Consider the following 72,089-nt stretch of genomic DNA (forward strand, 5'->3'; position numbering starts at 1 on the left):
TGTTTTTTTCTTCTATTTGTTTTTTTTTCAATATCCCTTTTATGACGCACGCACTCACACATATATATATATATATATATCAATGATAATGATAAGGAACCACGGATTTTAATTATCTCAAATTTCATCTTGAATTAACTGAAATATTTATTTCTAATGTATATTTGAAGGAATATTCCTGATAAAGTAAGATTTTACGTGATTGAAATTTTTATTGTTACATTGCACAATTTGACCGACTATAGCGGATCCATCATTTTGAATTTTCAAAATCTGACCTCATGTTCGTGATCAGCGACTCAAAAAACCCCTAGATACGTATTTTCAGAGGCCTTGGTTCAATACTGGAGCTCTGAGGTGATTTTTCAAAAGTTGGGACCGTAGTAGTCCCACTATGACTGAAAGGTTTAAAACCTTGCGAAAACCATATTACAAAAAGGTAACTACCATATTGCCACCAAGATCTGCTGTTGCGCTACCAAAAAGACATAAATAAAATAAAAATATGGAAGTAAGATGAGAGGTAACCTGCTCATATAGGCTTGTGTACACTACTGTATTAAAATAATTGTAATTACGATGTTATACGCTTAGTTTAGCCTAAAATATACCTACACTTATTAACGATATCGTTGTATGAATAAGTCAAACTCTGTATCTCCAAATAGCGCTACTTGCGACCTAGCAAATGAAAGAAAACATTTTAGATTAATATTAATTGTAGGAGTAGAAATGCTACTCTGATGAAAACCGTCCATCGCAGAGGGATTTAGTATTTCCTACAATGACGTTCAAAGACATCGTACTGCTCTAGTGGCATTCACCGTAGAATAATTTCAAGATGGTAATATCCCTCTTCCTGCTTATCACGATACCTCGAAGTTTACTACCGCTGTATTTGATAACTTTGACCATGAGGAAGTTACAAATTCTGAAATGAATGGAATGCACGTATCTACAACGTAAACCAAAAGTTGCCGAAAAACAGATAAACCGAGTTAATCGGATAGTTGATGTAGAATTGGCATGTCAAGAACTTGGAGAATTTTACAAGTGCACAGCACCAATTACTATCGCATCAGAATTTCGAATAAACGAAAAGCAAGTCTTACCCCATCAGATCAGAGGATCTAATTTCGTCTTTATCTCGACTCTATTGGGCTCAGGAATCGTTCCCACTATATCAGAGAGAAAATCAACCCATCCCTGGACAATCTAGTTAGAATACCTTGCTCCTCAATGATTCACGTCCAAAAACAGTTGTTGGATTTCTACCTATTCTTTTGTATCCTGTGACAGAGTATTCAACCGTCTATACAGCTCTCTGCAATTTTAAGAACGTACTGTGCTAATTTGACCAAGAATCACTTGCAGTTTTCTGTAATGAAGGCGTATATCGTATTTCGAAATACACACTGTTAGTAATGTGATGATAAATGTAACATCGAAAATATTCTATAGAAGGCCACAGCATTTTGGTGTTGATATTAAAACCACTTGGTGTCAAGAATCGAACGAATTACACCGATAATGTTTAATTTTACACTAATCGGTGTAGACTTTCACTATCATCGTGAATTTTCTGACAGTCCATACAAAGCTTACGTTGAATCGAATTCGGAGATACTGTGGTAATGCTGAATAATTTTCATTCAACAGGTGCTGCAATAAGTTATGTTCGTGAATACCTACATGGAAGCGGCGTTAAAAGTATTATTAAGAAACAAATATTTATCAAACGAATACAGTTGAACAAGTACTCAATACAACTAATTATGCACATGCAGTCAAAGGTTATTCTCTGCCGGAAGAAGCCCTAAGACGACTCAAACTACAAGCATTGTTCGAGGAACATGGCACTGAATTACATGAAAAAATTCTTCTAGATATCGATGCACTCAAGGTGGCAATAGAAGAAGATAATTCATCAGAAGCACGAGGAATTTTCAATGACATGAAGAGTGAAATTGCATTTTTCAGTAATAGTTTTCTGGGCTTATTAGAGGCAAGAATGAGGAATTCCAGTGATTCAAATACTGGATTCAAATAATACAGATCATTCAATTAGTACAAAATCTCATTCGTAATAATCGCAATGGAGATTGGGAACTACTTGTGAAACCGATTAAACTCACGTTACCTTTGTGTCTCATATTCGAGGCTGATGGCACTATCACGACGAAAAAAACTAAAAGTACACTAACCACTGGATTATTCAAAAATCTGAAGGATAAAGATGGTGTTTACTGTGGAGTAAGCCAGGTCAATTTCGTTCTAAGTCCGCAATATTGATACCCCGGCACGTGCAATTCAACCGGGAGATGATTGATGATGTCATTTAGCAAACCTCCACCGCGTCTCTTCCGTGTGCACGTCTTCATGGTCGAGTAACAACTAACAAAAGTTCTATAAAAGGATGAATTTATATGCTGTCAACTTAGTTCTCGTTGTCATGTTAACCAAGCATTATGACATTTGAAGATCAGCCTGATAAACTGCCTGTCGCAAATTTTGACAAAATGGTTCGGCGTGGAAAGAGGCAGATAGAAAAACGAGATGGAAAATTGCTGCCAAATACCGTGGGACCAATTTTTTGCGGGGCATCTATTGCAGTAAAACTAACGCTTTTCTCTTACTCATCACCCACGGCATTGGATTGCGATTAGAAAATGTCTACGTGTATTCGAAATCTCTCAATCAGCCAAAGTATTAATTTTTGCAAAAGTGACTTGAAGCCGTACAGGGCGTGGGTTATTTTCCGTTTGGCGAGAACGAGAAGGTCGTAAAACCGGAAGATGCGCGCCCCAACTCTGTTATGATTTTCGACGATGTGTCGTGTGAAAATCAAAGAATATCAGAGCATACTTCAGCATGGGCAGGCATCGCGATGTCGATAGCTTTTATCTAAGTCAAACGTATGCACGCATTCCAAAACACCCGGCGCGTGATGATGCAAACTTATTAGTGCTATTCCGGCAGGATGAAATGAATCTGAAACATATCTACAACGATCATGTTAACACAGACATGACGTATCAGCAATTTAAAGATTTGTGCTCGGCATGTTGAAATGACTGTAATTATAGTTTTACCGTAATTGACAAGGATAGCGAAATCAATGGGGGGAGATATAGGAAGGGGTTTGACTGCTTTATAAGCATAAACTAATATAAAATTGCACAGTTTCATTGCAACAATCGAGCCGGTAACATGGAGAGTACCAAGATTCGTAAACATAGCGATACATTGAGTGAAATATCGAACGCATCCGATGTCATAGGTCGGCAGTACAAGATGCTCAAGTTGGACAAGGACACGACCAAACAGGTTATGGGAGAGGTATTCAAGCCTTTAGTAACACCGTTGCAAGAATTGGTGGATACCTCAAAGCTGCAGCAGCAGCAGCATATTAAAAGAGAAATTAAAACGGAACTATCGGATGTGACAATGAAAAAAGATGAAGAAAAAGATGACGAGAGTACCGGGTATGATGATGATGAGGAGGTTGAGGATATGGACGAGGAGAATTCCATGGATGCAAATGATAAAACGCTGAAGTTTGGTGAAATTTATGCTACAAGTACGCCGGTGAAGAAAACAACGGATTCCAGGGTGCGATATTTGAAATTGTTCAGCTCAAACGATAAGAGGGATTTGGATACCACATACGGCGTTCGAAAGTTGACAAACGGTATGATGATTGGTAATACGCCGATCAATTTCACTGGTAATCTGATCAACGTGCAAGATAAAAGTTACGAGAGAACACCTGGATTACTTGAATTATTGTTCGAAAAATTACCCGATGCATCGATTGTAAATGACATTACATAAAAATTGTAACGATGGAACTCTTCGAGCCGATTCAAAAAGCGCAAAGTATAGAAATTACATTGCACAACACGTCAGTTCGCCGAAAAAATCAGGTAAAGGCTTACCCGAATATAATATTGCGTGAAAGAAGGGGAAAGAAGAAAGAAGAAGAATTACATCTACTGGGATGATCCAAATGAAATTCCCGATCGTCTCCCACTACTTATGGCGTCGCAGGTTGCAGGCAATACCAGTCATTCCAACGAAATAGTTACCATCGTTGAAGAGTTGCGGGATGCTGGAATCGTTTATTAGCGGCAGATCAATATAGAAGCATCATTTCTCCAGTGACCGTCCAGTGATGAGCATAGACATATTTGGGCGACATTCGGAGCGTGGAGGAAGTGAAAAATTTATTCGTGGACCTCCGGGCGTTTGATTTGAAATCATCCCCGACAATCATTATGATCTGGACAGTAAACGATTGTGTAACATAGCCGACCCATAACAGCCCAACGATGCTGTTTTTCTCAAAGTTCTCAATAGTTCAGACGAAAAATATCGCGAGAGAGTAACGCTCATCAGTGAGACCCTCAAACGGATGCGCGTGTGAAACAAGAAGCTTCATGCTAGAGTGATAGTACTGAAACAAACCAGCAAAGAACCAGTTCTGTTTGAAGAGCAAAAGCGACTGGAAGACAGTTTGAAAAATTTGGCAGCACAGAGCGAGAAAAACAACCAAGACGACAATAGCGAAAGAACTTCACAGACCCGCTCGATGCAATTATTCGCGTCGGTTCATAGATGTACGTGGACTTGATGAGGCTGGGCAAGCTGATCTCGTTGACATAACGGCGTACAGTTCGTACAACAAGGGATACAAATACTTACTCACAATCATCGACATATTTTCCAAATACGCGTAAGCGGTGCCGATAAAGTCCAAGAATGGGAAAGATGTGTCTGCTGCCATGAAATCTGTACTGTCCCAGAACCATATACCCATACATGTACACGTTGATGAAGGCAAAGAATGTTACAGCAGTGAATTCAAAGCTCTCGTGGAGCAGCAGAATATCAACATATATTCAACATTCAGAAAGTTAAAGGCATCCATACACGAACCTTTTAATCGAACATTGAAAAAAAAACGTGGAAGCGGCTTCCTCTCCAAGGATCTCTTAAGTGCATTAATATATTGGGCGATTTAATAAAGTCCTGCAACAACACCAAGCATCGCGCGATTCAGATGAAACGGGTGGATGTCAGCATGGAGAATGAAAAACAACTGTATCGTAGCGTATACAAGCCTCGGCAAATAAAACGAAGTGATCGGACGCGAAAATTCAATGTAAGCGATCGAGTTCGAATCAGCAAGTACAAGAATGTATTCGAAAAAGGCTATACACCCAATCGGACGACGGAAATATTCACCGTGAGTGAGGTGAAAAATACCAATCCACCCACCTACAAGCTTACCGATTATCAAGATCATCACATCGAGAAAGGCTTCTACGAGGAGGAGCTCAGTAAAGAAAAATACCCCGACGGCTACCTTGTGGAGAAAGTATTACGCAAACGAGGAAATCTGTTCTACGTGAAGTGGTTGGGTTTTGATAGTTCGCACAATAATTGGATAAATAAAACAGACATGTAATATACCATGTATGTATTTTCAGATTGACAATAAAAGATTTGATCATAGAAATATTTCCACATTTATTCCTCTTTATACACACATGTGTCATACCCATTACTATGAAAATGATAATAATAATAATAATTTTTGGAATATTGCTGTGCTTCAAAGGAAAACAACTCCCAGTTTGATTTTATAAGATATTTATTGTTTTGTAATGGTACTCGTTGTACTGTGCTTATTTTGATGTGAAGTATCTCTCGGTTCACTCGTCGTCCGTGTTCTCTGCTTTCCGACTAAGTAGTGAGTTTTCGTCGCAGCCGGTGTCATGTGCGCGCGAAGAAGGGGGGGGGGGGGGGGGGGGAGCGGGGGAAACAAACAGGACCGTGCACCAAGGGCGCCTTCATTCTAACACTCCCTCCCGCACTTGCGTCGGCTCTCGTTATTTCTTACCGCCTGTAACCAATATGGAAAACACAATTAAAATTTATTACTGGTTAACAATTATTCCCAATCCTTTCCGTTCGTTCGCGATTTCTCTCTTTTATTCATAATACTGCTAGCTAGTCGGTGATGCAGTTCAAATGAAAGTCGTTTTGTCATGATATCTGCTAGCTGTCCCTTTGAAGATATCCACTTGATTTCTACTAATTCGCGTTGAAGACATTCTCGGATGTAGGGTTCCTTGATCTCAGTCATATGCCTCAATTTTCCACTCCCATTCATCTTTGCGCTAGCTTCAGCTGCTTTATTGTCACACCAAAGTGTGATCGGGCAGGAGGAGTCACTGAGGATCAGCTTCAAGGAATTGTCCAATGCAATCAGTTCTTGGCATGCTTCGCTCATGGTGACATACTCCGCTTGACATGTCGACAAAGCGACATACGATTTCTTGTGCGTCTTCCAACCTACTGCGTCCCCGTACAACCTTACGACATAGCCACTGGTCGTAAGAGAGCCCTTGCAGTCAGCAAAGCTCGCGTCTGAGTAAGCTTCCATATCGATCCGATTTCCAACGAAAGTTAATCCCAGACTCTTTGTTCCTTTGAGGTATCTGAATACCCGTTTGACCATTTGCCATTCATTGTCTGTTGGATTTATCTGGTGTCCACTTGACACATTTACCGAGTGCATTATGTCTGGTCTCGTAACATTAGCCAGGTACAGAAGACTCCGTATCGCTTCGCGGTATAGGCTGTTTTCTACTAGCTTGCTCTCGTTAATTTCTTCTCGTGATTTCCATTCCTTGTTTGCCACCTGCGTGGTAACCATCGGAGTACGTTGCGTATGCATGTCTTCGAATTTAAATCTCTTCAGGATCTTTGTAATATACATCTCCTGCTTGAGGAGAATCTCTTGTTTTTCTCTCGTTCTTTCGACCTCGATTCCCAAGAACGTTTTCGGAGTACCGAATTCTGTGATTTTAAATTCTTTTTCAAGTACTGTCTTGACCTTGAGCATCCTTTTCTCGTCGTTACTTGCCACTAGCATGTCGTCAACGTACAGTAGCAGAACCAGGAATTTGCTTCCTTCTCGCCGCGTGAAAAGGCAAGGCTCTGTATCATGCGACATCAATCCAGCTCGTTTTGCTACTTCGGTGAATCGAATACTCCACCGTTTGGGACTGATGCGTAATCCATACAATGCTTTTTGCAATTTGCATACTTTTGTACGCCGTGTTATCTCGTCATGTTCTGTGCCCTCCGGGATCTCCATGTAGATATCCTTATCTATTGTTCCATATAAAAATACAGTTTTTACATCAAGTTGAACGACATCTAGATCGTATTTGTTGATGATGGCAAATACAGATCTCACCAGAGCTAAACGAGAGACTGGTGCATACGTTTCTGTGAGATCATACGTTTTGAGATCCTTAAAGCCTCTCATGACGAGACTAGCTTTATATTTTATATGGCCGCCTGTTTCGGTTTTTCTTTTAAAAACTCATTTTGAGTCTATCACGTTGGGTTTTTTATATTGTAACGTTCTTTGACGTTACGGAAATAAATATGGATCCGCGAGTTTAATTATCAAGTCAAAAATCAAGAGCGTGAATAAAATGTTGTGAAAATGCTTTAATTGCGTAATATGTGTTTCTCTTTTCGAGTCTGAAACAAGACAGTTTTTACAATAATGTTGGTTGACGCAGCAACCTTATTCTTTTGAAAGACATAAGAGGTTTATAAACGTCTTTTATCTATGATGACTACTAGATCATTAAAGAGGGGGCAAAACGGGTGATTTCACCCTTTGTAACAATATTTTGACTCGATATCCGCATTGTCAACCAGTGTCCAGACTTTATTCTCTTTCATAGACGCCAATTCCTCATTGATCGCCTTTTGCCATTCAGCCTTTTTCCTCGTTTACATAGCTTCTTGATACGAGGATGGATCTTGGTTGATTTCGGCCAACAAAGCGTGATAGCTCGGGTCGTCTATTTCGCTCCTCACATCAGATATCTGTACTTTTCCCGTTTCATTCAACTCTTCGTTCGCAACCGCATCGTCGTCTCCTTTCGTTTTCTTAGACATCGCGTTTTCAGGATTAATCGGATTTTTCCTTGGTCTACCTCGCTTTCTTTTGACCTCTCCCTCCGGTTTTGAAAATTCTGATTAATTTTCTCTTGTTTCTTGATCGAATTCAATAAACCAATTCTCTCTGTTGACTCCAACAGATTCGAACTCCCAGTCCTTAATGATTTGTTTCCGGTATTTATCCCCATAAACAAGTTTCTCGTTGAAGCGTACGTCTCTACTCTCGTAAAATTTTCCTTCTGCAGGTCTGAGCAAAATGAATCCAGAAAGAGTGTACGCTACAAGAATCGCTCGTTTCCCGATGCTCCTGAATTTCGGTCCCGTGTTTCTTTGGACTTTCATGTAAGCCAGACATCCTAACCGTTTCAACTGAAAGATATCGAAACTCTCCTCGGGTGCAAATTTCTGGATAGGTATCTTCATATTGATAGACTTATGCAGGGTCCTGTTGTATGTATATGTGGCTGCTCCGAGCGCCAGATCCTACATATTTTCAGGAAGTTTCGAATCATTAATAAACGAACGCACCTTTTTCTGGATCTTCTGATTGAATCGTTCTGCCGTTCCATTGTGCTCGGGCGTGTACGGAGTAGATAGTCGGGATTCGGCTCCGATTTTATTGAGGATTTCGATTGTGTCCTCCGGTAAATTCGGTCCCTTGGTCAGATTGCAAGTAGCAAACCTTCGCATCGTAACCCAAAAGATTTCTTGCACTCTTGATGAACACCTCTAGGCATTCCCCGGTTTCACTTTTCGTTTTCAGAGGATAGGCCATCGCTAGTCTCGAGTGGTCGTCTATAAATACCGAAATCAATCGATAACCCTTCGGATGAGTCTTAGGACTTATAGGTCCCATCGTATCAGAATGTATTCTCTCCAATGGTTTTACCGCTCGTTCTCTCGTTTTGTTGAAGGGTAGTTTATTGAATTTCGCTATCATGCAAATTTCACATGCCTTGATCGATTCATCGAATTTTGCGCTATACAAACTTTTATTTTCCGGAAATCTCCTTTGTAAAGACTTCAGGTAATCCATTGATGCGTTTCTCAGTCTTACGTGCCACAATAAAGCCTTATTCTTGTCCAAGAATTTCTCATACCTGTCGTTGAACGGTGTTTCATCGCTCCTAAATTCTTCAGACTGAATATCCTCAACATTGCCGAGTTTTCGATCCCACATCGATAGATCGAAGTTGAAATTCTGATTACTCGGGGCAACTATTTCGCATATAATTTCCTGACTGTCGAGATTTGTCTTTTCGTTTTCCGGTCGCTCGTCTCCGGTACTTCAATCAAAGAAATCTTTTCTGTTTCAGTAGCCTTCTTCTGAGCCTCAAACTTGATCGATTTTGGATTTTCGTCTATTTGTATATTATCCTTTGCTGTCGCCATGCTCCGAGTCATATATCTAGGTTCGTTTTATGAGCTTTCTGTTATTAAATATGCTACTGCTCTCTTCGTTTTACTCTCGTTCGAACATGGGAATTTACCTCTCGTTTTGTCTACTTCTAGCTCAATTTTCCAGAAGGGTTTCTGATAGATTTCCTTGATAAGCGACTCGTGTGACGTAGGATCAAACATATCCATTTGTCGGTTATCCAAGTAAATGCTTAGTCTAATATCCGCGAATTTTCGTAGAGATAAGAGATTCTCAGATAAGGCTTTGGCACATATAACATTTTCTAAGCTCATGGACTCGGCATTATTTAACTCGACTTCTACCGTTCCAACTCCCTCTATACTACTGTCATGTATTTTATTCTTTTGTCATGTTCATGGAATTGTCAAATACCTACCTATACCCTCCATTAACAAGCTTTCTATCCTTATCGATTACTACAAACCCATATTCGTCTCCGTTCCAGTATGTCATACAAAAGTCTTTTATTGGTGTTCACATGAATTTGTACACATGTCTCAGGTTCATCTGGTCCTGCTTGAATAAGACCAGCAAGTTGGTGTTGTCGCGCACAAGATGCTTTGGGATTCGAGCGTACGTCTGACAAAGATAGAAGCACTCGACGTCATGGTGTGTACCTATACAGAAGTATGCGCGTATGATGTCCTGCTTCTCACACGCTACATCATCGAATATGATAATTGAGTGAGGTTGCATCGCGTTCGGTGCAACAACGTGCTGATGCTCGTTAGAGAGAACGTACTCGACACCGTCGACACTTTCTAGCACTTAACTCAGAAACTTATATTTCTGTTGATTGCAACGATTGAGGTATTTCAAGTAAACGTACAGGTTTTGAAACCTTGTTTGGATGCGTTATGAGCGCAAATAATGCGTTGGTTTTACCACGTTTAGATGGTCCGCAGAATACCGCACGTACACTACTCAGTAACACTTTACTATAGCGTTTTATCCGTTTTGCACTCTGTTGCGTAAATTTGTCAGAGTTCACCACCGGCAGCTTGGTTGATTGTGTTTCAAACCTCATCTCGGACGTGATTGGCTGCATTTTTTACAGATCGATTGTTAATAAGAACTTTTCCTCAGTCGCAGAGTGGACATGATTGTGCCCACATACGATGGTAAGCGATCCTCGGAAAAGCTATCAAGTGGGATAGGTTTAGTAACTAGCATCATCAACAAACTCCCGATCGAGTTGCATGTTCCCGGTTACTAATACAGAGGCAATTCCGGTATCAATCCTCTCGACGCAGCGTGTACGAAACACAATATAGCGTATTCGAAAAATTGCGAGAACGTCAAAGCTAGAAGCGCTGCAAATAAAATATTGGCGGAGAAAGCCTGGAAACAGATTTTCGCAAGGGACACAAATTTGGGTGAAAAAGCAACCACTTGGGCTGTAGCTAACACGATGCAAGTAAAAAAAACAAAGTTAGGCAGGGGGCGTCAAGTCAAAAACCTCAGAACGTTTTCTTGAACAAAATCTTGCGCGCGGCAAAACAGTCTGAGATTCAGAGCCATTACAAGAAGACAAGCAATAAGTCTGCACTCAAAGGTGCTCGAGAAGCTGTGAAAAAAGAAGGCGGTGAACATAACGTCTGATCACCACGCGTCCTACAGGTTCCCTTAAAAGTTGACGGATTTCTACCTTTTCTTATACCTACTTTTGCCAGTATCAGTGCTACGAGTGCATTAGCATGGGGTGCTGCGGGTATTCGCTGGGTGCGAAGTAGGTGGTGGGAGAACTGGAATCGATCGCAGCGCGCGCCGTGACCAAAAAAGACACTTCAAGCGGACAAACTCACACTATTTACCTGTGAAATTGGCGTATTCTTGCATTATTAAGCAAAAATAAATATGCTTCACGAAACCTGCTGCATAGTGAATAATGCAAGAATAATGGCAGAAATAGTAATCACAAATTCTATAAATTTCTACAAGCAAGTTGGAAACGAAAACAATGAATGAAATGGATAAAAGCTGTCAAGAGAAAAAAGTAAGTAAGCTAACCTATAAAGCACAATGTTGAAGTTTGCATCGTTGGAATGTAACGAAATTTGACCAAAAACAAAAAACGTAAATCAACTAAAAATTATCCCGCTCGGCACAAAAAGTGATCACAACGCAAAAAAATACATACTGGCCCTGTATGATGGTAAAGGATGAACTTGATATTAATTTAGATGTGCATTTTTTTCGACAAATTTCATTGCATTCCAACAATGTCAACTTCAACGTTATTATAAGGCAACATTTTTAATATTATATTTTGTACGTTGTAGCAAGTAGCATGTGAAAATGGTTCAGTTACTATAATTTATTTGTTGTTCTACTTCAGTGCCGATGGATCGCCATGGTACCTAAAGCCACATTTGGATTTGCAGTGCACACTTCATTGGAGGCAAAAAACCTGATGAACAGGACAGTCCTAGTTGCACACCAAAAATATTTCCTGATATATACACCTCTGCAAGGGTTGATGAAAATTTAGCCACGTCAAGGTACAAACGATTCATGGAACACAGAAACAAGAAAGAAAAAAATGCGGCAATTGTACTTAATATTGATGACAAATCAAGTGAATTTGAAATAATGGAAAATACTCAAAGTTCAAAAATTGGTAAAGAATGCCAAATTGAAATATTTTTGAATGTCGAAAATAAAGGAAAAACACTCATTTGTACTAGATCTATATTTTGCGGCAAAGAAACATGTGACGCTGAAGTTCAAACTGAAATATCAAGCAATTCGAAAATTATCAAGTGCTACAAGAAGACGAAACACCAAGGATGTAATACTGTTTAAAAGATTCACGCTGACCAAGCAACCGCAACAGAAAATAAATATTTTATTGGGTTCCGATCACTTAGGGAAGATGAGGAACTCATTAATCTTGCTGGTGTTATCCTTGACAACTTTCGTTTTTTATTAAAATTAACTTCGGAAAATCACAAGTATATGGTTGCCAAAGAAGACAGACTTCTTATTTTTCTGATGCAAATGAAATTTGGTGTGACATTTTCAGCGCTGAGTGTTTTGTTTGGTGTACACAGAACAACAATATCAAGAATATTCTATTCGTGTCTTGGAGAGTTAGCGACTGCAACATCTAATTTAGTTTTTTGGCCCAGTAAAAGTGTTGTGCAAAGAACAATGCCGGACTGCTTTCGTCTAAATTACACCAACACTCGAGTAATTATTGATTGTACGGACTTTCAAATAGAAGTGCCATCTACCGTTTATAATCGTGTGTGGCGCTATTCACACTACAAAAAGGGTTTTACCGCAAAGGACCTCATAGGTATTACACCAGGAGGCTTTATTTCATTTAAATCTAAAGTAGCCGGTGGAAGGAAAAGCGATTCGCAAATAACAGTTGAATCAGGATTGGTTGATTATTTGGAAAATGGCGTCATTGTTTTGGCTGACAAAGGATTTCCACAAATAAAAAAAAATTTTAGATGAAAGTGGGAAAGAAATAGCAATAATTATGCCACCTTTTCTAAGGGATAATACAGAATTTTTAAGAGATGAGACAGATGCTACTTACAATATAGCTAGGGTCAGGATTCATATTGAAAGGATCATGCAACGGCTGAGACTCTATCACCCAATAAACACACACCAGTATAAATTTCGTATATGAAACGTCGAAGTCGTTTAATAATGGTATAAGTATAAAATTCAACCGTATCACATATACTGTAATATTTCGGATGGATATTATTCGTATGATTACTCTGTTTATTATGCGTATTTCATTATACAGAAGTTTAAAATACGTATTATTATAGCAAAAGCAACGTATAGTATATTTGTTCATTATTCGTACGAAAATCGTTTAAAACTTATATGTTTAACGATGTTGGTACTCCATCTTTCAACGTTTTATCAGAATCGTTTCATTTGAATTTACAAATTACGAGCTATTAACGTTCACGAAATTCGTTTATGATTTTGGTAATCACAACATATAATATTCATTCATGACACAACTGCCAGCAACTTTAATTAGACGTTTATCATACTTCCTATTCACCATTGCACAGCAGTATATTGATTGTTTTATGAACGTATATCTTCGACTATTATAATGTACGTTTTATTGGTATTTCTGATCTACGCGTGATAGACGTTTATGAAATTCATTTTCAATCTTGGTGTCTACAACATCTATATATATATATATTAGGGTGTGTCGAAAATGAACTTTTTTTTTTTCTTCGCTCCTACCACTCAAAACTTTAGGTTTTGACATTAAAGAGGTCCTCGTTCAAGGAGGGCGCTGTAGCTTGAAGTTTAGAAGTCGCTCAACGAGGATTTAGGTTTCCCATCTAATTAACACGTAAAAAATATTGTTTTTCGTTCAAAATGATGTCAGGCAACCATAAAATTGGCGATGTCTGTATTTCTTGGCTTATTTGAAAGCATGACTCATCCCCTAAACGATGATAGGTCGTTTTTCGACTTACCTTGTTCCAATTTTTTTTTACGCCACTTTTCGACCACAATAGTCACTTTTTCAAGTTTACAAAGTCTCCAAGGTATCAATGAGTCCAAAATGAATTGCTACAAGTATTGATTCTTGATTCGAATATAAATAACCAATTCTAAAAATTGGTAAATTCCGTATCTTCAATTTTATTCAAAAAACCATGTTTATTTTGAGAAATTTTGTATGTTTCACTAATTTTTGGAATTGGTTATTTATATTCGAATCAAGAATCAATACTTGTAGCAATTCATTTTGAACTCATTGATACATTGGAGACTTTGTAAACTTGAAAAAGTGACTATTGTGGTCGAAAAGTGGCGTAAAAAAAATTGGTACAAGGTAAGTCGAAAAACGACCTATCATCGTTTAGGGGATGAGTCATGCTTTCAAATAAGCCAAGAAGCACAGAAATCGCCAATTTTTTGGATGCCTGACATCATTTTGAACGAAAAACAATATTTTTTACGTGTTAATTAGATGGGAAACCTAAATCCTCGTTGAGCGACTTCTAAACTTCAAGCTACAGCGCCCTCCTTGAACGAGGACCTCTTTAATGTCAAAACCTAAAGTTTTGAGTGGTAGGAGCGAAGAAAAAAAAAAGTTCATTTTCGACACACCCTAATATATATATATATATATATATATATATATATATATATATTGTACATTCATCATACAACTACCAGCAACCCCAATTAAGCGCTTAATTATTGCGGTTTTCCACTATTGCACAGAAATATATTCATCGTTTGATGAACGTATTTTTTCAACGATTATTGTTCACGTTTTACTGCTACTTGTGATCTACGTTCAATAACCGTTTATGAAATTTATTCAATATCGGACTATTTTCAAGATACATTGAATTGTATAATATGTATATTTGATCAAATGGGTTCATACTTGTTTTACTTCAACACGATTGAGGAAAATTCAACGTTGAGTACAATATTCAGATTATGAACGCACTTTTAGTATTCATGTATGCGGAACCGCCTGATGCCAAGCGGTGGCCAAATCAGTTGATTATCTTATAATTAGTTTCCGAAAAATGGACTTTAATTACCCGTTATTTTGATGCCAATATTATGTGGTAACTAAAGCTGAACACTGATCTTGTATTCATTTACCGGTGCATGGAACATAGATATAACCAATAAAAGGAAGAGAATAAAGAAGTGTCCGAAACGTGAATAATTTCGTACCAAGAATAATAATTTATTGTACATTTTTATAATTATTTCACAATATTGGTTATCATATTATAATATATTAAATCTCATTATTTGGCACGAATTACGTCAAGACTTCAATATCTTGTATGAGTACTTGCTAAAACAAGCGTTCATCATATCCTGTCGCATTTTTAACGTCGTTTGTACGTTTATTTTTCGCGCTATTTTATCGGAGTTCTGTGCGTTATACATTGTGTCACTACTGATATATTATTCTCCTGCTCTGGTGCGTCAGCGTCGGTAACGCTGCAAGCTAGAGTAAGAGCGCAATAATTATATGTAGAGACAGAACTTATCCCATGGACCGCGCATTCATACAGTAAGTGTAAGTATAGCGAGTGGTAAGACAAGGACAGCTCGGAATAACACGGGCATATATGGCAAAGTTGATTCCCTTTTGGGCACGATCTCTCTGTCGCTCTTGCGTCTCCTCTATCTTTGTCTTTGTCTGGGAGCCTATATTCATCCCCACCCTTGCAACTGGCCTCAGGCGCTGGTTATGGCGTTATTCGTCAACCGAATGCGGAGGTGCTCGGATCGATCGGTGATCGTGTAGCAAAAAAGGTGAGAAGCTATTGTTAATCTGCGGCCTAGACGGAAGAAGCAAATTCGTCATTAAATAACGCTGGTAAGTACAACTACATATTTTTCCAAATATGGTGGTATTTTGTCTTAATACATCGAGCATTCTTGGTTGAAAAAATAATGTGTTTTGCAACTCAAATTCTGTCTCTTCTGTATTTTTTTCTTTCCTTTCTTTTCTTTCTTCAAAAGAAACTATGTGTAATGTTCTGCGTCTTTTTCTCTAAACCAAACGATGTACCATAAAAATATGGAATAGTTTATTGTTTATTATATAACGTTCATGAATATTTTTGAACTGTTTTTAAACGTTATTTATATGTGTTAAGTTTACTATGATACGTATATTATAGGTTAATTATATTAGTTCTTGTCGAATTTGAGGAAAACTTCATGTTAATAATCATCCCATGTGATCATGCGGTTATTAGTAACTTTTGCTCTGTATTGTTTGAAATCGGTTTCGTGTTTATTATTTTTTTAGATACCGTTTCAACATATCTATAACATACATATGAACTCGTAGCATCTTCCAAAGTAACAAAGTATAGTAATACAGCCACGTAAATATTTCTGTGCCATCGAAATCACAGAAATATTATTTTGACAATATTTTTTATTTTCTTTTCCCTTCAATTGAAAATAACAATTATTATCCATCAGAAGAAGACGGTCATGTTAGACAATAGAGACAATAGAGAAGATCCGTAGCAATAAAGCTTTTTCACCAGTTAGTGCAACAACTTATATAGAGGTTTATTAAAAATTATGTATTTTGATCCAAAATTCTGTTTTGTGTATATTTTCTTGGATTTGGGCTGAATAAATATTAAAAAGGGATTTGCACCTGAATAATTTTGTAAACACTGGTAAAAATAGTGGTCATCTACCCATCAAACGTATATAATACGCAGGAAATTCGTAACAAGTAATTTTATTCCATTGGATTTGACTTTGATCTTTACCGATAAACGTATAGTATACTCATGATTTACGTTCAGTAGTAGGCGTCATGATATACTATTCGAAAAGTATTAGAATATAAGCAGGACATCGGCCCAGAATTGGTTCAACGTTAAACTACGATCTTGTTTAATTTGTAGTAACAATAAATAGCGATACATAGAACTATAAGTACTATAGAATAATAATATTAGTAACAGTACTATCTAGTCCTGAAATATATCACGATTCCTACTACTGAACGTAAATCATGAGTATACTATGCGTTTATCGGTAAATGTCAGAGTCAAATCCAATAGAATGAAACTACTCATTACCTGCGTATTATATACGTTCGATGGGTAGCTGACCACGTTTTTTATTCGTGTTTACAAAATTGTTCGGCTACAAATGCCTTTTTAATATTTATTTAGCCCAAATCCAAGAAAATATACACGAAACAGCATTTTTGATCAAATTACTTAATTTTCAATAAAATTTTATATAAATTGTTGCGCTAACTCGTGTAAAAGCTTTATTGCTATGAATCTTCTGTATTGACTCACGTACTACGTTCATTAGGTTCATTTAACTTTTAGTTTTCAGAGTGGTGTGCGGATATTTACGACAAATAAGGCAAGCACGTTAAAGCGTACATCATTTCTTGTCTGGTGTGTATTATTATTTAGTTTTATAACATGCCTCATGATTTAAAAGTTCTGAGTAAACGACATTTGCGTCGCAAAACAGCTATAAATACTCGTAAAGTATTACTGAGTATTGCAGGCAATAATTGTGCACTCGAGCACCTTACGAAATCACAATTAAAAGATGCTAGTCATGAACATGTGTCTTGTATCGGAGAATATGTGCACTCTATAGATAGCGATTATGATGTTGATCATATCCATCAAAGTAATGAACAGAATGAAGAAAACTCTAATTCGAACCGCGATAATAAAGATTTCAAAGACATCGAAAGTGACATAGATAGCATCAAAGCTACGTTGTACAGTTCTGAAGATAATTCAAGTTCCGTCAGCGATGAAGTGCATTTAGATGATGAAACGAACTTTGTTGAAAATTTGCGCGACTGGGCATCTTCAAATAACATCACACATAACGCGATCGATCAATTGCTAGCATTATTGAAACCAGCACATCCTATCTTACCCTTAAGTGCTAGGACTCTACTTCACACGTCACGACGTATTGAAACGTTAAATTTAGACAACGGAGAAATGTGTTATTTCGGTTTGGAGAAATGCTTGAGACAAAAACTCGAGTCAGGTCTCAAAAAAGGACTGTCACCTGAACATACGTTGCGAGTTGATTTTAATATTGATGGGATTCCCGTTTATAAAAGTAGCGGAACATCATTTTGGCCAATTTTGGGACGCAGTATTTCAATGATCGATGATAGCCCATTTGTAATTGGTGTTTATTATGGTACGGGTAAACCGATGCCACTATCTTCATATTTACGAGATTTAATTAAAGAAACGTCACGTTTAAGCACCAATGGTTTTGAGTTTAATGGCACCAAATACTTTGTCAGAGTTGGTTTATTCGCGTGTGACGCGCCCGCGAGATCTATGTTGAAAATGTGTTTAGGACATTCGGGTAAGGATGCTTGCGAGAGGTGTAAGATTCGCGCAGTTCATCTCAACCGTAAACTGTGTTATCCATGTGACACCGAATTCCAGAAGCGAAAAGATAGTGATTTTGTTGCACCTAGTGAAAACGATCGTCACGTTAAAGGACGTTCGCCTCTTTTAGATCTTTACGTGGGACTAGTCTCCCAATTTCCTTTAGATCCCATGCATTTAATCTACCTGGGAATTTTGAAGAGGTTGCTCCTTAAATACTGGGTCGAGGGTTCACGTGATTGCAAATTGTCTAAGGATATTTTGTTAGAAATTGAACGTATAATGAAACTATTGGCGCGATATGTTCCGGCAGAGTTTCCTCGAAAGCCCCGTGGATTTTTGGATTTGCATCGATGGAAAGCGACAGAATTTAGATTTTTCTTGTTATATTCCGGCCCTGTTGTAATGCGGGATGTGCTAGATCGAAAAAAGTACAAACATTTTTTATTATTGTCTGCCGCCGTGTATATTCTATCGAATACAGCCTTGTTCTCGCGTTTTCGAAACATCGCGCAAGATATGATCGAAAAATTCGTTACTCAAGGTGCTAAGATATACGGACAAAACTTTGTCGTATATAATGTACATTCGCTGCTGCATGTCATAGACGACGTAGAACGATTTGGCCCATTAGAAGAATACAGTTGCTTTGTGTATGAAAATCATTTGGGCCATTTGAAACGACTTATTCGATCGAAACGCTTGCCGCTGCAGCAGCTGAGTAATCGACTTGAAGAACTAAGTTCTATTCGTAAAACTAATTGTCAGGAAAAATTTATTCCTAAACCCAAATTTATTGGAAATTCTCGTGAATGTCAGGCTCTGGAAACGAAAAAATTCAAAATATCAATAAAAAGGCCGGATAATGTAGTAGCTTGTGGGACAGAAATATTAGTGATCAAATCAATCCTTTTCATTGCCGGAGAATATAGAATTATAGGTACTCCGTTCAAGTACAAGCGAGACCTTTATCAGAAACCTATTAAATCTTCCAAACTAGGGATTTTTTTCGTAAGAAGTTTCAACGTAGCGAAATCTTATCGCGTCGATGATATATTACATAAATTCGTCTGTCTTCCATTTAAAGATGGTTTCGCAGTAACTCCGATACTACACGAAATGAAATAAAATTTTTATTTTTTGTTAAACATCTCAACGAAACGAGCTCTCGACAAAAAACAGATGATGAACCTACGATTCTCGGCAATGTGTACGAGGAAGAGGGATTCGTTCAAGACATGTATAGTATGTCTATGTCTACCTCGCACACATTCCCGAGAATCGTAGGTTCATTATCTCTTTTATATTAAAAGTTTGCTTCAATTGAGATGTTTAGCAAAAAATAACATTATCGTATACCTATTACCATATACCGTATATGCCGAGTCTAATTTACCTAGTAGTCCAATATACCCAACTCTACCATATGTTCATAACATCACTTTTGAGCTGATTTATTATAGTTTTGTACGTCACATTGACGTTCAAGTATTGGTTAGACATGCGTTCCCAAAATCTTCATAATGTTTCATGATCGATTCATCTTTTAACTTATATACTACCTTGCATATTCCTATGTTGATGTCCTAATTAAAAACTTTTAAACTGGCACTTTTTGCTCAGAGTGGAATAAAAGTGCTTGAATTTTGATCAAATATAAATTTATACACCAGACTAGAGAATATGATACATTTAACGATGTTTTTACTCAGTCGTGCTGCAGAACTATGTATGCGGTGATTGAATTCTTGGTTGGCGAAGATAGAGAATGCGCATTGGTACCAGTTCTTTGGCTGGTCGAAAACAACACCCAATGTTACTGGCCACGGACAAAAACTGAAGATCATTTTACAAAACTTGTAAAATCAAAGGCTGCCTATGAAAAAACATGGCCAAAGTTTGCCATTCACAAAGTACTGCATACCGGAGGTGATTATTGGAACGTAGAACTTTTTTTTACAATTGTATACGGATTGAATGTTTCAATCATATTAATTTTCACTTGGATAAGAGTTACGACGATATATTTTGATCATATTGTACATTTGTGATTAATTTTGCTAATCAATGAGCATTCGGTATTGATTGATATTCCTTGATTAACTAACAGATGACTACCACGACACCGAAGCAACGATGGCGCGCCTACTGGAGCTGGGCACGTCCGATGAATCCGGAATAATTCGCAACATCGCTAAAAAATCCACTGTAATACCTCAGCAAGATATTACCAATGACGTGGACGAGAATGAAGCTACGAACAGTGATGATGTCGAACCTGAGCCGCAAAAGAAAAAACGTAAACACAAAACCGACAAGAAGAAGGCTAAAAATCGACACGTTAGTAACAAAAAAAAAAAAACGAAGCGTTCTCGTGAAAGTTCAAGTAGTTTAGGTTACACCTCTTCAGCTGACGAGAATTTGCCACCGTCCGAAGTCGATGAATCGACTTCTAACCGTAATAAGAATACTCGCTACATTAACTCAGCCAAAGGATCTACCAAAAATCAGACACCAAAGAAAAACTTGGCCCACAAGATCGTACAGCACCAGTATAATGATAATTCCCATGAGTCACCGAATCAGTTGTCTGGATATGAAACATCAAATAGAAACATTTCTAGTAGGATCATCAGGTCTACCACGCAATATGACTTATCAAGATCCTTTTCACAACTTGAACCTTCAACCCCGACCACATCACGCGAACAGAATACCTTTGAAGAAAAAACTCTGCAGTATTTAGAACACATTAAATCCTACACTGAACAAAACCATCTGCTACTACGTAAAATCTTCTCAAAACAGAAGGAAGTCAGCATCGACGTAACAAAGAAACCAGCCGAATTCCCAAAACTTCCTCTTAACTCCATGGAAGACTTCTCCAACCTCGAAAATATCCTGAAATCCGAAGAGCATCGAACTTATTTAGTGAGTAGACCTTGCAATCATATTCAAAATATGTATGTCATGACATACGGATAGGTACTAATACCGAGCGTATTCTTCAATGAGGGCCAACCCCCTCCCTAGCGCAAACCAACACAGGCACATGAGGCTCGGCCGGGAGGGGATAGAATGCCAGTGGCCATGTTAGTCTCCACTCGACCGAACTTCACGTACGCGTCATGTGCCTGAGTTGGCTTAGCACTAGGGAGGGGGTTGTCTCTCATTGAAGAATACGCTCGGTATGTGTTGACTGCAAAGGAATAATGAAAATTACTACAGGCATACAGAATTGCGGTTCGTAACGTTTTAACCCTCTCGGACCGTATGTTGCTTCTACGCAACACGCACTTTGAGGCTTCATAAAACTGTATCGGTCGCAAGGTCAGGGTTCTAACTGCATAGTTCCATTAAGCAAGGTCAGATGGCCTTATAGATACTCCTAAACCCTGAGGTAAACTGCTTTCACCCATCGAAATATCAATATGGTGAGAGATTTTCATTCAACATGAAATCGGTCTCGGTCTGATCGAGAGGGTTAACGTTAAAAAATGCTGAAAAAATATTAGGAATCGACAATCTCCAACTAGTCAAAATTGTTATCGATGTTGATAACAGTAAGAATATTTTGAATTCAATTCGACATTCATTCATTTTAGTATTTTGTTGCAGACCGGGAAACTGGCTTCTGTTGGAGGGACAAGCGGTCGCCAATGTGTGTTGGCTATAATGAGGTCACTACTCACAAACGAATTAGCGATGCAATTCAATTGGGCAGGGAGGGACAAAGTCCCATTTCAAAAGACATTGACAATGGAAACTGTTTACGGTAATGAATAATTCATGAAATTTTCGAGAAACAGTTATTACTTGGATTTATCGTGTGAAAACAATATTATTCACACATTATTATTCAAATTATGCAAACTGTTAACTTTTTTCCCAATATATTCGAGATTCATCACAATTTACATTGAAATTATTCCTTATCAGTTATCAATATCGTGATATTGTACCTTCCTTTTGATGTATTTTTTCTCAGAGGCTGTGAAACAAACCTTTCTTGGCAAGAAGGAAATTGGTGATGCAACCGAAACCAGTGTTTCGTGTGCCGTGAAAGACTGGTTAAAACTAGCTCGATCACGGCATACCTATGTACGAAAGAAGGGCTAAGAAACTGTGGTAAACGTCAACTAATTTTAAAAACAGTCATATAAAAGTACAAATCATACAGGCATATAAATATTTCTGATATAAGTGTAATATTCTTAGCGTTTTCTGTTAGTTGTAACTACCGTGAAGACGAAAGTATAGTGTAGGTTGAGCTGTGTCTATGAGCTACAAGATGTACCTTTTTTTTTGATAAATGAGTATTTATAGATATAAGATATTTGTGTAACGTTCTAACAAAGATATAATAAAATCGATTCACATATATAAACTAAATTCGTACGCTTTCTAACTCAACCCAGACTTGTTTCTAGCTAACGTGAAATGATCTTCCTCTATAGCAGTGTACTATATACGCTTTCAATTACACATCCAAGATACGTTATGTATTCAAGTCTAGAGGTCCAATTAAAAACGTTTTTTAACACTGTATAATATTCGTTTAGACATAAATAATGAAAGATTAAAGCGTCATTAACAGAAAACATTTTGTCACGTTAGTTAAACGGACATTGTCAACACATTTTAATAGAAAAAATTTCCTTCATAATTTGAGTTTTAAAACGTACTTGCGAAACGTCTCTTAGTAGTCATCAATATCCAAATATTAGACGATTACCATAAATATTAAAATAACGGATTTTCGATACGTTTTATCAACAAATTGAGATACGATTTATAAATGTTTGGTTTCAAACGTATAAAATTTGCATATGAACAACTATCGTAAGACGTCCACCAAAAACGTTTAATAAACCGAAATCACGGCGGACATTCTTCGCAATAAAATACGTAGGTGCTGCACGTTTATTCTACAGAATAAAACGTTCTTTTTTGACGAATTTCATACGCTTTATATACTGGCATTGTTTATTGGGCACATATTAAATAAAATTCCTCAAAACTTGTTTTGCCATATTGATGGTATTTTGCATATTTGCTGTGTATTAGTAAATCTGCAGTCCCCAATATTTTCAAATAAATGAGCCAGTGTATGATTTTTGGGATTTTTTCCTGAATTTTCATTACGATTCCAAGAATAGCATTTGAATTACTAATTAATAAAAAATTCCATAATGATAAATGTTTATTGCGATAACAGTTTATTTTTATTTAAGAACACAATGATAGCCTAATTAGTACATAAAGTGTGTGACGTGGATTTTTCTGCACCTCGATCACTCGGAGAAAATGACCGAGAACTTACCTCGTACACAATAAATCGGCGTCCACGATGTACCCTGGACCTAAAACAATACCGCGAGATTTGTTGGGCGCCTGGCGTGATTAACACGCCTCGAAATCGGTAATGCGAAATATCGCGACCATATACTCGATAGCTCAGTACCGCGGAGAGGGGAGGGGTAAATTTTGGGTAGAGAGAGATGTAACACAAGTAAGCCAATGCGTGGTTTGGCCAAATCACTATAAAATTCCAATAATATATTTCTCGTTAGCGATGTTACAAAAAAAATTAAAAATAAAAATAATCATACGACTGCGCAAGTCGTCCTTCGCGATTCCAAATACAACGGGTTAAATTTAATCCAAAAGAAATAAGAAAGGGAGAAACAAACAAAATAAAAAAAAATGAATAAATCTAGGAGACCTCTACGGCCTTCTTGCGCTAGTCGCCGTCTTAACAATACCTTAACTCGCAAAAACCAAAAACAAAATCGGACTCGACGCGCTGCCCGCGATCGGCCTCAACTACGACGCTACTCGTCACTTAATTATAAACCGCTAAACAAAACGTAATCTAGATCATACTCGACGCGCTAATCGCAATTGTGATTAAATCTAGCTGATCTCATATTTCTACGGGCGCTAGTCGCCACCTAGCTGATGCACAATAATTCATAAACTAAATCAAAAGACATGCCTCGACGCGCTAATCGCGACCAAATTAATCACTCTAGAAAGCTTTTCTAATCGCGCGAGGGTATAGCGTATTATGACGCATCCGAGCTCCAGCCGTAGTCTCTATTCCCCCAAAGTTCACCACCCTTTTTCGTACGCAGACTCGACGAGACCCTGTGCAGCGGAATTTGGCCGCACTCAATTTCACTCCGAAATTGTTCCCCACGCGAAACCGTGACTCGACGCGAGACTTTACAAGGATCCCCTTGACTCTACACGTTATCGCGAAACTCAGGCTACGGTCATCCTCAAGGAGATCGGCAAACAGATTTCGAGCGCCACTCTAACTCTAAGATTACGTGGGCCGACCGTTTATCGGTGTGCCAATTTAACTTGCGCTCGAAATATGCCCGCAAAGAATTATAAGCGCTTACCGCTCCGCAGCCACACTAGGAATTCTCCTACTCCGGTATTGGCCATCTCACACACACGTTCGATTTCTCTTTTGCTTTTTCAATTTTTTTTTGATACGCCACCTTCGCGAACTGTCGCCAGGACTCAAGTGACGAGTCCTGCTAATCGGAGCCGCAATTCGAACATGCCCCGAACATAGGCGCCATCCATAGTCAAAGTTTTCCCGCTCGCATTGGGGTTCTCGTTACGCAATTCTTACAATCTAGCGTATCGCTATCGTTGGATTCCGCTGTCGCGGGGTGTTGATTGGCTGACCAGTCTCGTGTACCCCGTAGCTTGGCAGTGGCGTGGTGATGACTTCGCGAGGGCACCTGTCGTCAGTTGGGCGACGGAGGGGGGGGCTACGGCTCGCCGGCCACCAACGGGAATCTCGTCCGCCTTGGATTCCCTCGCGGCAGAGCTCTCCGTTGACGCTCTCTCCGTAGCCTCGTGCGAGGCCCTCCTTTCGTCGCGATCCGCCGCGATTGCCATCCAGTAACGTCGTTCTGACTTGCTGCCGATCCCCTGTCCGAAGCCGCATTTACTCGCCACCCAAAAAAAAAAAAACAAAAATCCTGAAAGGTCTTATTTGCTAAACCGGCGATGGTCCCCTCTTAGAGTCTCGGATGCGTGACTGTTGTCCTGGCGCTCTTTTTCGAAATGAGCCGCGGTCTACTCCGCGTGCTCCCTAAGTCTGTGGTCCGTCTAGAGTTCGCGGAGCCATGTGGAACGCGCAGTGAAACTGCCACGTTACAAGTGTTATATAAATAATGTGAACAACGTTATTAATTACTCTTATTAATTACATGTCACAATTGCTAATAAATTTTGAATGTTGAACAGCATTAATCGCCTAGGTTTATAATTCTTCTTAGAATTAACTAATATCATAATAATAGAAAATATTCTGAAGTTCTTACATAAGATCATAAGAAATTTTGTTCCTTTTTTTTAAATTACCAGTACTTATTGCTAATTTGGTGGAAAATTAAATGAATATCACAAATGTTGGGTGCGCATGTACTGATTTAAGTTTTCAGTGTTATTGTAAACATAAATTATTTACGTCCTCACCAGTAAAACTGCGCTTTGGCTGAGTCTGTTTATTATTATTCTTTTCATTTATTTCCTCATTACCAATAGTCACATACAAAAGTAGTAAATAATGTTTAAAATGAAATTCTTCACTTTTCAAAATGACATCTTTTATAAAATCTTTATCTCTGTCTACTCTGACTGAGCAACTACCGTTTTCCACTGGAAAATACATGAAGAGATCGCACATTGTCATAGCAGTAACTTACATTTGTACTTGGATTTGGGTGTAATATGAGTGTTTTTTTTTTAATTCCACGTTACCATTTACAAACTCCAGAAACTGCACATTACAAAGTTCACTGGCAAAATCCATAATAGATTTTTTCTGGCCAGATATCGGGCATTTAAATTCTACCAACTTTCTAATACATTCACCGTGTATGATAACTCCGTCTATACGTGTGCATAGCCAAGGCTGAATTTTGCTTACAATAACTCCAACTTTTATCACACGACAGTCATGAACGTTTTGGTATTGTTCTAGCGCGTGACTTTCATAATTTTTACCATAACAAGTGGCCTCACAATTAATTAATTTTGGGAACAGCATATTATCAATTGATTTTGTTTCACGTACTTTTATATTATGTACATTGATACTGGGCCAGATTCTTAATCTCCTGGCCATATACCACTCTTACACTTCGACTGTTCGATACTTTTACAACATAAATAAAAAATGTTCTCATCTTCCATTACAATATTTGCCTCATAAAACTCTTTCAGATTTTGGTTAATTTTCATCTCATCACTTTTATAAACTTCAAACTCTTTTTTAAAAATACAAGAGTTTTGGCGACATTCAACACAATCTTCTATTTGCAAATTAATCTCAACCTGGTCAACTAAACTTTTAACAACTTTGGTAAGACATTCGTCATTTTCTTCCGTATTAGAAGTCAAAGCAACAGCTTTCATTATTAACTTTAATGCTGACTCTCCCTTCAATTCCGAAACATCTATTGGCATAGGATCACACTTGATTTTTTTCTGGCGTCGAATACATTTCTTCAAAGTATTTTCCTTTGTAGTACTTTTCATGGGCGAACTGTCTGGCACTAGGTCCACCCCATTGCTGCTCTTTACTGGTTTTGGAGAAGCTATCTTCATGGTTGATGTAGTAAATCAGAGCCGCAATATGCTTACATCTACCACTCTGATAGTACACGCAATTACATTTTCCACTCGTAACATAACGACTAGAATCAATCTGTAAAAAAATTAAATTATTTCTTTGCGTTCTATTACATTGAAACGGATCATACGTATGCACTACGTCAAAGATTGCGAAAAAAACAGCTTACATTCAAGGATGTTATGTATGACGTCGATGTCACTGAAGTTTGACGAATTACACGAGCTTCGATGGTATAGCTCATATGATCTTGTCGTATTTCTTTCACGTCTTGGACATGTTGAACAAAAACTATTTTTTTTCCTTTTATTGCAGTTTGTGGTTGGAAAGCGACGTCGTATGTAACTGCTCCGAATTCAGTTTTGATTATTAATTTGGCCATGTTTAATTGAAAACAAAAAAAAAAATACATTTTTAACGGCACTACAGTCCTAAATAATCATCTGAAATATATATGAATTGTGTTATTTGATTAAATTTGTTTATTTCATTACTTACTTCTCGTGAAGACAATCATGTCAAAGTCTGCCGCAGGTACACCACTAGTTTCAGGTTAGCAAACGGTGTCGTGTGTGATTGCCTGAAAACCTGTTTTGATTATTAATTTTACCATTTTAGACGGAAAATGAAAAAAGGTCAACATTGTTATCAACGCTATAGACTCACATAATCGTATAGAATATATGTAAGTTACGATGTTTCATTGAAATTATTTGTTTATGTACTTACTTCTCGTAAAGATCGCAGTTTCCAGCAGTGTTGCTAGACTGAAATTCTTCGCGGTATTAGATGGCGCTACTAAACATACCAGAATGGAAAATTTTGTGCAAGAAATTTAATAGTATAAGAAATTGAGATAGAGCATCTGCGGCTAGTTTCTCGTGCTGTCGAGCTGCAATAGTGCCACCCAACTCCCTGATGCCACCTATAAGTTTACAGGTTAACCGATATGGAATACAACCATGGACGGTCAACGTCCCTGACTGTGTCACACTTACTCTAGTTGGAAAGGACGCATTTAAATGGCTAGTGAGCTGACCTAGTTAAAAAAACAAATTTTTAACGCAATTACAAAAACGTACTAGATAGGAAAAAGTCGAATCAGCGTACTAGATTCCCCTGAATCCTACTAGATCTTATTCAATTGTACAAGACTGGCAACACTGGTTTCTAGTCCGCCCTAATTGTAACCGCTAGCTGGCGCTATCATTGCTCAGCCAGCGAACAGTGAAGGCTGTAAACGATGCGAGCGCGGCTGAACGACAATTGTAGGAAAGTAAACGGCATAACAAAATGATGGAAGTGATCGCCTTAGGTGAATGTCTCCATCTTAAACCGTAAAAGAAGGGTTTCGGTCTTCATCTTTCAAAAAACTAAGTGTGAAGCTACCACGCTGAGTGTTGAGCAACTGGGATTTGCTGAAGTATGCAAAAATCATAAAAATTCCATACCCCCGAGGTGTTTTTATGCGCAACGAAATGCCCAAAAACGGACAGCGTGAAGACGAGGCAGCTGTCGTCAATCTTGACGATGTGGATGGCCCCGGGACACTCTGGGTTGCATACAAGAAACGCGGCAACGATGTTGTATATTTCAACAGTTTCGGACATCTTCAATCTCCGTCAGTCCTCGTCAAATATCTCGGTGTTGGTAGCATTAAGTATGACGATGAAAGATATCAGGATTACGATACATTCGATTGGAGACACTGATGTCCGAAATTTCCAAGGAATGATCTATATGAATATGTCACGTAATTCAATGACGTCAGGCCAACACTTGCAGTCGTGAATGATTCGTTTACGTTAACGACATCCGGAACGTCTTTGATTCTCGAAGCGCAATATTTTTCTTCGACCGAACTTGCTCTGAACAAAAATTAAACATGCTTTTCATTCACATTCCGATCACCGTTGAGACCAAGGATCACATACCGCTTCGGTGAGTCGATCAGGACGGAGACCTGGTCAATTTTCGCAGAGAAGTCATAAATGTGAGACTGCACATCAAATCGCAATAAAAGATAGGTATTATACATAACAGATTACCCAAAAAGAGTTATGTTAATGAGTCAGCATGTCTCGATCACGTCAGTCATCGAATCGATCGATTCCAGAACCGCTAACACGTCGAAACGAAGACTTCCTGATAGCTGTGGAACTCAAAGTGACACCTTTTGGAAAAGAAATTTCCGACATGTGAAACTACGATTCTGCTGTTCTGTTGTCTGCTACTTGCCATTAAGGAGGAAATGTTGAGCATTCGAACGCCTGTCATTTTTGACGAATAAATCGCGCACCAAGAAATACATGCACACAAACCGTACGCGTCGGCAACTTTCAACAACAGCGATGAGTTTCGAATCACCGTTCAACATCAGGATTTGTACATTCTATCGAGCAAGAGTTCGCTGCATATCTCGGGAAAATTGGTCAAATTGGACGGCACTGCAGCAGCGATCACAACCCTAATCAATAACGCTGTCTACCATTTTTTCGAAGATGTACGGCACGAACTAAACGCTGTAGAGATTGATAAATGCAGAAACGTCGGTCTGATCAGCCTGCTGAATGGTTTTGCGTCGCTCAACCCTGGTCAGAGTTAATTTATGGCAAATTCTGAATAGCTCGATGTTCAGGAAACGAAAAAATTAACTGATGCCGATGGCAACTTCGATGTAGTTATTCCCTTGAGCATGATATTGGGCTTCGCTGAAGACTATTGCAAGATCATCGTTAACGCAAAACATGATCTGATTCTTACAAAATCAAAAAGTGATTTAAATGCCATTGTTCAAAATCAAGAACGAAGACTTCAGAATCGTGATCGCTCAAGTGGAATGGTTAGTACCGTATGTAAAGCTCTCGAATCAACGAAAAATCGCACTGTTGAATTTTATCGAGAAAACTACATCTGTCTCCATGAGCTTCCGCAGCTTGGAGTTGTACGAATATCCGTTGCTATCGGCAATCACGAAACACGTTTGGACTGTGAAAACGTCCACCCACTTGGAGAAACCACGATTTGTGATGCTCGGCTTTCAAATGAATCGAAAAACCAAGCCCGCAAAAATGCCAGTCATCTTGATCACTGCAACATCACTGACGTTAAGCTCTCCTTGAAGTCCGAGTATCATCTGTACGGTAACCTGAGCTCAGACATGAGTGGCAATCGCTTTACATTGCTGTACGAGATATTCGCAAACTTTCAAGCCACCTATTCCGGCAAAGAACTCGATCCTTTGTTGACGAAGAGCGAATTTCTAGAGTACGAACCTTTGATTTTCATCGACTGTTCGATACAATATGAGGCTCTGAAATCGGGACCAGTAAATATTCGTATAAAATTTAAAGTTAGAAATAACTTTTCTACTGGTACATCTGCCTACTGCTTGATTTCACATGAACTTACAATTAAATATAATTTTCTGAGTGGTAGGGTGAGGAAATAGCTACAAGAACTTTGAAGGTTGCGACAGTCGATTCAGTATTTTTCACGATGGAGTTCATAGTCGACGTGCAAGAATTCAGAAGATCGGATCCCGGTTTTACACCAAGAGAGTTGGCAGTTGTGTCACTGAATGCAGATACTAACCTGTCGATTTTTCTCTTAAAACCTCTGCACAATTGTAATTCTTTACTCGTTCCATTTAAAAGCGAAAATTTGTGGTCTGTTACGGAATTATCACGGACTATCCTGGGAAGGTGGGGATTCACTTTTTCAGAAGCTTGAATTCACCTTCGAATGCGTGTCGCTGAGTGATGCTTTAACAACTGAAAAAGCTGATCAAATTAGGAGATTTGCTATGTTCCAGTTCTTGAACATCAATTTCATTTTAATTGCCTAAAACTGCAAGAGCTACTGTAACTACAACACGAAGTGCAATGACTGGAGCAAGATCAGATAATGCTAGTTTCAGTACTTCGGGCTCAATCATCTCTAAAAAACCTGTCAATATTGCGTCAGCATCTGGTACAGTCTTGTTAGTTGCGTCAACGTCTGGTACAGTTGTTCCAATTGCGTCCACGTCTCGCGTAGTTATTCCAATTGCATCGACATCTAGAAAAATTGTTTCAACTGCATCAACATCTGATACAGTTACCCCAAGTGCATTGTCATCTACGATAGTTGTTTCAAATTTATCGACATCTGATTCACCATACATTATGTGCTTCTAGAACCTTAACGAGTACCGCATCTAATTCAACTGTTAATAATATAATTTTAGGATTTATTATTTTTGAAGGCAGACAAGGGTAATACGAACGTCGTTTCAAATAATCAAACTTGTGAGGAAAACATGTTACATAAACTCTCCAACAACAATACCTATAAAGCTGTTAGATTTGATCTTACGTGTACCCTACAACAGGAAGTTAAAAAATTAACGATGGATTGGTCCAAAGGTAAACACATTTCTGATCAACTTGGACGGCAAATTTCAAAAACTGATTGTGTACCACCTAGAGGTTATGGGTTACCTAAAATTCATAAACCGGACACACTGTTCAAAATCATAGTTTCTTTCACAGATAGTCCCACCATCAATCTAGCTCGCTTACTTAGTAAATGAATTGGCAATAACATTCTCCCTCCTGCTTCACGTGTCAAAGACAGTTTTGCTCTTGTTAATGCTATCAAGAACTTTCTTCTTCTACCTGACTATGTGTTGGTTTCGTTAGATGTAGTGTCATTGTTTACCAACGTTTCACAAAATTTAGCAATTAACGCGGTGAAGCAGCGTTGGCATCAGTTGATAGACAAGGTTCCTGTTCCACTCAACGAACTTATCAAAGCATTACATATTTGTTTTAAGGCTGCCATTTTTAAATTTAATAATAACAACTAAGCTCAAACCTTTGGTTTACCTATGGGCTCGCCGCTCTCTCCAATTTTGTCGGATTTGGTTATGGATGATCTCGAACAACATTGTTTAAAAAAACTGAACTTTGAGCTTCTTTTCTACTTCAGATATGTAGATGATATAATCATTGCGGTCCCTTCTGCTAAAGTTGACGAAATGCTATCTGTTTTTAATCGATTCCATCCGGGATTACAATTTACCTCTGAAATAGAGTGCAATCGTCGAATTAGCTTTTTGGATGTTCTGATCATTAATGATAACCAGCTCATAAAAATTGACTGGTTCCATAAGGTCACCTGGTCATAAAGGTACCTAAATTTTCATTCTCACCATCCCAGATCTTACAAAATTGGAACGATTCATCAACGCAAACGTTGATAGAGCGATTCGACTATGCAGTATTGAATTTCATAACAAAAAGATGTCCTTGATTCATCAGGTACTACGTAATAACGACTATCCAACTCCGCTTAACAAACATATACATAGTGAATACAATTTCATTTTGTCGGCGATCAGTTCTAACAACAACAATGATGTATCTGTTGTACAAGTTGATCAGAAAAAGTTTGTTTCTATCCCATATGTTGCTGGCCTGTTCGAGTCTCTCAACAGAATTTTCTCCAAGTATGAGATCCACATTTTTAGAACCCCCTCCCCCCTGATGTGACGTCGCAAATTTTTCAAACCTATCCATTTATTTAAAAATAATCAAAAGGAAACAGTTATTTTCGTATTTTTCTTATTTTTATTAAATAATCTTTAATAAAATCAACATAGAGTCAAATATTTATGATAACAGAAAGAAGAAACGACTAGTTAGAAACAAAAAGCGATTAATTATGTTAATTGAAGAAAAAAAACTTAATCGTCTTGTGTCCATGGACTTTGGACCCACTCCTTTTTATGAGCTATTATTGGTGAATCAGGCACTTTATTTTCATTTATTATTAATAAAAATATCGAACAAGTTGGAAAATTTTTAAAATTTTCCAATCACATATAAATTTCGTGTTTTAGTATTTTAAATTTTAACATGTGACGTCCCAAAGCTTTTGACCCCCCCCCCCTCCCCGCCCCTTGTCAAACTATGTCACATTACGATGATACCGATGAATATCAAAGTATACTACCTGTTGTTAGTGACAGTGAGGACAGTGAAAGCGAAGATTAGAGAACAGTTTTATTCCGCTGATTCATGGCTCTAATACATGTACCTGTTATTTTGAGTATTTTAAAATACCTACTACTATTGTAAAAAACGTGTCTTAATATATAGAAGTACGTGTCTTGAAGTTAAACTTCATCACGTATTTTTCTTCTTTTTCCAGTTTTCCCTCCCTCTTCGTCGTATGTCATTCGTGTATGTACATACATGTATGTAATGTATATGCGTGTGTGTAGAGGATTAGTAAGTGAACTTCAGGGTGTTGCCTATGCCTCGAAGAGCGCGCGCGAACAGAGACTCACGATTTTCCTTCTCATTACCTCATTTTTGAAGATAATTATGTTCTTAGGGCGTCGATTTGAAGATAAAAAATAGATCTGTGTCGCCTGTTTTGCCGAATTTTCGATTTCGCTTTCAGATTTGCGAAAAACGTACTTGAAAGTACGTTATCTTTGAAGTGAGACACAGCGGACAGTGAATTTTTTTTCAAAATTCGGCAAAATAGGCGACACAGATCTATTCTTTATCTTCAATATGACTACCTAAGAACCAAATTATTTTCAAAAATGAGGAAATGAGAAGGAAAATCACGAAGCATGAGACAGCAAATTTTTCGCGCAAAAGGCGGGCGCCTGCTAGCGCCACGACCGCGTTGACCGGCGACCATGCAAATTACAGGCGAGGAGAGTAGACTCAAACTCCCCCCACTACAATTCCCCTTCTTCGAATCCTCGTCGCTCGGCACGTGGATAGTGTTCCGCGCTTTTATTTTTGTTCGTGTTTTTCTACAGTGTTTTTCATTATTTCGAGTCGGTATTTATTCCCGCAATGGCTAAGAAGAGAAGGAACCTGTCTTTGAAGAAGAAGATAGAGACCCGGCATAAAGATTTTGGCAAATTTCAGGAAAAATTAGATAAATCGAATTGTTTATATGATTGATGTCGCATCCTCTCCGACTTCGAGATTCTATCACTTGAGTACGAACAATCGCAGGGCTCTAATCTAAGAAGGTACTTTCAAGAGCCGATATTGCTGTTCATAATAGCAGTATAAATTCATTCTCAAGTTTTTAATACATACGAAAATATAAACTAGAATGCGTTGTGACGTGTGGTACTAGCCCGGTTTGCATTAGTCGCTAAAATATGTCATCAATTCGTTACGTGATCAGATTAAATGATCCAAATCACTATTCGGCAATTTGCATTAGTGTTTACACTTTGTCGATCATAAGAAATATTCTCATCACTTATTGTGACTACCTAAGTATCCAAGGTAAAATGACAAGGTATCTGGCAGAATTTTCCATACGAAGTGAATACAGCGCGTACGTATTAGGCCATTAAAATACACGCGTTTTGTTTTTAGAAATAAACTTGACGTAATTCTGAGGTAATCATACATGCATACATTACCTACAAAACTGCCACCTACAGAACTGTCATCAAATCAGATACTACTGCTAAGTATAATTCATTGAGAAACTAATGATGATTTTGATATACTATAACCAATGATGACAAAAAAAAAATTTAAATCAATATTGAAATTGAATGAAAAAAAACGAAAATTTTGAGTGAAAAAAAAATTGGAGTACGTGGTACTTGGCGGGCTCATGTTTATATTGCCATTACAACATTGATATAGCTCGACTTGTGTTTTCTTGTGCTTGTTTTGAAAAGGCCCGCCATGTACCACTATCTCAAATTTTTTTTTTTCAATAAAAATTTTGATTTCAATATTTTTTTTTTGTCATCATTAGTTATAGTATATTAAAATCATCATTAGTTTCTAAATAAATTATACTTGGCAGTAGTATCTGATTTGGTGACAGTTTTGTAGGTGGCTGTTTTGTGGGTGGCTGTCACAATAATATACTTGGCGAAAGGTTTTTGCACCAGAGGTGCTTTTTGGGAATATCAGTATTTTTTGTCGGATTTCGCTTGAACATTCAACAATTTTGATCGCTCGCTGCGCTCTCTCGATACATTTTTGGGATACAGAATTAATATTTGAGACGAAAATAATCAGTGGAAAAGCCAAGTTAGAGCTTTCTCATAATTACATGTATCAGGTCCAAGGTCTTCTACACATTACGAATAGGAAGTGGTGCTATTTTATAGTTTGGACGCGAAAGGGATTGATTTTTGATAAAATAAAACGTGACGATGAATTCTGGACCGAAAAAATGGAGAAATTAGCAGATTTCTTTTACTTTTGTTTGTTACCCAAGATCGTAGATTTTAGATGCGCCCGACAACTCTCAACACGCGAACTCCCTCAAATCATCGAAGCCCAGATAAGGCCGCGCGTAAGAAACAGTAAATTCACGACCGACAGACGACAAAAAACTGTAATATAAATGTATGTACATATGTACTGTAACGCTAAATTCTGTTACCCTCGGATGAGGACTTACCGTTGACACTTTGGCGCGATTCTCTACTGTGACGGCTTAGTAGAGAGCCGTGGTAAGAGTCAGTCGGTCACCCGCCGGTCCAGGAATAACACGTATAAGTTTGGTAACGCAACATTGTCTGATTTCAAGTATATCGTCGTGTATCCCTTCGAACGAGCATATTTTACGTTTACCATAAAAGCGACGAACCCTGTAAGGGAAGTATCAAGTATAAAGGAACCCGGGGCCGACTCAACACTGTACTACGACAAATAAAGAAAGAAAGATAAGTTCCTAAGTATTTATTTTATAGTAACAAATGGATCTGTTACAAATGGCGCCCGAACAATAGACGTGATAGAAAACTTAGGCTTTCTATTTAGAAGAACCTTGATATAATTGTGGAATATTAATTGTTTTATGTAAATTGTATTATTATATGTCACTAAATCAAAACACACCAATTACCAGGTTGAGGTCAGGAGTGATACCTAAGAGGCTATCCATAACAAATAGTACAGAAAAGGAGAAAAATAAGAGACACAAGAGATCAGCGACCATGGAGAAGGAATTACAGGAGTTGAGGGCACAACTTCAAAACATGGCGGATTTACAAAGGCAGATTGAAGAGCTCAGAAGTAATCAAAACAAAGAGAAAGAGCTAAGTACTGAAGTTAGACAGTTGAGGTCAATCAGTGAACAACAAACTAGAGAAATAGAACAATTAAGAAATTTACCTGCGATAGATAATGGTAATTTGTTGGTGCAAGGATTGATGAGTAGTTTTCAACAAGTAAAAATTGATATTAAATTAGAATCTTTTTCCAATGAGGAACAATCAAATCCAGTTGAATTTATCGAAAATATGGAAAGTTATTTTGAGTTAAAAAATGTGTCTGAAGCGCATAAATTGATCGTTGTAAAAAGTGCATTGGAGTCGAGAGCAAAAATATGGATGGAAGTCAATTCACATTTAGTAAGAAATTACACAGATTTCAAACAGGCATTTTTAGCTGAATTTTATTCTATACCAATACAAGTAAAGTTGAAAAGAAAATGGAGTTTGCGTCGGTACAAGAATCAGGATGATAATTTGATAACGTATTTTATGGAACAATCAAAGCAAGCGAGATATTTTATCCCAAAATTAGAACAATTTGAAATTAATTACACAATAATACAACAAATGCCTTGGCGTGTCAGAGATGCGCTTGCTGCGGTTGATTTTTCAGATACAAAAAGAGTTATACAAGCACTAAGTCATTTGGATTTAGGGCATGAAGAACGTGAGAAGGAAAAACGTAGAATGTTCAATCAAAATAGCCGAACGAGCAACGTTAGAAACATGAGTTTACAAAATCACAATCAAGGGACCAGTTGTGGAGAATCAGGATACAGGCGTCGCCAAACAAATTTTAGGATACCAGATTTCAGACAACCACCCCCAAACCATAGTACTCTAAATCAAGGGTCTAATGCATGTCGCAATAACCAGCCAAATTTAAACTAGCTAGCAACGCGATGAAAAAAGGTCCAACATCGGGTTGCCAATTTTATGATTATACTGAGGACCTCTCTTGGGATGTACTAAAGGGACCGGAAGATGAAAGAATAAATCCAACAAAATCGAACCATTATAGTCCGCATCTTTCAGCCTCCATTCTTGATCATAGAACTTCAGTATTGATTGATACAGGCAGTCAGGTAACGGGTATTTCAGAAAAATTGTACCTGCAACTAGGGAGTTCACACAGGTTAAATGAGCTACCAGTAAGCAATGTAAAAATCTTATGCGCGATTGGAAGAAGAACTACGCCTGTAAAACGGCAAATTTTAATCGACGTCGTTATTGGGGATCAAGTAATTCGTACTGCATTTTTGGTTATCCCTAATTTGATTAATGATGTAATTTTCGGTAATGATTGGCTCGTGTACAATAAAGTAATGATAGATTACAACAAGCAGTCTATTAGTATTAATAAAGTATTAGTCGATTCGTCGAAAGTTTCGTACGAATGTGATTCTGTGGAAAAATTGCGATCTGTTACCGTGGATGACGATATGTATATTAGGATAGTACAATGTAATCGAAGTGAAATGGATTCAAAGCCAGATATGAACATAGGTGTAGAAAAAGATAAAATTGATGATCAGGAAGTAATAATTGACAATAATGTGAAAGACAATATTGATATGTTAATAAAGAGTGCGCAAGAAGCATTATGTGATGATGTAACGTTGAATAAGAATGAAATTGATTATGATTTAAAATTGATGAATGTTGAAGATAAATGCAGTTATGTAGAAATCCATTATGATCCAATTGTTTTTAAAAAATCGTTTGACAATGTACAAAATATGACATTGGCATGCCAGAAAGTAGATGAAAATCTAACAAAAAATGTGAGAAGCGCAGTGAGAAAGCTAGAACAAGATAGCGATCACAATTTTTTCAAGGAAGCACAGACGATCGTGGCTAGCCTTACGAGATTAAACGATGAAGAGAAGAGATTACTGTTTACTTTGCTGATAAAACATCAAAATTTGTTTTCTGATACGGCCAGTTGTACCACCGTATATGAACATAAAATTAAACTTATTAGGAATAAAACATATGTTAGAAGATCGTATCCAATACCACTGAAGTTGAGAGATGCTGTAGACATAGAGATCAAGAAAATGCTCGAAGCAGGAATAATAGAGAGATCAGTGAGTCCTTATTGCAATCCGGTAAGAGTAGTAACAAAACAAAATGGCCAAATAAGGATATGTTTAGATGCACGTTACCTTAACCAAATTATAGAATCCGATAATGAAATGCCCCCACCTATAGAAGAATTACTACGAAAATTCGATGGTGTAAATTATATGACCACGACCGATTTAACTCAAGGATATTGGCAGATACCACTAGAAAAGTCTTCAAGACAGTTCACAGCCTTTTTACACAATAGCAACCTGTATCAATTTCGAAGAGTACCATTTGGGTTAAAGACAGCCGGCAGTGGTTTCATTAGAGCGCTGAATATGACAATGGGTAATGATTTTGAGGAATTTTTAACTTGTTATGTTGACGACTTACTGATAGCTTCGTCTACCTTTGAACATCATATACACCATTTGGATCTAGTATTTGATCGTCTGAATCAATATAATTTTAAACTCAGATTAAGCAAATCACTTTTTTGCAAGGAGTCGGTACCTTTTCTTGGTTTTATTCTTTCATCAGCGGGGGTAAAACCAAATCCTGAAAAAATATCAGCCATATGTAATTTTCCACCACCAACAAATCGTACAACCTTGCAGCGATTTTTGGGTATTTGTAATTTTTATAGACAGTTCAGCCGAAAACACTCAAATTATGTTCAACCATTTAGAGAACTACTTGAAAAAGATAGTGCATGGAAATGGCAGGAAAGACATCAAATAGCGTTCAAAAATTTAAAGGAAAACTTTGTAAATTGCGTCACATTAAAACATCACAAGAAAAATGAGACGTTTAGAGTACAAACAGATGCGAGCGATGCAGGTATCAGTGGAATATTATACCAAATAGATGAAAAAGGGCATCAGTACATTATATCACTGGTGAGTCGTTGTTTATCGAAAGCCGAACTAAACTATTGTACTACAGAAAAAGAACTGTTGGCAATAGTATATGCGGTGACCAAATTCCGAATTTATCTGTATGGAAGTCATTTTCAAATTATAACTGACCATCTAGCACTAACATTTCTACAAACGACACCTTTTCTGAACTCACGTCTAATGAGATGGAGTTTATTATTACAGCAATACGCGTTTGACATAAAACATTGCAAGGGAATAGATAATTTAGTAGCTGACTTTTTCAGTAGAAATCATGAGGACCAACAAAATAACGTAAAATCAAATGAATTACTGGTGTCATTTTTAAGTAATCAAATTAGCATTGACCCAGAGAATATTACCAGTGAGTATGTTATCGCAGCTATAGCAATGGATGCGACATATAAGAAAGAAATGAAACAATTAGGACAACTGCAATATCAAGATGGCAGATTAAAGTTAATAATTGAATTGATAAGAAGTAAAGGAGACAACGCCCAGTTCAAATTATTTCATGACATACTATTTTCCCTAAACAGAACAAGTAATCGGTGGACTATCGAAGTACCAGAAAAATTGGAATTAGTAATAACCAGTACGACTCATGAGAAGTTAGGCCATGCGGGAACGTACAAAACTACACAATATATTCGAACTTTTTTTAATTGGCCAAAGATGAGAAGGTGCATAAAGAAATATATTAGGGAATGTGATGTATGTCAGCGTGTTAAACCAATATCATATAGTATGCAAGGAGAGTATAAATTAGTTTATGCAGAAAAACCAAATGACTTAGTGACAATAGATTTTTATGGACCGTTGCCACGATCTATAGGAGGCGTACAGTACTTATTAGTTGCCATCGACGCATTTTCAAAGTATGTCAAGTTGTATCCATTGAAGAAAGCTACAACGCAAGCTAGTTTAAATAAAATCTTAGATCATTATATCATCAATGTTGGAAAACCTAAAGTGATTCTGTCCGATCATGGAACACAATTTACAGCTAATAAATGGAAAGTTAATTTAGAAAAAGAGGGAATTCAAGTAAAGTTTTCTTCAATTCGTCATCCTCAATCGAATCCAACTGAACGTGTTATGAGGGAAATAGAAAGATTATTTAGAACATTTTGCTCTAGTCAACACACAGCATGGGCAAGACACGTCAAGACAATTGAAAGGTTATTGAATATTACAACACATCATTCGACATCTTTCACACCATACGAACTGCAATTTGATAAGAAACCTCATGATGAAATTCAAGACTTAGTTAAATTCCCAACCACAGTAGATACAACCATGGAAACGAAAACAGCTTTAGCAAAAAACCAAATCCGAAAGAATTTTGAGCGACGCAAGCGCAATCAGAGAGGAATTTCAACCGTGAAGTTGAGTTTAGGAGACCTGGTTTTATTAAAAGTTCCTTATCCATCTTCTGCAATTGATGAAGTGACTCATAAATTCTTTGAACTCTATCAAGGTCCCTACCAAATAGAGCGGGTTATAAATGAAAATGCTTATAGATTGATAGATATAAAGCAAAATAACAAAATCATAGGAACATATAACCGTTGTAGTTTAAAAAAATACCATCAATCTACCCACTAATGAATAATCATGATGATAACAAAAGCCATGATAAAATTTGAAATGTTAAATACTGTAATTCCATCTACCATAAAGCGATCTTTTGAATAACAAAAATGCATGACTAGAATAAGGTGTGACGAATGGTATGAAATATTGACAGCAACAAGTTTGTGAAGATTAATGTATCGACGGGGGTATCAAGTGCCCAAAATTATGTAAAAAAAAAAAAAAAAAAAAAAAAAAACAAAATAGTTGTAAGGAATGGATGATTATAAATGAAAGATGGGTGAATGAATTAATTTTAGAACTATGTCAATAATGATTTTGAATTTGGATAATTATTAAATAAGTTATCTGTATCAAAATCAAAGAGGGGCAATGTGACGGCTTAGTAGAGAGCCGTGGTAAGAGTCAGTCGGTCACCCGCCGGTCCAGGAATAACACGTATAAGTTTGGTAACGCAACATTGTCTGATTTCAAGTATATCGTCGTGTATCCCTTCGAACGAGCATATTTTACGTTTACCATAAAAGCGACGAACCCTGTAAGGGAAGTATCAAGTATAAAGGAACCCGGGGCCGACTCAACACTGTACTACGACAAATAAAGAAAGAAAGATAAGTTCCTAAGTATTTATTTTATAGTAACAAATGGATCTGTTACACTACTTATCCGCAATATCAAACTATAACAAAATAATTACGTTGGGCGCCAGACGCGTTAGCGTCGATTTTCAAACAATAATGCAAATCAATAAAATTAACACAAAACCGTACAAAAGAATTAAATAGAGAACCCGTTGTATGGCTGGCTAGGCACAGGTACGATCGCGTACATCCCGGTAGAGTGGCGGAATTCAAGGCAGCTAACAGTAATTCCAGAATCAAAGAAAATAACAAAATAAAGAATAAACTCCAGTCAAAAGGAAAATGAACAGGTCAATCGATCATATATTGTCGAGAAGGTTACATGATTGAGACAGGCAAATAAGATGGTATCGACAGCGGTAGTTAATAAAATACATAATCGTTGTTCACAAAAATTTCGGTAGAATAGCAGTAAACGGTAGCTTTAAAACGAGAGACGGTAGTTAACAGAGAAAAATGGACGTAGGTCGGGAGATGCGATATAATGCAAGAGTTGACTTGAAACTACACGTCACTGGGCGACGTGATCTTACCCAAGTTGCAAATGACGCTACGAAAATTGTTATTCTGTCAATTAGAACGAGAAAACTTTACTGCGATCGGTGGAAAACAACGTAACGATAGTTCGGTAGATGATACGACAAATTTACCATAAATTATAACCAGTATGAGAGATTGACATTCAGTAACAATTTACCAAGTCGGCGAACGATCGACTAGATAGCCCTCGGTAGAATTATTCATAAACGGTAGATTCGATAATTTGTAATTATTACGTACTTGTGGAATTGAATAATGAATTCCTAAACATAACTTTTGAGAGAATACAAAATACAAAATTATGAGAGAGTGAGAATTTCGGAGAGTTGACAAAATAGAGAAATACACTAAAATACACCGCAATACAAAAGAATAATTCACAGAACTTAATTTAACAAAATACGGAGAAATAAATAACAGGCAAAAATAGTATAAAATTGCCAATAGCAATAAAGAAAAAGTGCGGTAATATCTAGGGGTGATTCTACGCTCGCTTGTACTCCAAGGAACTCGATATATGATACAATAGTCACAAAAATAAATAAAAATATAATAAGCGATAACAGAAATAAAATATAAAGCACACTGCTATTACAAAAAGAGTATGGAATGAAATATAGAGCCAATAGGGCTCAAAGTACGATAGAAGGTACAGAAGCAGGCTAATAGAGATTCACAATTAATCAGAAAAATCATAAATACAGAGAAATAATTATTCGGCAGTTACGAGGTCGCTCAGATACGAAAATAATAAATTACTGAAATCATGCAGTCACACGGCGGCTTACTGCAACTCTAGGCCGTGGACCATGATTCACACAAAACTGGCATCACACGATGCAACCAAGAAACAGTAAATATAATATTAATGACCGAAATCATGCAGCCACACGGCGGCTTACTGCAACTTTAAGTCGTGGACCATGATTCACACAAAGTCGATAAATACCATAAGAAAGAATAGAAATTATGAGCAACTTCGTAACGGTACAATTCAAAGACAGAAGCCTTACCTTGGCGGTTGACTTCAGGCACACAAACTGACTCTAATTTAAATTATACGTAATACTGGCAAAACTGAGAACGAAGGGAAAAAGAATGAAAAGAGTTTATAGAATAAAGTTTTCGGTAGAATAAACGATAGAACGATAGCGGTAGAAGGAAAGGTATCGGTAGCTTAAATTGGGAGAATAATCGGAAGGATGCGGAAAACAAAGCTGTCTCTCAGCAGGTCAAGCGTAGAATAGCAGGTCGTAGTTCAGCTCGCCGATCTCGCGGTTGTCGTGAGGTGATTCTTCTTCTTTGATTGGTTGGTTGACCCCCACCGCAAATAGGCCATCCCCCTGTGGCGAATATTAGTTACTGCGTGGTCATACGTTTTCCAAAATTACCGCTAGATGTGGCGTAATGTGTTGCTCGCGATTTCGTCGTTGACACCAACTCGTACGATTTTGTAGCTGCTTCGGTTTACGGTCCAGGCTGCCTATCATCGGGGACTTCTTTGACAGAGGCATACACAGGGTGCCTCTCGGCCAAAGTTACCGGGTGGAGAGTGACGCCTCATTGTTCACCTCCACCGGCTTTTTGCACAGACAGTAGCTAGCTGCCTGTACCTGAGGTCGTGCAGTCAGACGGTTGGCGAAACCGTGGACCACGACCCACATAATTAGTCCCTGCCGATAGGAAGGCAGCGTCGATCCTCAGAACGATGGCTTTATCAACCTGGACGTAGTGGTTTGGGGTCGGTCCGGCACCAGGCCGGTAAGTCGGAGGATGGCAGGCTACGGTCTGCCCTTCACGCCATCCTTACGGCATCCGATAGAGCTGGCGGCTAGTTCCTCTTCGAGAAACGGTGTCCTCGGCCGCCGGGAGGATGTTTATCTCCCTGTTCACCGGCAGTCGAGGCGATACAGAAGGTTCGGGTGGATGCTACCCCAGGTGTATATAAAGGTGCACCAAGGTAGCCAGTGTAATCTGATGAGACCGTCAGTAGGCGAAGTCGTCGAGAGCTGCAAACGGTAGCTAGTGGTCCCTTGTTGATCGGGATCGTTGTTGTCCAAGTACCTTGTTAGCTTGCGCCGAAGCGCGAAATAAAGAAGTTACAAACAAGAATTAGTTAAAAGTAGACATTGCCTATTTTGTATCGAGTTCGGTTGGAGTACCCTGCTGAGGACGCGTAAACTAAAAATAATAGCGGTTGTGTGCCCTTGTGACGGGCGACTCTGAAACGCCACGTTACAGTACATAAATATAATACCTTTGTATATAGCTTACGTGCAATATTTCTGTGATTTATGTTTAGTTAGTTATGTGTATTACTGTGCTAAAAATTTGCTAGTCATATGGTTATAATTATATATCTGATCGTTCATTACAGGAATACTTTCTGCAGTCTGACCAAACTGCGTGTATATGCCAATTTGTGACGTGGATTTTTCCCGCTCCTCGGTCACTCGGAGAAAATGACCGAGAACTTACCGCATGCACAATCAATCGGCGTCCACGATGTACCCTGAACCTGAAACAATACCGCGAAATTTGTTGAGCGCCTGGCGTGATCAACACGCCTCGAAATCGGTGATACGATATACCGCAACCATATACTCGGTAGCTCAGTACCGCGGAGAGGGGAGGGGTAATTTTTGGGTAGAGAGAGATACGTCACACGTACGCCAACAAGTTATTTCTCAAAGCAATAATAAAATTAGACAATATATTTCAAAATAGCGATGATACGGAAAAAAAAAATTAAAATAATAACAATACTGCGAAAATTTGTCCGCGCGATTCCAAACGTCAACGCTTAGCTTTGGAGAAAAAAAAGGAAGAGCAAACAAAATAATGAATAGAAAAAATTAATGGATCCAGAAGACCTCTACGGCCTACGTGCGCTAGTCGCTGTACTAATCATAATCGCCAATTTACACAAAAAAAAACTAGAAACAAAATAGGACCCGACGCGCTGCCCGCGATCGTCCTCTACAGAATGGCGCTAATCGCCAACTTAATACTAAACCCCTTGACGAAAACGGAACCGAATTCTCGGCCGACGCTGTCCGCGATCGGCAATAAATCAAACGAAAGAAAAAGAAATCAAATTGCTTAGGCCTACGGGCGCTGATCGCCAACTTATTTCTAACGGATTATACCAAAAGCCAAACGGAAACGAGGCTCGTCGCGTCACCCGCGAGTATCCTCTACAAAAGGATATTCTTGTTAGCACGCACCCGAGCTCAACTTTCTCCGCGACGCGCGACGGCGGGACGCGGTCGCGAATTCGAATGCTCCCCGGTAGACTGCTCGCGACCTATACGAGAAATGAGGCTGTATCGGACTAAGTTGAAGTGACCCCGTGTAACGGAATTCGGTTACACTCAAATTCGAGACAATAATGTCTCGGCTCAACCCGTGACTCGACTCGACCTCCTCGATCACCCAAAATTAACGCTACTTCCTTACGCGCAACTCAGGCTACGGTCACCAAGCAGATTTATCGGCTAAAGAATCTCGAGTACCGTCGTTAATGCTAATCTCCACTGGCTATCCGTTCCTCGGCAAGCCTGTATTAATTATCTCTCGAGATTCTCTCGCAAGAAGGTTAGCAACGCTTACCGCTCCACATCCACGCCACGAATGCACCAACTCCCTTGTGGTCCTTGGCTGCCATTCCCCCTCGCAATTTCTACCTTCTACTGCGCAACAAGAGAAAAACCAAAACTCGGACACGGACTATCTCGCGACACACATGCTTCTAGATTGCTCGCCAGAACTCGAGTGATCTCCGATGGCCGATTGGCCGATTGGCCGCGACGCCGATCTCGTCACGCTAATCCTTCGTGACGTCATTCCCCTAAGAATGCGCAACAATCGATCTGTCATCGATTTTGGGGATTGCGCAACTTGCCGTGCACCTGTCGTCGCTACGCGGCGCAGAACTTAAGGTTAGATCGCGATGTCGTCTCCCGCGCAGCTCTACGGGGTCCTGGGGTTGGGCGGGGTAGCGCTCCCTCGTCGCTTGCTGGTCTCTCGCGGTTGCCTCGATTAGGCGTAGGCGGGGCGAGCGGGGAGGCTGCGGCGCGCCGGCCGCCAGCGGGAATCGCGTCCGCCTTGGATTCCCGCGCTGCAGGGATCTGCGTTGCCTCCCCCTCCGCAGCCTCGGTGTCCTTCCCGCGAGATCTCCGCGGTTTCGCCTTGCCTCGAAAGATCTTCGGCGTCGGAGTTGGTCGCTGCAGGGTAGCCGGTGCACTCAAAAAAAAAACGAAAAAACAAAAGCCTGTAATATCTTGTTCGTAATACGCTATTTCGTCCCTGTCGAAGCTCGGATGCGTGACTCCAGTTCTGGCGCTCTCTAGGATTATTCAGCGACTCGATTTTCGGTACCCTGATTCTTGGATCCCGCTCAGGGTTCAGGGAGTCTCTTGTAACGGGCACGCCTAACCGAAATGCCACGTTACAACTCCCCCCCCCCTAGACGGAACGTGGGGTGCCAGAGCGCCAGCGCTGCATCCCGCGAGCCGAACTTCGCGAGGTGACCGCAAGCCTAATACAGCCAGACGCCATTGTTCTGGATTCACCGAGAAACTTAAAACCAATGAACGACAGAAAAAAAAAAAGAAAAAAAAAACGAACAACAAAAAAAACTGCTAGCTGTCCAAGAAGGGCCGCCTACCCGCCGTCGTTTCTAAGTCCGGGCCTCCGGGGTTCTCCACGAGCTCAACTGGTCCCCTTTCTTACGCCGAGGTTGTCTAGGGGAGCCTTTCACTTCGCCACCGAACCTGAAATTTCGATCGCAACTCGCCACCAAGACCCAGGGGAAAGAAAGTGACACACCGAGTGATATCCTTCGAAAAAATTTTTTTTTTTATTTCGTTAACAATCGGTTATACAAAGAAAAAAAAAACCAAAACAAACAAGAATAGAATAAAAAAAAAAATCTTTGGGTACCCGGGCCATCCGCACCGCCGGCAGAACAGCCCGAGTACCAGATCGCAGTCATGATAGGAGTGGTGTCGCCAGCAACAGTTCCAACAGCCTCCTGCGGGCGGCCATTCCCGCCACCTGGGGCTCCCTGAGGCTACTCTCCCCAGCTGATGGTCGCCGGGGGGAGCGGTACCTTCCTCCCTCGCGATTCCTCCGCCAACTAAGGTGAAGAGTCAGTCAGGATCGTAGCTATCGCCTGTCACTCCTTTCCTCTCCCCGAGAAGCCTGTTTCCCCCTCACTGTTCCTCCCCGTTACTATGCGCAAGTACCTCAGACTCCACGTACCGCTTTAAATCCTTGATGTGGTGCCTACCGAGACCCCGTCCTTCGCTATTCTCTAATTCGTACACGACGGGCGAGATTACCCTCGCCACGCGAAACGGACCGGCGAATTTGGGGGCTAACTTTGCAGCTACCTGTTGGGCGGCGGACGACAGAACTCGGTTTCGCTTCCATACTCTATCCCCAACTGCGAAACGGATATCCCGGTGCCCTTGGTTATAATACCGTGCCTGTCGCTCGTGGGCGTCTTCGAGGTGTTTGGTCACTCGGTCACGCAATTCGCCTAACTTCGCCATTCGGTCCCCCCATACTCCGGGATGGGAAACGGGGATTTCCGCGGGACCTTCCACGAGCCGTCGCAACTGCGTCCGTGGTTTGGGACCGCGGCCCAAATTTGAAAACGCGGGACTGACTCTCAGTGAGCTGTGCACGGCGGTATTGTACGCAAATCGGAACTCGTGAAGGTGTGCATCCCAGTCCCGATGACCGGCTTAGATGTACGCTACGATCATCGTCTTTATTACGCGATTCACCCTTTCCACGGGGTTGGCTTGCGCGTGATACGCTGGTACCTTGGCGTGGGTAATGTTGTACGCGACGCATAGCTCGTCGACGGCCTTATTCGCGAATTCCGTGCCGTTGTCCGTCAGGAGCACCTCCGAGGTACCCCATCGGGACAGCACGAGATCTTCCAGTGCGGCAAGAATATTGTTCGCGTTCGATTTTCGCAAGGGCCCTATCTCCACCCATCGGGTAAACAGATCTTCGAAAACTAAAAGGTACTCGAAACCGGCCCGACTTCTGGGAAATGGACCCATGACGTCCGCCGCAACTACGGTCCAGGGCGTGTCGACGACCCGTCGACCCATAAGGCCCGCCGGTGGCGCCTGTTGCACCTTGCACTCTTGGCAGCGCTCGCAAGCCCGGACCATCAAAACGATATCGCGATACATTCCGGGCCAGTAGTAGTCAGCTTTCACTCGCGCGTAGGTTTTTTCGACGCCAAAATGCCCTGCCTGGGGGTCTTCGTGGATTTCTGTGAAAATCCGCGACCGCTGCTCCCTCGGGAGCACTAATTTCCACGGCGGCAAGTCCGCTAGTATTGGTTCTACTAAGGGGTCCGCCCGCAGATGATAATGGGTATGTTCCGATATGCACTGCGAGCACCGCACAGTGCTCTCACTGTAGAAAAATTCGTTTCGATATGGACTGCAGTATACGGCCGCAGTACCCTAGGGAAATATATGACGTCATGAATAACCACCATATTTCTACTGCGAACACTGGAGGTTTCGAGGTGAGGTACTCGCAGTGCTTTGATCACGTGATTAGTCAAAACCACGTGCCCAACGGTTAATAAACAGTGCTACAGTTTGATACCAAAATATAGTTTGAAAATATAGAAGTGTTAATAATTTTTCAAGTTTTTATAAATTTGTTGGAACAATTAAAAAAAAATGGAGAAGTTAGTACGATTAGAATTATTAGATTGCATACACAATCTTTTGTACGTGGTTAAAGTTACAAAAGAAATTTTTGATCTTGCGACAGAAGGTAAATTTATCATTGTATTTATTTATTTACATATTCCAAAAGTAGATACATAACCTTATTTTGCTTTTACAATAATTTATCGTTATTTTTCAGATACGACGTTCGCGACTAAGCTTTTGAATCGGTGTATTAACGAAGGTAAAAATATAATAATGATCATTATATGATAAATTTTTAATATTTCAATTAATTCTTACATATAGAATGTTATGTCTTTGATGGTCCTCTGGAGGCTTATAATTCGTCAGAAATTGAGGATGAAAATCAATTTCCGCCAGATACCGGCGAGTCAGAAGCTGACCCAAGTTTTGCGAAACCCTCAACATCTTTTGAAGAAAATTCGGCTGGAACATCCTTTAAACCATCGAAGGCGAAGAAATTACTGGGCAAAAGTAAAACCAGTAAAGATCATAACGAAAGTACTGGTAAGTCATGGTGGAAGCCACAAAATTCATATAATTCTTACTTATCACTTTATTATGTATTTGCATTAAATCAATTTTAACAATGTGATCATCAAATTAAAGATGTCAAAAACTGGAGCAGAAATGAGACTTTACTTCTGATTGCGGCGTATAAGGAACATCAACTTGACTTTCTGGACTCAAATGTCTCAAAGGATGACACTTGGACCAAAATTGCCAACGAAGTCAACGAATCCCTAGCTCTCCAGGATTTGCCGCCTATCGGTGAGGACAAGTGCCGAACAAAATGGGACACTCTCAAACGTCATTACAAACGTTGGAAAGATACTCGTAAAAAATCGGGAAGTGCACCAATAACCTGGGCTTACTATGACGTAATAATCTAAATTGAATAACTTTCTCATACTCAAAAATTACTCATCAAAATTTTAATTAAATTAATGAATAGGAAATGGAGGAAGTATTTGGTGAGCAACCATGGGTTAAACCTCTCTCTACTGCCGGCTCAAATACTGCCAACAAAATGGGTACTTATATTGTTAACTAGTTTTTACTGTTATGTGAAATTTAGAAAAAATTAAATTCAATCTTCGTATATTTCATAAATTCGCAACAGAATCGATAAATATGAACTTTTTTGGTATTTTTTAGATCCTGAAATGATCGAGCCACCGCGAAAGCGTCAAAAAAATTTGACGAACTACTGTGAAGAATTACTTGCAGCTAAAAAAGAAAATTGTGAAACTCGCAAACAGCATCATCGCGAGAAAATTGAATCTATAGCTCAATTATCTGGTACTCTTAGCAAGCTTGTGGATTTCATAACAAAAGGACATGGAAATGTATGATTTTTAGTAGTGTAGTTTTGGTTTTTTTCTATTCTTAATTTAATATGCTATACAAAACGCTAAAAACAGTACTTATTTCTTTTATATTTCAAAGTATATATGCTATTACTTATGTTGAAAAAAAAAAATTAGAGAGTATTTTATCGAATTTTTTTTCTATTAAAGTTTCAATTATTAATATTGTAACGATTTAGGCGTTACGTTAATAAAATATGGATCCGCGAGTTTACTTATTATCAAATCAAAGGCGTGAACAAAAATGTCGTGATAAATGCTTTTAATGCAATATACGTGTTTCTTGTTTAAAGTCTGAAACAAGACTGTTTTTACAATAATATCGGTTGGCGCAGCAACCTTATTCTTTTTAAAGACATAAGAGGTTTATAAACGTTTTTTATCTATGCTGACTACTAGATCATTAAAGAGGGGGCAAAACGGGTGATTTCACCCTTTGTAACACTACTCCCCCCCGAGGAAAAGAGTCGTCCCGACTCGGGAAAGATAAAATAATTATAAAAGTATTCTAGTAGTCAGTGCTCAAAGGTGAGTTGGAGCTGTGGCTCTAAAAATTTAAGAACTCCCTTTTTTACTATCTGGCATTTGCCCACAGTCTCAAGGTAAACCACAGAAAACCTTGAGCAGATAGTTGAGCGTTAAATAATCTCAAAAATTTATGTGCCATGTTTTATAAAGGTTAGTGTTAATGAGTGTTATGTGGCTTCATGAATTCAAAGTTATCCGCAACGGCCCAGATTGATGTCGGGAAGAAATTCAATCTTCTTCATGAAGGATCCCTCCGAGACAGGTTCAAATGAAAACATCGAACCGGGAACCGACAATTCCAGGACCAAATAAGATAAAAACAGACTTCTCTTCATAGGAAATAAGGAAATCGTGGGGTGACTGAATCCAGAGCTTCTTCTGAGACAGCACACCCTAGAGTTTGGAGGACAAATGTGAGTGGTGGTATAACAATTCAAATTCACTAAGTGAATTTGAGAGAATACTTGAATAAAATAAATGAAATATGTATTCAAAAGAAAAGAAACGATCTTATCTGAATCATTTCTGCATTCTTCTTCAAAATAAGACCACCAGTCATCTTCAGGAATCGGGAAAAGATTGGATGGGAAAAGGCTGTGTCAAGTAACCTGAAAAAGTACTCACAAAAACTGACACTTAAGGTTAATAAAATGTGAAAATCAAGCAATCGCTCATCGACCTTGAAAAATAATCGTGGCTCTTTTCACATTAATAAACCAAAGCCTGTCCGTTACAAAACTCGATTCCAGAGAAGAAGTTTCTAGAAAGAAACAATCGAAGAAAACAAATTTCAAATTGATTAGCAACGCAGAAATAACAAATCATTATAAGAAAAGTAGTCGTTAAAGACAGTTCTTTTTCAAAAAAAATGGATACAAAAGAGCATACTTCCATGAATGCGGCTATGTTGGTAAAAGTATTCCTTCTCGAAAATCTAGAAGAACTTAGCGAAGTAGAAAGTTCTAATTATTTTAACTCTCTATGGAGAGAGATGTCCTGCGGCCAATTAAACGCAGTTTCCGAAAAAGGAAGAAGCGGCTTCCTATGCCAAAGCTGCTTTGAGTCACAGTGAGTACATCATATCGAATAACACAAATAAATTATCAGAAAATAATTTTTGTTTCAATCATTTCTTTTTAGCTCTAAACCCGAATTTCTTCTACAAGAAGTCTCCCTTCATCTGACCTTTCTCAAAGAAAAAGCGCTATGTCGCTTATGCAGACAAAGTCTTTATGACATAATAAAAAAAACGGAAGGATGCGAGGAATGTGATAATGTAAAGGAAGAAATGAACAAAATTTCAAATATTACTCGCCATTTCCCGTTAATGTAGTTTAATTTCAAAAATTAAGTTTGGTGTTTTTTTTTTTTGTTAACCAAATTTTTTTTTTTTTTTTTAAGAATAAAATTCTTTCAATATTAAATTCAAAGGTTTAACTTTGTCCGTGTGTCATTGCAAGACAGAAATTAGAATAAACTTGGTCGGCTGTGGATTCTGCATTGATAACCAAAACAGGAGCCGATAAAGAAGAAAAGGTTTGTTTTACTAGCCAATCTTCATGAACCTCATGAATAGTTCTGAGTAGCTCCAAAGAAATGCTCGATTCCTCCCCACAAAAACGAGAACTGACTCGAGCAAAAGAAGTTTCTGGGGAAACTCGCAGATGAACAATCAAATCTACTCTGAGCTCAGACGAGCGAATCAGAAGGTCGAAAATTTTCATCAATAAATGAGATTCGAAGTCGCGAAAATTACCTAACCTTCGACGAGCTTCTACGAAACAATTGCTACTAAATATCGATCTTTCCATCACCTTTACAGGCAATGAAGTCGTCTGAAGATGTCTATCTAACATAACCATTTGAGTGAAATGCTGAAAATAATAGCAATAACGATCTGGGTCCTGATACATCAAATCTAAGAGATTAATTCCAGCTACGTCTCGACATTCCTCAATTGGTTCTAAAAGTGTACAGACCTGGCGATCTGCTAAAAACCTCTTGGTGAAAGTTGTTTTTCCGCATCCGATATTCCCTTCAATAATGATCGTAAGCGGTCGAATTTTACTCAAATGAAGTCCAAAAGGCAAATTCTTCTCCCGATCGATGACCGACTCTCAAGAAGGTCAAGTCGATCACAGTCGTCTAGAGTGTACGTTTGAAGATCTAACTTCGAAGGATGTTCCTGGTCTTGAAGAAACTGTTCCAGGTTGATCCTCTTCAAAAGGAGCAAGACGATCCAAGTGAACCACCTTCTGACGCGAATGAGGAGATCTTCGGATTCTATAAACAACATCATTTATCCGGTTAACCACTAAGTAAGGGCCTTCCCAATTTCTTTGTAGCTTTGGACATCGTCCTTTCTGTCTTCGAGGTTGAAAGAGCCAGACAGAATCTCCAGGATTAAATTTTAAATCTCTGGCTCGAATATCATAACGAGTTTTCAATTTATCTGAAGCCATAGAAATTCTATTCCTAGCAAAGTGATGAATTTCTTCTAATCGTTGTTGTAATGAAAAGGCATAATCTGTTTGATGCTGTCTTTGCACAGGAACAGGGCCTTTCTCTAAATCTGACGGAAGTCGAAGATTTCTTCCAGTAAGCATGAGGGCTGGCGTCTGCTTCGTCGTCTCATGAATCGCAGATCTGTAAGATAAGAGGAAGAAAGGGATCCAGGAGTCCCAGTCTCTCTGATTCTGCTCTACGAAGGACGACAAATACTGTAGTAAAGTCCGATTCAGACGCTCTATCATGCCATCAGATTGCGGATGCAAAGGAGTTGTACGAGTTTTTCTAACCCCTAAAATCTGAGTAACCTCTTTCATTAAGGTCGACTCAAAATTTCGGCCTTGATCAGTATGAAGTTCTAGAGGGACTCCGTGTCTACAAATAAATTCTTTAACGAATGCCTGTGCTACAGTAGAGGCTTCTTGATCAGCGAGAGGAACCACTTCTGGCCACTTAGTAAAATAATCAGCAATAACCAAAGCATATTTATTTCCAGAATGGGTTATCGGAAGAGGTCCAAGAATATCCATCGCTATTCTTTCAAGTGGAGCTCCCACGTTGTAAATTTGAAGAGAGCTTTGTCCCTTCGCTCGAGGTCCTTTCTTTGCCGTGCAGATTCGACATCTTCGACACCAATCTTCAATGTCCATCCGGCAACGGGGCCAAAAGTAGAAGTTGCGAATTCTGCCTAGAGTTTCATTTGAAGCGAAGTGTCCGCCTGCAGGAGAATCATGATAAAGAGCAAGAATCTCCGGAACTCGTGACCTGGGAACCAAAAGTTGCCACCTGATTTCTTTCAAGTCTGCAGATTCCCATTTTCGGTATAAAATTCCATCAATTAAAAGAATAGAGTCCCATTGAGCCCAATAAATTTTCAAATCTGGCTCGGCTAAAGATATATCCTGCCAGTCTGGGCGAATTTCTGCTTCTTTCCAAGACTTCACTTGATTCAAAGTGTCGTCTTCTTGTTGCGATTTTCTCCATTCCCGCTGGTCATTTTTAAAAGAAATCTTCCGTATTATAAGAGAGGGGTCACGATTTTTCTCTAATCGTGCACACTGTTTACACTCTGGCATTTCCTCGCAGGGTCTTCGAGAGAGAGCATCGGCGTTTCCATGATGAATTCCTGCTCGATGACGAATATCAAAATCGTACTGACCGAGCCTTTCTAACCATCTAGCTACCTGACCTTCGGGAGATTTAAACAAAAGTAGCCCACTGAGAGAAGCATGATCTGTACGTATCAAAAATCTCCTGCCGTACAAATGATGATGAAAATGTACTACGGTCTTAACAACAGCTAAAAGCTCTCTACGAGTGACACAATAATTCCTCTCGGTTTTACTCAAAACTCTGCTGAAATAGCTTATCACTCTCTCTTGACCTCCCTGAATTTGTGACAGAACCCCGCCTATTCCTGAAAGAGATGCATCCGTATCTAAAATAAAAGGAATTTCGACCTCTGGATAAGCTAAAATCGGCGAAGAAATAAGATTTTCCTTTAATTTCTTGAAAGCCTCTTCGCATTCCGGGGTCCAGTCAAAAAGAATCTTGATTCCGGTCAAGTGATGGAGAGGTTTAGTTATACTAGCGAAACCTTTTACAAATCTTCTGTAATACGTACAAAGGCCTAAAAAGCTTTGAATTTGTTCTTTATTCTTAGGTGTCGGCCAAGAAGAAACCTTCTCTATTTCTGATGGGTCAGTCTTCACACCTTGTGCTGAAACGATATGTCCAAGGAAGCCTACTTCTTTCTGGAACAGATGACATTTTTTCGGGCTCATTTTCAGACCTGCTTGCTTCAGCCTAGCGAAAACTTGTCTGAGATTTTGAAATTCTTCTTCAAAGTTCTTGCCAAAAACGATTATATCGTCTAAATAAACGAGGCATATTTTGCACGTGAGCCCATGGAGAACAGCCTCCATCATTCGTTCAAAGGTAGCCGGGGCATTACTCAAACCAAACGGCATAACCTTGAACTGCCATAATCCTCCTAAACCCGTAACAAAAGCTGTTTTTTCTTTATCTAGAGGATCCATTTCGACCTGCCAGTATCCACTCTGAAGATCTATGGTGCTGAACCAAGTTGCACCAGCTATCAGGTCGAGTGTCTCATCGATTCTGGGTAAAGGGTAAGAATCCTTCTTCGTTATATCGTTCAGCTTCCTGTAATCGATACAAAATCGTTTGGATCCGTCCTTTTTGTTAACAAGGACGATTGGTGAGGCCCAGGGACTAGACGATGGTTCAATAACATCGTTCTTTAGCATGTCTTCCACAAGCTTCTTAACCTCTTCTCGGGCGTTGAGAGCGAGTCTTCGAGGAGCTTGTTTAATTGGTGAACTTTCTCCGACGTCGATCTTGTGCTTGACAGAAGTACATCGGCCCTTATCACCACTATCTTTGGCGAAAGAATCTATAAACTCTAGCAAAAGAGATTTAAACGATTCTGCCTGAGCTGAATTTAACGAAATCGAAGATTTCTCAACAAGGCTCTGTAAATGCGAAGGAAAACGTTGTTGCAAATCATCCTCCGAAAGTTCTATCTCTCGAATTCTAGGAGGAGTCCAATAAATTCCATTTCTATTTGTACAAAGAGTTATTTCACGATTGTTTGAAGCTAGCGAATTTCTCTTAGTCGAGATAACACAGTTATGAGCTGTAAGAAAGTCTATTCCCAAAATACCTTTATCCTCTATATCTGCTATAAAAACCTTATGTGGAGAGTCGATACACCCAAAAAGGTTAATTTGGACAGTAGCCTGTCTCAAAACCGGGGTCGTCTCTCCAGTGGCTGTTCGCAGAGAAAAAGAGGGAACAATCTGGTCATCGGATTTAAAGAGATCCGATCGAACTACGGTTACTTCCGCGCCCGTGTCTATTACCCATAGACAATCGACGCCATTTACAGTACCGCGCGCGTAAAGACCAGACTGTCGTAGACTTCTAATTAAAAATTGCTCTCTAAGAGGGCTTTCACTTCTAACAATCTGCGATGATTTTCGCCCTGACAAATCATCTAGAATTAGTTTTTTGAGTGAGTTCCTGTTGAAGAACTTGATTGAGGATTTGCTTCCCCTATTTCTATATTTTTCTTACGCCAATTATAAGAATTTGGATTCGAGCCTTGCATCGGTTTTCCACTAATTTTCTTAATTAGAAAACAATGATTGGCATCGTGACCTGTTTTTTTACAAAATATACAAGTCAAGCTAGTTTGACTCGTCACGACCACGTTTTTATTTATACGCTGGTTTTGTTGGTTTTGAAAAGAACCTCGATTTCTTGGTTTAAAATTGTTACTGTTATTTCTATTTTTATAATTTTGAGGTTTTGACTCCTCCGAGTGTTCAAAACTTCGCCTTCTTGAGGCGTTTTCAGACACCTCAATCCGACGAAGCTTGTTCAGCCCAAAATATTGCTTTCTCATTGCCTCCACCTCGAGGGCTTTGGCTGTTGCCACCTGCAGAGAAGTGAGGCCCGATGTTCCAACGACCATTTTAATTTCTGGATCACTAATTGCGTTTAGAAACGCTTGAGTCGCTAATAAATTACGAGACGGCTCGTGATCTGGCAATGCTACACGTGAAAGCCGTTCTATATCCTGGCTAAGAGACGCGAGGTCTTCGTCTCGTCCTTGTCTCCTAGTCTGTAATTGAGCCGTGTACAGTTTCGTCAAGTGGTCATTTCCGTATCTTAACTTTAATGCAGAACTAAGTTTTTCATAATCAAAGATTTCTTCCTCAGACAACGCCGTTGAAACATTCAAAGCCGGCGTTCGAAGACAGGAGGCAAGACTGTGGGCCCTCATGGCGGAGTCCCACTGATTATGTTTAGCAATTGTATTAAACTGGCGTTCATAATCTGCCCATGGAATTTTTCCGTCAAAAATTGGCGGTTTTAAAGGATAAAGAGGTTTCTCATTAATCTGAGAAGCAACCTCAGGAAATCTCGAATTATTTAATTGATTAAAATGAGAACATTGAGGCCGAACTTGAGTCAAAGACTCGGAAAAACCAGCCTCATTATTTACTCTCATTCTACCAATTGGAGATTCATCTACTTTCCTAATATATGGCACAGACCTTGATTCAGGAACATCCTGGAATCGACCTGGATGTTGAATCTGTCGAACAGTGGGAACGGGAACAGGAGAAGGAACAGGAGAGGGAAGCGGCGTAACAACTCCGGAACCTCGTGGGGTGACAGCCGGTTTTCCTGAGCCATTCACCCGATGAACAGCCTGAAGAGCCGCCACAGTCGTCCGGAACAGTTCGTGTAGACTAGTTTCGGATCGTTCTTGTGCCTCTCTATCAAGCCTGCGCTGTTCCAGCTGTTGTTCATGTTCTTTTCTTCGCTGTTCTTGTTGATCAAGAAGCAGCTGAAGAAGTTGCTGTTGTTGGCGCTCAGCAGCCTCTTGCTGTTGAGACATGATCTTCAGCAGATCAATTTGAGAGATTGTCGAAGAAATTGGAAGAGGGTCCACTGAAGGTGATGGAATTGTTTCAGGGTCCCGCGGATTCTCCATAACGAAAGGTTCTTCTCCGCTTCTTTCTCTTCGTCGTGAGCGCGTCAAACGACTGCTACTCATAATTAAAGTTCGTGCACTGAATTGACTCAATTAATAAGAACTCAAGATCCCGCTTCTGACACCAATTGTAACGATTTAGGCGTTACGTTAATAAAATATGGATCCGCGAGTTTACTTATTATCAAATCAAAGGCGTGAACAAAAATATCGTGATAAATGCTTTTAATGCAATATACGTGTTTCTTGTTTAAAGTCTAAAACAAGACTGTTTTTACAATAATATCGGTTGGCGCAGCAGCCTTATTCTTTTTAAAGACATAAGAGGTTTATAAACGTCTTTTATCTATGCTGACTACTAGATCATTAAAGAGGGGGCAAAACGGGTGATTTCACCCTTTGTAACAATATTTTAAAATTAGGTATGTCTTCATATTGTTTTTCATAAAGTTATATCTATGTCGATGTTATAGTTAACTAAAGGAAAAGTGCAAACATAATGAAGAGGCTTACTTTATTATTTTCAAAGATTTATTTTAAAAATAACATAAGGTATTTTTTTATAAAAAATGATATATCAAAATAAATTATAAGCTAAAATATATGAATATAATAAATTTTACAAAAATTTTATCATTTATTCCTATTGATTTTTTTCCTAAAACTAACAGAATAGGCTTTTTTGTAACGTAATTTTGAAAAAACACTGATTAACAAAAAAATTTACAATTTTCATTCAATATACAATTTTCTTTTTTACAAATAAGTAGATTAAAAAATCTATTGCTTCTGTATATTTTCTTAGATTCTAATTTTCAGATAATTAGTATGCATGAATAAATAACAAAAGTTTGCATGTTACAAATTATTATTAATAAAATCTTTCAACCTTTCTCTTTTCTCCACTCCAGCTACTTTCATGGCATTGTTAATTTCAATATCTACATCAATTTCTGGAATTTGATGATTCACTAGAATTGGAATATCGATCAAATCATCTCTCATAATGCAAATGTTGTGCAAAATACAACAAGCAATAACGTAATATGGTATTAAGTCCGTTCTTTTGAATGGCAATTTGTCCAATAAGCTACGAAATCTTCCTTTCAATGAAGCATTTGCTCGTTCTATCATCATACGAGCGCTCGAATGTATCTTGTTGTATCGCAACGATTCTCGATTAAAGTTACCATTATTTCGAAACGGTACCATGATACAAGGTTGAATACCGTAAGCCTTGTCTCCTAACAAATGGGTATCATCAGGAAAAAATTCAGGTGTACAATAATTTTGTAAATTTGACAGCCGGAAAACACGAGCATCATGAACAGAGCCTGCTTGACCACAGTAAGCATGAATAAATTTTAACTTGTGATCACACACTAGCTGAAATTGTAAAATTAAGTTTATTTCAACATGCTGGGTGAACATATATAGCTTATCAATATAAATTTAATTTCTTTAAATACCTGAGTTTGGATAGAATGAAATCCTTTGCGATTTATATAGCTGACATGGTGTTCTTTGGGCTGAGCAATTCTTATGTGTGTTCCATCGACCGCTCCCAATGCATTCGGAAATCCGTACTTTCAATATATATGATTTGATGTTATCCTCGCTTCTTCATGAGTAGGCCATTTTATGTAAACCGGTAAATAATTATAAATTGATTTGACAACTTTCCAAACAGTTCTCCAAGCTGTTGCTTTTCCGACATCAAAACGATCACACACTGACCTGCAAAATTAGAAAAATTGTAAGCTATTTCATTCAACATCGTTTTAATTTTCAGTTACGAAAGATCTTAATAAGATAAAAGGAATGTGAATAATCTACCTGTAAGAATCTGGTGTTGCCATGGTCCAAATACTCAGAAGAAGCTGTTTTTCGATAGAAATCGGGTGTCTACCGAAGTGAACAGATTGCTTTTGCAAGTCGGGTCCGAGTAAATTAATGAGAAATTCAAAAATATCTCGTCGCATACTACAATTGATTTACAAAAAGTATAAAATTAATGGAAATCAATAATAATTTAAGTAATCGTTGTTGGTAATGTGAAAAGAATGATTATCACTTCATTGGGTAAAACGCATGCCTTACCGGAAATGACTTTTGAAAGTCGTATCGGTCATTCGAAAAACCGTAGTTTCCACATAATTTTGAGTTCTTGGAATGATATCCTGTTCGGCTCGATTTCCAAAACAATAGATGAGATCTTCATCATCACTAGAATCATCTTCGTCTGAAGAGTCCAATAAATTTTGAACTGCACCAACAAGTACTATTCCAATTACTACGTAATCCATTAGCTGTAAATTTTTTTTTGATTTATAGTAATCAATAATTATTTTTTGTATAAAAAAACCCCAACTTTTACTTTACATAACCTCTATACAATAACTCATATATATAGTTAATATATGTTTGGTAATAAAAAAAAAATTTTTTAATGAAAAACTACTCACTTTTATTATAGTAGAAATTCAATTGATAATTGATATTAATATCAATTTTTTTAATCTAACAATATTCCAACAATAGTTCTCCTCATTGATTATTAAACTATGATAATACACTCATTTATAAGCTGCGTCAAAAATGGGGCCGACAGTATACTGGACTGCGTTCCGTTTTAAATAGTAACCAGTGTAAGTCCAGTATAACTGACTATAAAGGAACGATTTCCCAGTATACTAAATTCACGTTACACTGTACAGTGGTCGCAGTGTATATCGAAACATACCCATAGCCGCGCCTCGACTACCGACCAAGTCTGGAACTTGTGCGGGTAGTCCAGGACGTCCTGGACGCGGTGTTGGTACCAGGTATCGATGACGACTCCCCAGGCGGCCTTACGCTCCGTCCCTGGTCTGTCGTTCCCACCGACGTCGAGGGCGGCCAGCTTTTCCATCCCCTCGTCTTCGCCTTCGTACATCCGCGCTTAGGCATCCGGCACATGGTGCATTGCTCCTTTTCGACGTTTAATTTCGCAATCGTGCTCGAGCAAATCGAGCGCCCACCTAGCTAACCGACCCGTCGGATTCCGCAATTCCCGCTACCATTTTAGGCTCGCGCGGTCGGTTATCGCTGTGAAGTGATATCCTTCCAAGTACGCTCTAAACTTCTTGACGGCCCAAATCACCGCGAGGCATTCCTGTTCGGTGGTGGAATACTTACGTTCCGCGTCCGACATGGTCTGACTCGCGTACGCGATCACACGCTCAATTCCGCCAATAGTCTGTGTCAAGACGGCGCCAATACCAAAACTACTCGCGTCGGTCTGCACGACGAACTCATGTTCAAAGTCGGGACACGTTAAAACCGGAGCCGACGTCAACGCGGCTTTTATGCGTTTGAACGCTGTTTCCTGTTCGCTACCCCAGCCCCATTTCTTGTCTTTCAGCAACAACCGGTCGAGGGGTTCCGCCACACTCGCGAACTCGGGGGTGAATTTCCGATACCACGAAGCCATACCCAAAAATCGCCTAAATTGCAGTAGATTTTTCGGCGCGGGATACTCTAGAATAGGTTCCACCTTGTCGGCTTCGACCTGTAGGCCGTTCTGGTTCACCTTGAACCCTAGATACCGGACTTTGCTACGACAGAATTCGCACTTTTCCGGGTTGATGGTAAGCCCCGCCAACACTATCCGTTCGATAACGCGAGATAGCCATTTTAAGTGCGAACGAAAATCGGTGGTCACTACAAAAATATCGTAGAGATATGCGAAGGCATGTGGCTCCATCTCTGGAGTAATTAATTTGTCAATTAACCGCTGGAAGGTGGCTGGGGCTCCGGTAAGCCCGTATGGCATTCGCACGAACTGGAATAATCCGCGACCTGGGACCGTGAACGCCGTTATTTCGCGACTCTCGCGTGTCAAGGGAATCTGCTGGTAAGCTTGACTCAAGTCTACAGTCGAGATGTATTTGGCTGACCGCAATTTATCCAATATGCCGTTCATAAACGGTATCGGGTACGCATCCTTTTTTGAATTGCTATTTACTTTTCTGAAGTCCAAGCAGAACCGATATTTCCCGTTTGGCTTCTTGACCATCACGACTGGCGTCGACCACGAACTTTGGGAGGGTTCGATTACTCCATCCGCGAGCATGCGATCTACCTCCTCGTTAATAGTCTCCTGCACTATCGGAGATACGAGATAGTACCGCTGCTTGATAGGTGCGCTTCCCTGCACGTCTATTTTGTGCTCCGGGAGATGGGTGAGGCCCAAGTCTCCCGAGACTTTCGGTAATTCCTTCGCTAAGAATTCTTGTAATTCGCGATTCTCGCTATCCGCTAGCTCTACGATGCCGCTACAACCTGACACATCGGTAACTTGGATCGGCCGACCCTCCTCAAATTTTCCCTCGTGTTCCGGAACATTCGCAATCCTCCGTGATTCGCGCGCACCGTCAATCGAAAAGCCAAATTTTCTTACAAAATCTATGCCGAGGACGCAATCTCCAACTAAGGTGGGGATAATCCGCAACGAAAACTCATGCGCGACACCCAGCAACGTTATCGGAAGCTCTACCTCTCCGGTTATTGCCTCTACCGATGCATTCGCCAATACGACACTCGAACAGCTGGGTGACTTCACTTGTCGTCCGTACTCTAACGCGATTTGGTGTCCGACCGTACCGAGGAATGTTCGCGACGAGCCGGTGTCTAACAACGCCCTGACCCATGTGACCCCGATACATACCCGCAAAAACCAGCGTTGGCCGAACTCCATGGTCTGCATCGGAGAGCACGTCGCGATTTCCCTCTCGACGCCACGCAATGTCGTGGTGCCCTCCACTGGGGGCGCCGCGTCGACACTTAACGAGGCTGCCCGTCCTGGTTTCCCGAGCACCGCGGACAATTGGTCGAACACACGTCGTCTCCGCAATGATAGCATAAATGATAGTCACAAATGGGCGCCCAACGTGGGGCTTTCGCAAAATTTCCGCTGTAAATTCCCGAGAAAGATAGTAGCATTGCGCGTTTCAGAAATTTCGACTTAGCAACGGATAGCGCTCGCCGAACGAAAACAACAGCGTTCGGAGAATACGGGGGTGAGAGGTCGCGAGACACTTCGGTCAAGCGTGTTGACGTTTGGAGTACAGCGAGACAGGTGTGAATACGTAGCGAGGAAATAAAATTGTATACAAAGGGTGGCGAATAACATCGAAAATTTGCGATTTACGACTCAGGCTACGAGTTGACGAATATACCGGGTGACGAAGAAGTACACCACGTATATCCGCACCTCCCATTTCTAATAATAGGAATAAAATCGCCTGCCTTTATCGCCCATCTCTTGCTTGTGTCATTTTTATTTTCTTTTGTTATTATTTTCGATTTCTGATTTCTTTTTGTTTTTTTTTTTGTCTTCTGTGGTTTCGAAAATTTTTTTTTGTTTTTTTTTTTGTTTGTCGTGTGTTTCAACGACGGATTTCAGCATTGCGGTCGAATTTTTTTTTTGTTTTGTTGCTGGCGCGACAATATTTTCTTTCTTTTTCTTTCTTTTAGCCCGTCTTTTGTTTTTTTTTTTTGGTTTCGTTTCATTTTGTGTACGATATATCTTTTGCTGGCGCTTTCATTTCGTAAATATTGATATCACTAATATATTAGCGGCGATTTCACTAATACGAGAAAGCATCTCTCTCACGTTCTGCTGTGGCTTGTGGATAATAGCGAATTAATTTAACAAGTTTCGCGGAAGGGTCCATATTGGATACCCTGCTTGCGCTCAGACTCTACCTGGGGCTTTTGTCTTTCGGTCCGAATAGTTTGATTTTGCGTGCTTCTACTTTCATCACTGTTCTTTTTTTTGCGTGCTTTTATTTTCATCACTGTTTTTTTTTTGTGCGTGCTTTTAACTTTATCACTGCTTTTTGTTTTTGTGGGTAAAATCAACATGGCGGAGGCAACCGTTGGCGCGTGGTTGTACAACATGACGAGCGAGGAGCTCGAGTTAGCATTAGCGACCGCGAGGGTGAATTCCACCGGTAATTTGCTGGTACGTCGCGACCGTTTCATGCGACACCTCTTGCGTGCGCGCGGGGATCTGACAGTCACTTGGGAACCCGAGGACGAGGATCTCTTCGCGGGGTTGGCCGAATGAGCGACCACTGCAGAACCGGTGCGTAAACAGCCCCCAAGGGCTGGCAATTCGCGGCTGTCAAAACCCGTGAATATCACCATCGCGACCCGGCTAACCACGGTAGCAACGACGAGTACGGTGGTGAGCGGAGCCGTCGCCTCGACGGCTATCACCACCTCGGCGGTGTATGGTAGCGCCTCGCGGCCGACCGCGTATCAAGTTCCGACGCGGATACCCTTCCACTCGATGCCGTTTTCGATGGCGAGCGGAGGCCAGGAGCACTGGGGAGATGCCTTCCCAATCCAAGGGCAGCGATAGGGGCACGAACAGCCCCTAGTGGATTCCACCCGACTGGTGGCAGGGACGTCAGCTCCGCGGGTCGAGTTCCGGTCGCTACCAGCCGACCCCTCCACAATTCCTCGCGACATGGCGAACGCTGCCCTGCCGGCTTGGGGCCGGGATCCAATTATGGAATCGCGTACCCGGGAAACGATTCGTGACATCCCGAGGGCCTTGCGAGGTTAGAACCTCAAGTTCTCGGGGATTGGTGAGCCGAGTGTCGAGGATTTCCTTACGCGATTGGAGGAGTGGCGAAGTCTGTCGGAATTGAGCGAAAACGAAGTGTTGAGTTCGCTCACGATGATCTTCTCGGGCGTAGCCTTGGAATGGTTGCGTGGCGAGAGAGATAGCTGAGTCACGTACGACGAGTTTTGCGCGGCGTTGCGCTTGTGGTGCGGGGACGGGACAGTAGGAAGCCGCGTGGAGGATCAGACTATGTCGCGAACTCAGGGACCAGTCGAGTCGGTGACGGAGTACCTATCCTGCGTTCGGGGGTTGTTGAGGCGGATGCCGCGTCCGTATACGATGGAGCAGCAACTGGATCTGGCCTTTAAGAACCTGCGTCCCAAAATTCGCAAAGTCCTCCGTAGAAGGGAAAATCGAACGTGGAGCGAATTGATTTATCTCGCCACGGAGCGGGAAAGAAACCTCGCGCTGTCTCGCGACTACCGCCCCCCGCCCACGCCGAAAGACTCATTTATTAGCGAATTAGCGTGCCGGACCAAAACCGCGGCGACTCGGAGCGAGCCTGGGTTAGCCGCCATTACCGAGTCAGGGGTCGAGTCAACCGTAGCGCAGACGATAGAGAAGCTGTTCGCGGCCTAGGTGAAAGGACTCGAGGAGAAGTTGTTGAAAGCAATGGCGGTCGCGACCCAGAGGAACAAGTCGAGCGGCGCACCGCCCGGTGGCGGAAGCCCGGCTTGAATGAGGCCGACCTCGCCGAAGCGACCCGCGCGAGGAACAAACAGGGGAGCGGTCCCCTCGGCTAACCGGCCGGCCACGCGCGTGCCCCGGGCCGTACAATATCGTGGCCACAAGGTGTGGGACGAGAACTTGTGCATGAATTGCCATCGTCCCGGTCACCGGTTTAATAGCTGTCCGGACCCTTTGCGGACCTTTTGCTATCATTGCGGATACGACGACATGTATTCGACCTAGGGCGGCTAGGTGGTCTAGTGGAGTGAGGCTTCGGTAAAGCATCGCTAGATACCAGGTTCGATTCCTGGCTCCGTCGTTAATTTTTCGAATTTACCAGTTTTTCAAATTTATATCTTCAATTATTCGACCTATTGTCCGCGGTGCTCGGGAAACCAGGACGGGCAGCCTCGTTAAGTGTCGACGCGGCGCCCCCAGTGGAGGGCACCACGACATTGCGTGGCGTCGAGAGGGAAATCGCGACGTGCTCTCCGATGCAGACCATGGAGTTCGGCCAACGCTGGTTTTTGCGGGTATGTATCGGGGTCACATGGGTCAGGGCGTTGTTAGACACCGGCTCGTCGCGAACATTCCTCGGTACGGTCGGACACCAAATCGCGTTAGAGTACGGACGACAAGTGAAGTCACCCAGCTGTTCGAGTGTCGTATTGGCGAATGCATCGGTAGAGGCAATAACCGGAGAGGTAGAGCTTCCGATAACGTTGCTGGGTGTCGCGCATGAGTTTTCGTTGCGGATTATCCCCACCTTAGTTGGAGATTGCGTCCTCGGCATAGATTTTGTAAGAAAATTTGGCTTTTCGATTGACGGTGCGCGCGAATCACGGAGGATTGCGAATGTTCCGGAACACGAGGGAAAATTTGAGGAGGGTCGGCCGATCCAAGTTACCGATGTGTCAGGTTGTAGCGGCATCGTAGAGCTAGCGGATAGCGAGAATCGCGAATTACAAGAATTCTTAGCGAAGGAATTACCGAAAGTCTCGGGAGACTTGGGCCTCACCCATCTCCCGGAGCACAAAATAGACGTGCAGGGAAGCGCACCTATCAAGCAGCGGTACTATCTCGTATCTCCGATAGTGCAGGAGACTATTAACGAGGAGGTAGATCGCATGCTCGCGGATGGAGTAATCGAACCCTCCCAAAGTTCGTGGTCGACGCCAGTCGTGATGGTCAAGAAGCCAAACGGGAAATATCGGTTCTGCTTGGACTTCAGAAAAGTAAATAGCAATTCAAAAAAGGATGCGTACCCGATACCGTTTATGAACGGCATATTGGATAAATTGCGGTCAGCCAAATACATCTCGACTGTAGACTTGAGTCAAGCTTACCAGCAGATTCCCTTGACACGCGAGAGTCGCGAAATAACGGCGTTCACGGTCCCAGGTCGCGGATTATTCCAGTTCGTGCGAATGCCATACGGGCTTACCGGAGCGCCAGCCACCTTCCAGCGGTTAATTGACAAATTAATTACTCCAGAGATGGAGCCACATGCCTTCGCATATCTCTACGATATTTTTGTAGTGACCACCGATTTTCGTTCGCACTTAAAATGGCTATCTCGCGTTATCGAACGGATAGTGTTGGCGGGGCTTACCATCAACCCGGAAAAGTGCGAATTCTGTCGTAGCAAAGTCCGGTATCTAGGGTTCAAGGTGAACCAGAACGGTCTACAGGTCGAAGCCGACAAGGTGGAACCTATTCTAGAGTATCCCGCGCCGAAAAATCTACTGCAATTTAGGCGATTTTTGGGTATGGCTTCGTGGTATCGGAAATTCACCCCCGAGTTCGCGAGTGTGGCGGAACCCCTCGACCGGTTGTTGCGGAAAGACAAGAAATGGGGCTGGGGTAGCGAACAGGAAACAGCGTTCAAACGCATAAAAGCCGCGTTGACGTCGGCTCCGGTTTTAACGTGTCTCGACTTTGAACATGAGTTCGTCGTGCAGACCGACGCGAGTAGTTTTGGTATTGGCGCCGTCTTGACACAGACTATTGGCGGAATTGAGCGTGTGATCGCGTACGCGAGTCAGACCATGTCGGACGCGGAACGTAAGTATTCCACCACCGAACAGGAATGCCTCGCGGTGATTTGGGCCGTCGAGAAGTTTAGAGCGTACTTGGAAGGATATCACTTCACAGCGATAACCGACCGCGCGAGCCTAAAATGGTAGCGGGAATTGCGGAATCCGACGGGTCGGTTAGCTAGGTGGGCGCTCGATTTGCTCGAGCACGATTGCGAAATTAAACGTTGAAAAGGAGCAATGCACCATGTGCCGGATGCCTAAGCGCGGATGTACGAAGGCGAAGACGAGGGGATGGAAAAGCTGGCCGCCCTCGACGTCGGTGGGAACGACAGACCAGCGACGGAGCGTAAGGCCGCCTGGGGAGTCGTCATCGATACCTGGTACCAACACCGCGTCCAGGACGTCCTGGACTACCCGCACAAGTTCCGGACTTGGTCGGTAGTCGAGGCGCGGCTATATCATCTGCGGGCGGACCCCTTAGTAGAACCAATACTAGCGGACTTGCCGCCGTGGAAATTAGTGCTCCCGAGGGAGCAGCGGTCGCGGATTTTCACAGAAGTCCACGAAGACCCCCAGGCAGGGCATTTTGGCGTCGAAAAAACCTACGCGCGAGTGAAAGCTGACTACTACTGGCCCGGAATGTATCGCGATATCGTTTTGATGGTCCGGGCTTGCGAGCGCTGTCAAGAGTGCAAGGTGCAACAGGCGCCACCGGCGGGCCTTATGGGTCAACGGGTCGTCGACACGCCCTGGACCGTAGTTGCGGCGGACGTCATGGGTCCATTTCCCAGAAGTCGGGCCGGTTTCGAGTACCTTTTAGTTTTCGAAGATCTGTTTACCCGATGGGTGGAGATAGGGCCCTTGCGAAAATCGAACGCGAACAATATTCTTGCCGCACTGGAAGATCTCGTGCTGTCCCGATGGGGTACCCCGGAGGTGCTCCTGACGGACAACGGCACGGAATTCGCGAATAAGGCCGTCGACGAGCTATGCGTCGCGTACAACATCACCCACGCCAAGGTACCAGCGTATCACGCGCAAGCCAACCCCGTGGAAAGGGTGAATCGCGTAATAAAGACGATGATCGTAGCGTACATCTAAGCCGGTCATCGGGACTGGGATGCACACCTTCACGAGTTCCGATTTGCGTACAATACCGCCGTGCACAGCTCACTGAGAGTCAGTCCCGCGTTTTCAAATTTGGGTCGCGGTCCCAAACCACGGACGCAGTTGCGTCGGCTCGTGGAAGGTCCCGCGGAAATCCCCGTTTCCCATCCCGAAGTATGGGGGGACCGAATGGCGAAGTTAGGTGAATTGCGTGACCTGGTGACCAAACACCTCAAAGACGCCCACGAGCGACAGGCACGATATTATAACCAAGGGCACCGGGACATCCGTTTCGCAGTTGGGGATAGAGTGTGGAAGCGAAACCGAGTTCTGTCGTTCGCCGCCCAACAGGTAGCGGCAAAGTTAGCCCCCAAATTTGCCGGTCCGTTTCGCGTGGCGAGGGTAATCTCGCCCGTCGTGTACGAATTAGAGAATAGCGAAGGACGGGGTCTCGGTCGGCACCACATCAAGGATTCAAAGCGGTACGTGATCTCTGAGGCACTTGCGCATAGGAACGGAGAGGAACAGTGAGGGGGGAATAGGCTTCTCGGGAAGAGAAAAGAAGTGACGGGCGATAGCCACGATCCTGACTGACTCTTTCCCATAGTTGGCGGCGGAGTAGCGAGGACGGACGACGACGTCCGTGCGGTCCGGGACATGCTGCGGTGGGCAAGGATCCCGCGCCCGCCAGCAAGAGCCAGCTATGGTTGGGACCGTCCCGCGTCCCCGAACTAGCCGCAGTGGCTGCCCCCGGCAGGATGCTGGAACTGCTGGTGGCGGGCACACGACTACCGTGATTGCGAGGAGGAATTAGGGCTTTTTGCCGCCGGTGCGGGTGGCCGGGCTGTGCCAAGCCCTCCTGCCCGAGCTGCCATGATCAGCCGAGCCGACCGGGCAGGGGCTCCCTTTCCCCGCCACCAGCCGTCCATGCAATACCCGCCCTGATGACGCTGGTGGTTTCGCCAGTCCCCGTCGCGAAGAGGACGCCTGTCCCACCAGCCTCAGTTGCGAGGGAGACGCCTGTCCCGCCATCCCCTATAGCGAGGGAAGACGTCCCGCCGAACCCCCCCCCCCCCCCCCCCCCCCCCCGCTTGCGAGGGCCGACGAGTTCGTCGGGGAAGCGGAGACCCTACGAAGGCATATTAAAGCGTCCGTGACCGGCCGGGAAGACGCGGCTAGGCCACACAAAACATTTTTTTTAACTTTTTAAGATTAGAATGAAGATTGATCCATCGAATATAAATGGCGTCTGCTTTATATCCTAGACCCCAGGTGGCGGGCTTTGAGAAAAATTTCAGGTCCGGTGGCGAAGTAGAGGGCTCCCCTAGATCACCTTGGCGTAAGGAAGGGGATCAGTTGAGCTCGCGAAGAATCCCGGAAGGCATGCGAGTGGGCGTCTGGCCATACGGAAAAGAAAAGTTTTTTTTTTGTTTTTTTTTAGTTGTTTTATCGTTGTCTTGGGATAGGGTTCTCGGTGAGTACCGCGCAATAGCGTGTGGTTACTTCGAGCTTGCGGTCACTTCGCGAAGTTCGGCTCGCGGGATGGAGCGCTGGCGCTCTGGCACCCCACGTTCCGTCTAGGGGGGGGAGTTGTAACGTGGCATTTCGGTTAGGCGTGCCCGTTACAAGAGACTCCCTGAACCCTGGGCGGGATCCAGGAATCAGGGTATCGAAAATCGAGTCGCTGAATAATCCTAGAGAGCGCCAGAACTGGAGTCACGCACCCGAGCTTCGACAGGGTCGAAATGGCGTCTTACGAACAAGATATTACAGGCTTTTGTTTTTTCATTTTTTTTTTGAGTGCACCGGCTACCCTCCAGCGACCAACTCCGACGCCGAAGATCTTTCGAGGCAAGGCGAAACCGCGGAGATCTCGCGGGAAGGACACCGAGGCTGCGGAGGGGGAGGCAACGCAGATCCCTGCAGCGCGGGAATCCAAGGCGGACGCGATTCCCGCTGGCGGCCGGCGCGCCGCAGCCTCCCCGCTCACCCCGCCTGCGCCCAACCAAGGCAACCGCGAGATACCAGCTAGCGACGAGGGAGCACCACCCCGCCCAACCCCAGGACCCCGTAGAGCTGCGCGGGCGACGACATCGCGATCTAACCTTAAGCGCCGCGTAGCGACGACAGGTGCGCGGCAAGTTGCGCAATCCCCAAAATCGATGACAGATCGATTGTTGCGCATTCTTAGGGTGATGACGTCACGAAGGATTAGCTTGACGAGATCGGCGTTGCGGCCATCCGAGATCACTCGAGTTCTGGCGAACGATTAAGCACCACGTGCGTAGCGAGAAAGTCCGTGAAGTTTTGTTTTTTTTTTTGGTCGCGCTGTGAAGCTAGAGTTTGCGAGAAAAAATAGACAGTCATGGTCACGAGGGAGTTGGTGGATTCGTGGCATGGATGTGGAGCGGTAAGCGTTGCTAACCTTCTTGCGAGAAAATCTCGAGAGATAATTAATAACGGCTTGCCGAGGAACGGATAGCCAGTGGAGATTGGCGTTAGCGACAGTACTCGAGATTCTTTAGCCGATATTTCTGCTTGGTGACCTTAGCCTGAGTTGCGCGTACGGAAGTAACGTTAATTTTGGGTGATCGAGGAGGTCGAGTCGAGTCACGGGTTGAGCCGAGACATTATTGTTTCGAGTTTGAGTATAACCGAATTCCGTTACACGGGGTCACTTCAACTTAGTCCGACACAGCCTCATTTCTCGTATAGGTCGCGATCAGTCTAACGGGGAGCATTCGAATTCGCGACCGCGTCCCGCCGTCGCGGAGAGAGTTGAGCTCGGGTGCGTGCTAACAAGAATATCCTTTTGTAGAGGATAGTCGTGGGTGACGCGACGAGCCCCGTTTCCGTTTGGCTTTTGGTATAATCTGTCAGCAATAAGTTGGCGATCAGCGCCCGAAGGCCTAAGCAATTTGATTTTTTTTCCGTTTGTTTGATTTATTGCCGATCGCGGACAGCGTCGGCCGAGAATTCGGTTCCATTTCCGTCAAGGGGTTTAGCATTAAGTTGGCGATTAGCGCCATTCTGTAGAGGACGATCGCGCGCAGCGCGTCGGGTCCTATTTTGTTTATGGTTTTTTTTTTGTGTATAAATTAGCGGTTATGATTAGTACAGCGACTAGCGCACGTAGGCCGTAGAGGTCCTGTGGATCCATTCATTTTTTTAATTTATTATTCTGTTTGCTCTTTCCTTTTTTTTTTCTCTAAAGCTAAGCATTTGCGTTTGGAATCGCGAGGACAAACGTTTGCAGTATTGTTATTATTTTTATTTTTATTTTTTTGTATTATCGCTATTTTGAAATATATTGTCTAATTTTATTCTTTCTTTGTGAAATAACTTGTTGGCGTACGTGTGACGTATCTCTCTCTACCCCAAAAATTACCCCTCCCCTCGCCGCGGTGCTGAGCTACCGAGTATATGGTCGCGGTACATCGTATTACCGATTTCGAGGCGTGTTGATCACGCCAGGCGCCCAACAAATTTCGCGGTATTGTTTCAGGTTCAGGGTACATCGTGGACGCCGATTTATTGTGCACGCGGTAAGTTCTCGGTCATCTTCTCCGAGTGACCGAGGAGCGGGAAAAATCCACGTCACAACCCATATATTATGTAAGTATTCTATAGCCTATTTTTTCATTACTATCTGTGACTTGCACTCGTGACGTACTACTTTCCATAGTTTGCGCGTTCTATAGAATTTATTCAGTCATACAATGTATACAATGCTCGATGCCTTGTTATGATAATTATTTTCTCTATCAAGACTACTGTCATGTTTCACTTATACTGTTTCAATTTAATTTCTATGAGATCTTTTTCATACAAATTTCGTGATGATGTTTATTGATTCCAAACGAGGTTAATTTTACCTCTACCATTTTATATTATTGTCTATCAATCTGTATTTATTTGGTGCAAACCCGATCATGGTTGGGAGGTAGGGATGGGCTAGGTGGGTCTCTGTTTGATAGCGACCTCCACGTGGTGAGACCTGGGAGATTGATGATAATGTTACAAAGGGTGAAATCACCCGTTTTGTCCCCTTTCAAATGATCTAGTAGTCATCATAGATAAAAGACGTTTATAAACCTCTTACGTCTTTAAAAAGAATGAGGTTGCTGCGTCAACCGACATTATTGTAAAAACAGT

General features: G+C 41.0%; 2 protein-coding genes across 6 annotated transcripts; both read left to right on the plus strand.

The window, feature by feature from the left end:
* Positions 1–5,083: 5,083 nt before the first annotated feature.
* On the plus strand, positions 5,084–5,470 carry LOC138191393 (uncharacterized). The gene has a single exon (XM_069138140.1). It carries the CDS (start codon positions 5,084–5,086, stop codon positions 5,468–5,470), a length of 387 nt encoding a protein of 128 aa, XP_068994241.1.
* Positions 5,471–15,219: 9,749 nt separating this feature from the next.
* On the plus strand, positions 15,220–22,707 carry LOC124224924 (uncharacterized). Of its 5 annotated transcripts, none has more exons than XM_046637199.2 (6): positions 15,220–15,770; positions 17,266–17,337; positions 20,028–20,244; positions 20,426–21,246; positions 21,921–22,090; positions 22,304–22,707. In XM_046637199.2, exons 3-6 carry the CDS (start codon positions 20,043–20,045, stop codon positions 22,344–22,346), a joined length of 1,236 nt encoding a protein of 411 aa, XP_046493155.1. In that variant the 5' UTR covers positions 15,220–15,770; positions 17,266–17,337; positions 20,028–20,042; the 3' UTR covers positions 22,347–22,707. The 5 variants fall into 5 exon arrangements, 4 of the variants coding, with proteins under 4 accessions (XP_046493155.1, XP_046493152.1, XP_046493153.1 ...); XM_046637196.2 differs by having other exon boundaries at positions 15,233–15,770; positions 21,934–22,090; XM_046637197.2 differs by lacking the exon at positions 17,266–17,337 and having other exon boundaries at positions 15,234–15,770; positions 21,934–22,090.
* Positions 22,708–72,089: the final 49,382 nt, after the last annotated feature.

This window comes from Neodiprion pinetum, chromosome 1 (assembly GCF_021155775.2).
Source record: "Neodiprion pinetum isolate iyNeoPine1 chromosome 1, iyNeoPine1.2, whole genome shotgun sequence".
Lineage (NCBI taxonomy): Eukaryota > Metazoa > Arthropoda > Insecta > Hymenoptera > Diprionidae > Neodiprion > Neodiprion pinetum.

What these genes read in the sequence shown, in the direction of transcription:
- LOC124224924 (XM_046637196.2), top strand. Translation starts at nt 20,043, where the DNA reads ATGTATGCGGTGATTGAATTCTTGGTTGGCGAAGATAGAGAATGCGCA. An exon ending in AAGAGCATCGAACTTATTTA is followed by an intron (nt 21,247 to 21,933) that starts GTGAGTAGACCT and finishes ATTTTGTTGCAG; the next exon opens with ACCGGGAAACTGGCTTCTGT. An exon ending in GACAATGGAAACTGTTTACG is followed by an intron (nt 22,091 to 22,303) that starts GTAATGAATAAT and finishes ATTTTTTCTCAG; the next exon opens with AGGCTGTGAAACAAACCTTT.
- LOC138191393 (XM_069138140.1), top strand. Translation starts at nt 5,084, where the DNA reads ATGGAGAATGAAAAACAACTGTATCGTAGCGTATACAAGCCTCGGCAA.